Here is a 65,498-nt window from a genome sequence, read left to right on the forward strand (position 1 = left end):
AATTACTCATCCTTTACATAATTTACAAAACGTGAATAGAGTATCTCGTTTTAGGTCTTAATCTCGAAATTTTCCGCTCGCGCTTCGCGCTCGCACCAATTGTTTAATTGTATACCTATCGTGTTGAAATCACAAAAAGTGCTAAGAATTTCCATTTTTTAGAAATGTAAAAAAATAAGCTCGCGCTTCGTGCTCGCATTATTTGATTGTTAAAATATGTAACTCCTTCATGGCTTACTGCAGGCAAACCTTAATAGGTACCTTTTTGATCAGTTCAAAGCGTGTATTAACAATTTCTGCTCGCGCTTCGCATTCGTAGTTTTTATCCAGTTGCATACACATCTTTTTATGATAGCTTTGTCCAGAATGTTCAAATTTTAGGACAAAACACATAAAATAAAATAAAAATTGTTCGCGCTCGCGATTTCATTATTCAAATAAGGATTATGATATCATATATTTATGTTGATTTATAAGAATAAAGCTAAGATGTGACTATTAGGACTACCCCCTTCAAAGAAATGTTAAATAATGATAATTCCACATGTTCAGGGAGAATAAAACTTTTTTTCACAGGAAAATGAGGAGAAAATTTGAATATTGTATATTTCTTATAATAAAATACAAAAGAAATAGTGAATGAGTGATGTCATCAGTTCTCTCATTTGCATATCGACCAGGATGTGCATATAACTATTTTGTGAAATTAAGCGAAACTTAGAAATATCATAACTTTCTTATTTTACATCCGATTTTGATTAAATTTTCACTGTTACGCTTTTTTGATTTTCCTCTTTTTATTCAAATCAACTTTTCCTTGTGGTGGATATGTCCTTTAAGAGGAGAGTTTTTTAATTGAAGGGAAACAGTAATAAAAGAAAATGGAGTGAAAATGACAGGAAACACCTTTCTAACAAGATTGTAAAACTTTATTAGTTTTCAATTCCATTAGAGGAGGTAGGAAAAAGTTAGACGAATAAACAGTGAAAAATAGCATTAGAGCGAGAAGAAAGTGATAGGAGAAGATGGGAGAAGTTGTAAAAGAAATAGGTACAGAGGAATGCAGAGAGAGGAGAGAGAGACGATGGAGAAAGTGGTTTTCAAGGAAAGAAAGGGAAAAAAATAATCGAGATAAAAGCGCTGATGGGAAATTTAATTTGAGCCAAACTATTTCTTTTCTATTTGTCCCTACATGCGGAGCAACAAAACTGTCCCTACATGCGGAGCAAATATTGGCGGATCAATTGTCGCCGGAGCATGTGTCGTTCGGGTAGCATTTGTCGCCGGAGCAATTGTCGGTGGAGCAACCAGGGGCGGATCCAGGATTTTGAAATAGGGGGGGCGCCAGCGGCGAGGGAGCGAAGCGACCGAGCGGGGGGAGGGTGTGGGAGGGGGATACCCCCCGTCCCACGGCAAGGACTTTTTCAAAAAATCATGTCCAAAAGTCGTATTTTGAGAGCACCTTTAGAAGAAAAATGCACACTTAAATCACTGTAACTTCATGAATAAAAGACACATACTGACTCATTTAGGAGCTGGTTTCCAGTCACACACCGTATAAGCGGTCATTCAAAACATACATTTGGCAATTAGGCTCTTCACTCGCTTGCATCGTGTGATTGAAACGTCAAATTTAAATGATACGAAATTGAGACTTGTAATCGATAAGTTCCGAATAATCCATTCTGTTTATTGTCATTTGTGTATTTACATTGTGTGTTTCAAGCGAGAATTGTTTAGTCGTATGCATAAAATTTGGTTCTTTTTTCTCCAAAATGCACAGTAATTTGTTCCTACAGAAAAAACGACATCATCTTCTAGTAATCATCCTTTTCCAGGCGCGTACGCAGGATTTTTGAAAGGGGGGGGGGGGGTTTCGAGCTGATTTTTTTTAAATCTCCCGCCCAGTCTCTAAAAAGTGATGAGCGGGGGGGGGGAGGTGATGATTTTTTTTTTTTTTCAGCGCTGCAAATAAGACAATAACATTTAAGTGGGGATGGGGTATGTAACAGTGCGGTCATGACCCGCGAGCGAGCAGAAATGTTCTTGTTTTGGGGTTGAAAACATAACCTTTTTGTCAATAGTTTGTTGGTATCATAGTCGATGCTACATGTCCTTCGGATCGTAGCACTCATGATATGGCCTTGATCAGAACACTAGAAACTTGAGAAATGTCATGAATAATTACGAGCGAGCGGAGCGAGCGAGCCGAAATATTTGTGTTTTTCCGTCAAAACATACAATTCTTCTCAATAGCTTGTTGGTAATGATTACATATTAGTTGATGATACATGTCCTTCTGCTCGTAAGTCTCATGATATGGCCTTGATCAAGAGACTAGAAACTTAAGAAATTTCATAAATGATTACGAGCGAGCGGAGTGAGCGAGCCGAAATTTTCGCGTTTTCCCGTCAAAACATACATTTCTTGTCAATAGTTTGTTAGTAAATCAAGTATTAGTCGATGCTACATGTCCTTCTATTCGTAACACTCATAATACAGCCTTGAACAGGAGACTAGATACTTATGGAATTTCATAAATTATTACGAGCGAGCGGAGCGAGCTAACCGACATTTTAGCGTTTTCCGTCATTTTGATATTGGTAAAACATATTTTGTAAGAAAACGTATGTCTTTGTCTTGGTTCACTTGTATTCATGAGTATACATCATGATAATCATGTATGGCCTTGTTAATGGCGATACCGTGATCATGTCGGCGACATGCGGAAATAAAAGATATAATAAAATGGAGCGAGCGAAGCGAGCCGAAATTTTTTCTGTGTTTTTCGTCGGAAACATGAGATTCTGTTCATTATTGCTGTCATATACATTATTGGGTAGGGGAACTGTCCGTAACCAGACCAAAGAGTTATCAGGCGCTTGCCCGATAACTCCTTGACCAGACCGACCTCTGGGGAGACAAGCAAAAAAACAAAAAAAAGGGAAAAAAAGGAAACGAAAAGTGGGGGGGGGGGGAGTTTGAACCCCCTAACCCTTGCGTACGCGCCTGACCTTTTCCCTCGTATTATTTTCAAATCATCTTCAATAATCCAGTCATTCTGCACAACCTCAAAGTAATATAATGCTTCTTAAGGGGATTCTCATCATTTTTATTGTTTACGTTCAAAGTCTCTCATCGCGTTGCCATCTTAACTTATGACCAGCCAGGATGAAATTGTATTTATATTTATTTTAACATAAGATAATCAATTTTTACGAAGCACTTGTTAAAACTATACCACAAATAATTAAATAAGGTCAATGATAAAATGCTAGAAAATACATGTAAGGAGCTTTGATATCCAGTCCATAATTGTATAAGTTATAACTATCAGTGGTAGAAAATGTAAAATAAACCGAGGCTCGTCTTCGGTATTCAATTCAATTCAATTCAAATTTATTTTCATTCTTCAAAATGATACAAATAAGTACAAGATAGATTGATTCAATTTAAATAAACAATAGCATGAACAAATTTCAATATTGGAAGAAAAAAAATACATATTTGAAAGTAATCTAAATATAAATTAACATACATGTCAAATTAAATCAATATAATCAATATCATTAGATATAATTGAATCAATGCAATTATATATCATAAGAAGAATATAGGTATACAGAGTTCAGAAGGCATTTTGTAAGCTTTTCATTTATGAAAACAACTGTTTAGACCATGAATTCATATAGGCTTCCAATTTGATGTTTTTTCTACATGTTGAATCAATGTATACTAGCTTTCCAACCAACTTAGTCTGCACGAAAGTATTTTTATTCTCCCCCCCCCCCCCCCCCCCCCCCCCGTCACACAAAATCTTCGCTCCTTACGCTGTCATATAGCTGCCTATACACAGCAAACGCGGAGTGGGGTCGCGACAGGTGATTGAGAATATACAATTTTGCTCCTTGATAATTCGTTGGAATGATTGCTTCGGCGAAACTTAGTTGGGGCGCCCTGCCTCTGAATCTACCAGAAAGTGTAAAAGTTAGTTTACTTTAAATACAAATATGTCTGACCTATACATTTCAGTGAAAACGTACATGACCAAGGCAGAATGATAATGCTGCGCACGTGGCGCCCGATATAGGGCTTCATCTTTGAGTGAAGAATAATCTCGGGGATAGACATTATCATTCGCATCGTTGACACTTTCTCTCGCGATCTGTTACAATTTACATGTATTTGCCATAAAGACGGACAAACGCATGTTACAAAAAACACAAAATTTCGGGAAAAAATGATATCCAATCCAACATCTTCACACTGGTCACTGCACTGCAACTCCCGATTACAAGTGGTGCAACTTTCCAACCAATCGACTTGCGCGCCCTGGAATTCCGGAATTTACATATTGCAATACAGTATGACAGAGGTGCATTTGTGCGAACACAAAGGCCATTAGCGTAAGTTAAAATATAGTTTTGACTAGATCTAGCCCTTGAAATTGACTACATTGTACCAATCCAGTAAATATAACCATCAAAAAAAAAAAAAAAAAATCCGGCGAAAATAGGGGGGGCGCGCGCCCGGGGCGCCCCCCTCTGGATCCGCCACTGGCAACTGTCGGTGGAGTAACTGTCGGCGGAGATATTGTCGGCGGAGCAATTGTCGGCGGAGCAACTGTCGGCGGAGCAACAGTCGGCGGAGCAACAGTCGGCGGAGCAAATATCGGCGGAGCAAATGTCGGCGGAGCAAATGTCGAGGAGCAAATGTCGCATTTTGGGGAGCATTTGTTACCGGAGCAATCGTCGCCGGAGCATGTGTCGGGTTACCATGCAACAAAGATGTGTGATGTCACTTCTAAACAACTCTCCCCATTACTTTAGTATATATTTCATTTAAATTGCCTCTTTTTTCACATCTATCAGTAGATCATGTGTTCTTTCTGTAGGAGGGCATGTAATAGAGATTTTGTAAAGAATACATCATGGATCATGTGGATAAAGGGTTTGTATCACCATAAGAAAAAGCAAAAAGATACATTTGGGGGGTATTTTATAGTCATTCAGAGGAGAAGTTGTTCACATGTGACATCACTTCCTTGTCGTATTGCCGATGTGAGGATCTCCATAGCAATAGTGATTGCAATATTCAAATGCTCATAACTTTGTAATTTTTTGTCTAATTTTTCTCAAACTTTCATTGATCTGTTTCTTTGATTTTTCCGTTTCGACACAAGTCTATTTATTCCAAAGGTTTCATTCCTCTTTAAGCACTATCTATTTTGTTGGTTTTGACGTAGAAACGCTTGGAAGAATGCATGGGTAGACGTTTAATACTTCACAGCTATTTGCAAAAAAAAGAAAACACTGATTAAAGTGTACATATTAGTCCTGATATCGGCAAATTGGGTATCAATCATTTCTAAAAGGTTCAGAATATTTACTTGTCAGGTCGTAAAAAAAATCATTTTACGCTTCATTTCAATCGTTTGAACAGATACCTATTGTCTTCATGGTTTCAAAATTAAGTAGGCCTCCTCATAGAACGTCAACTTTTCTAGTCGGAAAATTGAGATTTTCAGCTCGTACTTCGCATTAGTTGTTTAGTTTGATACCTATTGGACTATTCTTTACATGGTTCAAAACTGCTAAAAAATTTCCAGGTGAAAAGAAAAAAAAAATCTTTCTTTTTTGGTTCCTACTTTGCGCTCGCATATTAGTGAGATACATATTCTGTTCATAGTTACAAAAACTGCTTAACATTTTGGGTTTAAAAGACAGAAAATCATAAATTTTTAGCTAGTTCTTCGCGGTCTCATCAGTTGTTTAACGAGATAAGAAATATTTCCATGGTTACAAAAAATGCTGAAAATGATTCAGTTTAAAAGTAATAAAATTAAAAAAATCAGATAATAATAATAATACTCAATATTTATAACGCGCTTTTCCCAAATGGCCCAAATCGCTCACAATTTCAATCAACGTATTTATACAAACAAAAACCAGAATGATAGATTATTATAATGAAGGCAATCGCTTGAACAAAAAGAGTTTTAAGGGACTTCTTACAGGACTTGATTGTTGGTGATTGTCTTATTGCGAGGGTGAGCTTGTTTAGTGTGGGGGGGGGGGGGGGTGAAAAGGCAATTTTAAAGTTTCCGCGCAGAGCGCGGAAGCAAAATGTTGTATGAAGGTAGAAAAGAACATCGATCTCGTTTAGGTTTTCATTCTTTTGACGAAAAAAAAAGAGAGAAAGAAAAAAAAGCTGTGCGTATCTTACTCCCTTTTCTGCCTTTTTCTTTTTTCTCCCCTCTTCCCTTCTGCTTCTACGCACGGCCTGCCTTCTGTATACAAAGGCTCATTTTACACAATGATGATGATAATCATGATTAAATTATATAATACTGATAGACCCCGGGGTCTATTCAATCATGATTATCACCATCATTGTGTAAATAAACAATAATGATAATAATTATAATGTTAATAATTGATAATAATAATAACAATAGTAATATAACATAATATCAATAAAAATGATAATAGTAATGATCAGATTTATTATGACGATATTTCCATATGAAATAGGCCTACAAACTCAAGAATATTCTAAATCTAAACCTTGAAATTTTCAGCCCGCCATATCGGAGGCCTATATTTATTCCATTTGAAAGATCTATATCCAAGGGGGAGGGGGGGGGGCAGTCAAACGGAAATTTAAATATAAGTATAATTACAGAATTACCCCGTCATAAAAGTTTCAGGGAAATGTAAATCTTTTAATGATTGTTAATGGTGGGTTTATTTACCCCCCCAAAAAAAATAATAAAAAATAAAAATATTATAATTATATAGGCCTATAGCAAAAGGGGATCTGAAAGAAGATGCAGATTCAAAGCCGGGATTCAAAGAAATAAAAACTGTATTGTTCGGAAATTCATATAGTTTCATTCATTCTTAATATAAAAAGGAGCCGTTTTTTCCTACTGAAATTAATTTTAAATCTATATATTTTTTTCATACGATCGTTTGTTATTTCTCAAAATCATTCGAAGTTTCAAGGCAAGGCTAGCTACAGAAGCAGAACACACAAACACGTGCGTGGGACTGCATGTTGACTGCTGCTGAGAGGCAAGAAGTACGAGTGATGTCTTCCCGATCAAAATCGAGAGAAAGTGTTTTAAAAGATGAAAGTAATGAAGATGACACTGAAGAAAAAATGGAGATTGACAAGGAGGAACTGTCTGCACCTATAAAAGCTGTTCAGGTTAGAAATTAGCATGTTCAATGTGACTGAGTACGGTCGTGCTAAACCCAGCCCCAGGGCCAGGGAACTCCTGCTCGCTACGCGGGGGAAGTTCCCTGGGTTAGGTCGTGCTTCATTGTCCCACGTATTTGATTTTGGGCAAGTCCAAGAAAAGGTCACCCTAGGCCTAGAAGGCAAAATTTCATCTTTAAATTAAGAAGTTATCTTTGGTTGGGTAAGAAGGCCCAAATGTTGAATTTGGCCATTCCGTGCTTTTGGGAACTGGTAGCCAAATCGAACTCGTACCTCTTTTCACCACGATATGTATGTAAAGAAACTTCGCTTCGGCGATTTTGAAAAGAATTGATGCGAGAGGCTTTGTTTACGATGCGAAGCTCCTCACACAACTGGTTACCTCTTTCCTCATGCGACGTTAAATTGTCCAAGTTTGCCATTGGTGGACAAGTTTTCAGATGACATCGACGATTCCGCGGAATTATAATTTTTGTAATTATATCCATCTACCCCGCATTTCCCTGCTCTTCAAGACCACTCTGCCACTTTCACAATGTTGACAAAAAAAATTACAAAGTCGATTCACTAAATAAATCACAAACAAGATGTATATGGGGATGAATCACTTTAATAAACTATATTATCTACTCGTGAAAATGGGAACCAGCTATGCTAGTTTACTCTACTCGCTAAAATGGGAACCAGTGTGTACAACTCTATGGGGAGTTTTCCACGCTGGTTCCCATTTTAGCGAGTAGAGAAAAGACAGCGACGAAATCAATCTTTCTGATCTAAGCTCTTTGAAGGATTAGATTTATCTAGAATCAGCGCGCCAGCTGCGGTGAAGCAGTGAGCAAGCTCGAAAAGGTAGGTAGGTCATGTCTTGTCGTGAAAAAGTGTCCTGTGGAAATTAGGAACTGGTTCCCATTTTCACGATAATGCCCTAAGTGTATTTTAAAATTTCATTAAGAAAAATGTGATAATATGCATATATGGTCATGCGTCATGAGCTCGCCCCCCAAACAGGGTGGTGCTGTTACACATTTTGGCTTCGTGCTATAGTAATTCTTAATTATTTTCAAAACCATAGAGGCTATTCCAACAAATTTAGTATCATTGTAAAGCTGAAATAATAAGGCAATAGCCTGGAAAGCTTCATTGTTGTAGACTTTATAGAACTTAAGTTATAGCTCTCAAAAGTCAGGACATCAGAGGTGATGAGGGGTGGTGCCGGAAGCGGCGCCCCCGGAAGCGGCGCCGCCTGTACAAAGTCAATGGGAAAATGCAATTTTTGGTGCAATTTTTGGGAAAACATCAATATTTTTGTCAAAACTTGGCCTAAACCTACAAACTTGGTATCAAATTAAAGCTAACATACTCTACTTTACTGTCTAATGATTGAAAAGTAGGTTTGGCCATGTCATAGACCTGTGTGATAAGGTTGAAACATAAAAATCTGATAAATTTGCAGTGTCTTAATTTTGACATTTCTTCCAGATTGACACATATTTGAATGACAGTTATTGTTAGCACTAAACTTGCATCAATTACAAAAAAAAACCACTTCCTACAATTCTGAGGGGATGAAAATACTGCTCAGTATTAAGGCAAATCATCCAAATTATTAACTGACAAAGGTCAATGACCTTCAAACATCCAGAAAATGTGTTACGAATTTTAGAAGGTTTAGCATTATTTTCTTAAAAGCACCAAGTTTGTACATCTTCACTGATGTCTTATTACACATTCATGTATACATATTTCACTAAATACACACACTGACATTAAACAATAAGTGTCTGTGTGAAATGGTCAAATGGACATAACCTACCTCAAATGCTATTATACCAAAGGACTGCATACTATATTTTGGCTTTGAACTCATCAAAACCCACCATGGCTTTAAAATATCAAACACAGACTATGTGGATAAAATGTGTGCAATTGCACTTTAGAATCTTCTTTCATGAAGCTGCAGTAGTCATATAGATTTGTGTATGTTTGTACATACAGCATCTGCAAACTTGTTTCAGTCTACTTTTGAACCTACATTGTATAGACATTGTCTCTTGCATGTCATCATCACTTGGCAGATCATTGTAATAAGAGCCTCGGTAAGCAAATTGTGTAACTCACATAAAATTGTTACTTTTCCTTTGAATTGTTTATGTACCTACATGTACCATCAATTCCTTTTAAAATGTTAATAACTTATAAATTCTGATGTACAAGGCAAAGAAAACCAAACAAATGATGGTATTGCAAGCATTATAACACCTGATATATACATGTAGTATACGATTCCTGAAACGCATGATTTTTTGGGGCTAAAGTCGGGGTCAATTTTCAGATGAACCCTACACAATTATATATGGTTAGAAAGGTCTGAATGTGTTCTGTCATAATATAGCATTATTTTTGTCATAGGGGGACTACACAAAATTTTATGACAAAAACCATGAGATTAATAAAAATATCAGAATTTCCCTATTCAAGTCCATGTAAAACTGTTGCCTTACACCTAATGCCATTTTTGAGTGCAGATTTGGATTCCTTGTGCAATTTCCTTTCAGAAAATGTATACTTTTGCTATCATAGGGTGTATACTTTGTCAGATAAATGTTTTTTAAGTTGAAAGTGCGTCGCGAAAGCAAAAATCACCATGTAACGCAAAAGGGGGCGACCTCATGACGCATGACCATTTATGCTAATTGGGCCTTGGAAGTTGGGGCACCTAATTTGCATAATTCAATTGGTAAAATGGGCGTTACGTATGGGACAATTATGAAAACTCATAGAAAATAAAAACAAAACTTGTGAGATTAAAGGTGAGGCATGGACCCCCTAACATCTTACTTTTGAGGGAAAAAAGTGGTGTTATCTAATTAATTATGCAAATTAGGTCTTGTCCAAGGATGCATGTCCCAAACGTAATTTGAGGATGTTTTTTTAAGTTATTTCTCATAATACAATACTTGTATTGTTGCATCTCTGGGAAGTTCTAATTTATGGCCAAATCGTGGTTTTGGAAACCACTCATAGATTTGTGTATGCACATTTGTGTACAAAGTGAATGGAGGTGGAAATAGGGAACCGTGCGTGCAGCTGAATAAAGCGCTGCTGTATGAAGTGAATGGTGGTTACCTATACACAACGAACAATTGTCCATAGACTGTGTACAACGGATAGATCGTCTCCGCACAGCGATTCGAAGACCGCTGATTGGTCAATCGCGCAGATCACGTCATGACCATGTGGTCCCAAAAATAATTCCTTCGGACTGCGTGCGGAAGTATCGATAGCGATAACGATATCCGGACACGTTGTGTACGCCGTAAATAGTTTTGGTTCGTGATCGGATCGCTCCGGTATCGATCGAAAATTATCGAAACTCTGCAATTTCATGCATATTCACGCGACGCTCCGAAACCCGGAAGCCAATTGACTTTGTGCACGTTGCGATAGACTCTACAAATTCCAACGAACACGATGGCATATAGACGCTAATTCGTAAGATTTTGACGGAAAAGCAAGAAGTAATCGAAATTTGCTTACCTGTGCAGTATCGGTGAGAAAATAGATCCTCCGAGAATACCTTTCATAATTCATATAAAATACGGGAAAGTGAAATTCTAGGTCGATTTTGGTACGAGGTGATAGAGAATTGCACACTTGTTTTGGTGGAATTCTGTGTGGGGAAATAAAAGGCTTGCACTGCGCATGCTTACTATATTTTCATTCATAAATTGGTTCTCGGCAGGGGCTGGATGACGTCATGTAATAAGCAAAAATGTACACGACCGCTACGTTCACGCTCCGCTATCCGTTGTACACAATTGTTCATTGTGCTATATCACGATAATGCCAATTTATTAAGTAAGAAAATGTTATACCCCAAAAAGTTTCAAAAATAGAGTTTACTTTTTAATTAAAAGTTAATTAAAAAATTGTTACGTATGGGAAAACATGTTACGTATGGGACATTTACACACAATGTCAATGGGGAGATTTGTGTACAAAGTGAATGGAGAAAAACAAATTTCAAGAGTGCTCTAAAAAGTGATTATTTACCTTTTCTTTAGTTTTTAAAGACTGATTTGTTATGAATACTGATTAATGAAAACAACTGAAGCAAAAAAATTGTGAAAATTGAAAAATATGAAAAAATAAAAAACAATAGAAATACATAAGAAATTCATGAAACCATGAAAAACAAGAAAAAAAAAGTTGAAATGGCTGATTTCCTTTTCAGTCATATCAAATATGTCTCAATAGAATATTTTAAAAGACAGAAACTCTTTCGTTATTTCCATATTTTAAATTATTTCAATTTTTTTAATTATGGGGAAAATTGTGTACATTCTCTATGGGGACAAAATGTCCCATACGTAACTGTCCCATACGTAACATGTCATTAATTTGTTTAATTAGAGTCTGTAATTAGAGGGATTTGGCTTATGACATGAAACTTGCCTTAGATATACTAGAGTAGTGTGACTTCTATCACACTAAGTTACAGGTTGTCAAATGAAATACTTTCAGAGAATTCTCAACTTGAAAAAAATGTTTTAAAAATTGTCTTTTTTCTGTGTCCCATACGTAACGGCCCATCTTTTCTCTCTAAAAGGTCAAGGTCATACATCACCATTTTTTCCATGATTTTTCTTCTCCTAGATGTCTACCATCATGAGGGTATTCAATCTAATCAAAGTCAATTAACACTATTTTTCAGGTCATTAAAGCCCCTGAAATGTCCCATACGTAACGCGTGCGAATTCTTGGACTTGCCCTTTTGTGGGTGTTTTCTATTTGTGGGTCTCACACTCTCTTCCCTCCTGCACTCATTCTATGAACATAGGCTATGATATGTGACTCGGCATACCGAAATGAGAGACAAGTCGCAAATGAAAATTCCTAGAAATTCGACAAACTAATAAAAAAGTCAAAATTTTGAAGATTTTCTTTTTTTTCATTTTTAGATTCGTCCATGTTTCATAATTACTGTGTGAAAAAAATGAGTGAATTTGATGACGGGAAAGTGATAAAAAAACAGTTTTTCTGCGAGTGTTTTTTTTCGGTCAGTTCGAAATTTTTTGATACTTGGCACGCTCGATTTCATCGAATTTCGCTTCATACTAAGCTCCGCCCCTAGCAACGTAACGCCATTGTTGATTGGCTATTCATTTAAACTCAAGTACAGCTGGCGGCGTCCGCCGACCGTCCGCTCGATCGATCGGTTCAATGAGCCTCAAAAGAAAGATCAAAAGCATCGCTTTCAATAGGTATTCTGAAATTGAAAAGGGGGCTTCTGAAAGTTAACAAACGGGATTCAACTTCTAAAGGGCTATTTTTTGTAATAATGGTAGTTGGTACTAGGCGGGGGCGTTAGCGATAGATTGATAGGCCTACCTGATTTAGAGTGTATAGCTAGCTTGTCTCGCGAAAAAGGTCATGCGTAAACGCAAAGTGTTTATATAACACGGTTTGTTGGCGAGGATTAATTTCATAAAACATAACATGGACATGTTGAAGATTCTCTTTATTATTTGCAAGTGATCGGGATGTTTCGATGAGAAAACTCTAATTTCAAAATAAAGGGTTTAAAATACATAAAAGTGTTGTATGTTCGCGAATGTGGGTTAATTGATATGCAGTATATCATTAACAAAAGAAAAAAAGTTCATCATGAAAGCTTTGTGGGCTTTATTATTTCCAACTATTTTTGCCTTCAATTTTTTTATCATGTTTGAATGAACGATAGAGAAAGAAATAAATGTCAGAACTTCGACAACTGAGGCACGGATCCAGGGGATGGCACGTCCCCCCCCCCCCCCCGAGAAGAAAAAAAAACAAAATTTGTAATGTAAAAATGCCATTGAAGCCGAGATGTACCCCGGGATGTACCCCTTTTTGAAATCGAAGACTTCTATTCTTTTTTTTTTTGCTTGTCAGTTTTTTGGCGGGTACGAAGTATCTAAAAAAATCCTTTTTTGGTAAATCCTGGATCCGCCCCTGACTTTGACAAATGAAATGTGGGACCATGCAGTAGGCCTGCATTTTTAATTTTTGGATAATGGTATACGGGTCTTACGATATTGATTGAAAATATTAGTCATTTAAAATACACCTATTGAAATTATCATTTCCTAAAAGTCATTGTCACGTTGTCCCATTCGACTTTGCCCAGATCTATTCTCTCTTTCCCTCTCTGTTATTCTCTTACCTTCTTCTTTCGTCTTTCTTGTGTTTTATTTTTTCCTTTCTACTGCTCCCCCTTTTCGTTCGCAATTTTCTTTCAGATCAGTCGGTCTCTTCTTTCTAAATCTCCCCCCCCCCCTTATTCTTCCTCAACCCCTTTCTCTAAGCAAAAACGGCAGAAAGAGAGAGGGATGATAGGAATTAGCGAAAACAGGGGAGGAAGAGAGGGATGGGAAGGAATAAGCGAAAACGGGGGGGGGGGGGGAAGGAATAAGCAAAAACGGCAGAAAGAGAGAGGGATGATAGGAATTAGCGAAAACAGGGGAGGAAGAGAGGGATGGGAAGGAATAAGCGAAAACGGGGGGGTATCGTACTTAGAGGGGTGGGGGGGGGTGGGAAGGAATAAGCAAAAACGGCAGAAAGAGAGAGGGATGATAGGAATTAGCGAAAACAGGGGAGGAAGAGAGGGATGGGAAGGAATAAGCGAAAACGGAGGGGGGGGGGTGGGAAGGAATAAGCAAAAACGGCAGAAAGAGAGAGGGATGATAGGAATTAGCAAAAACAGGGGAGGAAGAGAGGGATGGAAAGGAATAAGCGAAAACAGGGGGGATGGGAAGGAATAGGCAAAAACAGGGCAGAAAGAGAGAGGTATGGGAAGGAATTAGCGAAAACAGGGGGGTGGGAAGGAATTAACGTAAACAAGGGAGAGAGGGATAGGAAGGAATTAGCGAAAACAAAGACAAGAGCAAGGGGATCGGTATTATACAGTGATAACATGAGAAAAAAAATATGACACAGCTTTTATTGATTCTGTTGTCCTTTCTCTAAAATTTCAATTTTCTTCTTGTAAAATAATATCAGTGGTGTAACAGGCAGGGGGGGCAGGCTGCCCTTGCTAATTTCATCGCCATAATATAATTAAAAACGGTGGGGGCGGAATTAAGAAAGGGAACAAAAAGAGGAAAGGGAAAGAAAGCGAGGATAGGGGGGAGAAATGGAAAAGGAAAAGTGAAAGTGAAAAAAAAAACAATGGAGGATCCAGGGAGGGGGGGGGGCCTAATATTTGAAAAAATAAAAGAACGAAAAGGCGCCGCTTAAAAAATGAAGGAAAGAAAAGAACATTTTGACAGGGTCAGACTTTACCCCTTTTTCAATTTGTACTTTTATGGCGCCGGTGAAATACAAAAATATGTATGCCGCTCGGCATTACGCCCCCCCCCCCCGCCACTTCGCCAAAAGCTGGATCCGCCTATGAAAAAGTAAGAAAAACATACAAAGCGGGAAAGGAAGGAAAGAACATGTGAGAAAGAACAAATCATTCCATTATGCTAGAGTGATTAGTCAGAAAGGGAAATAAATGACAAAGATGCACAAAATAGCAAACAATTAACGGCGGGAAATCAAGCTGAGGTAGAATGGAATGAGTCAAAAGTTCGATTGGAAAATTAACAAAACGGACAAAGAAAACAGAGAACTATAAACACAACCGGGTTGTCTTGTTTTAATGTTTGAATCATACTTGCAATTAGATTTAAAATGGCGGCTAGTTTTAAGGTTTAAAATGAGACTTGGTGATTTTATTATTTATTTTAAATCTATTTATTATCATTATTACGTTTTTCTCTCTCTCTTTTACTGGATCTCTCTCCTCCAAAATAAATAATTCAATCTTACAAAGGCTTTTGCATGGTCTCATTCTTTATCTGTTACTGTGTTAGAATAAAATATTGGTTGTGCTTGATTTGATCCGAATCAGCATTCATGTTGGAGGTGCCATGGCCGAGCTGTGTCTGGCTATACATGGAGAGCGCGGTCAGGCGCCGATCCCCGCGGCTACGACATTTTTGCTCTTATATCCTGCATTCAGATACATGGGAATCCTTTACGCATTATTTGTAACTTGGTGTGCACTTGTTTGTTTAAAAAGTGAAAGCGTATCTTCCCTAATCCATCCTCTGTTGGAAATTATGATGGGACTTAATTACTCATGGTACCTCCTGGCTCTTTTTGTTGTAGAATTAAGACGTTTATGTCAAGGTTTTTTTTTCTCTGCATCACTTTTAGAATCACTTTAACCTTTTTTTCATTATACCTTTCTGTATTTTGTTCTAATTTTGAATCATTTCAATGCTGTATACCCCCCATCATGGGTACGATATTGAACCCATTTATTGAACAAATTATTCGCGTTTTTACTCACACTGTCTCAATCTAACTTAAATATTAATAAAACATGAGCACATAAGTAAAGGTGAGGTACGAATTATTTTGAAGGCCCATCTTACCATTTTACAAGGGATATTTTTTTTAGAACACGCGGTTAAAGTTCAGGTCATAATGACACGCTTGATAGACTACATGTCACGAGTCCGGGTAAGAGTAAACGCCATCGACATTCAAACAAGCCGATGGCACAATCCCTCCTCCATGGTTTTAGGTCCAACTTTTTAACCACGCCTTTTATTTCATTAATAAGGGAGATCATGGCATTCTTTTTTCTTTCACGAAGATTATTATAAAACCCCGGTTTAACCAATGATGTGTACGTAGACGATAATTGATTGACGTGGAACGTTGTTTCGTCTTGCAGTCGTGCGTGACTAACAAGTTGACTATTGTTCTCAATGCAGCCTCCTCATTGGTTAATCGTTTCGCCTTTTTTGGCACGCGGTTACTAGGGCCTTTCGGTTAGCTCGGCGGTGGCAAAATATATTTTTTTCATGGAGCAGGGTCAAAGCGGAAGTCAAACTTCGAAGGCGTTTTTCTCTTGATTTTTATTTTCAAGAGCCCAATTCTTCCTCCATTCTAAAGCTAATATCTCCACTAATATTTACTCCTAAGGGTAGAGTGATATATCAAATTAAAGGTAAAGAAACGGGGAATAATAATCACTAAAAAGTTGGATTTGAAAAATTCCGACTTGTCTCTCATTTCGGTATGCCGAGTCACATATAACCTTGTTCTCTGTTATTACTCCCTGTGTGGAGAAAAAATGTTGGCAATTTTGGGCTTATTTTCTCTTTTTCTTTGGGACAAATGCTTGATTCTTTGTCTATTGTCTTAGCTATTCAAATCAACTTCGGAAATCTTCATCTAGGGCCTAGATCTATAAGCCTTATCCCATCTCGACCAACAAAAACTGTTACAAGTATTCGTTCATTCCAAGAACCATCCAAGACTGGAACTCCCTCACACCCCCAACAGTAGAGGTGCATGACCAATATTGGAGACTGTATCCAATGTGGGAAATTATCTCCTATATCAGAGACTTTTGTGAAGAATTTGGGTATCCAATTTCAGAGACAGTCTCCAGTTTTGGAGACCCATTTCCTTTGTTTACATTTGCAGCAAAATGATTACCTTGGCGGCAAATAAAAATGTGATAAGCAGATTCCTCATGAAAAATTACCCTTTTTCACCGTCTACTTTAAAAATTCACCATCTACTTTTGTTTTGATAAGGATTTTTGTTGTCAATCACACACAGAACAAATGGGCTTCTGACCTCAGTGAGACAAAATTTTGGATGGAAAAAATCATGCTTCTGTTGGTGTTATTTCTTTTGTCCTTTTGCAAAGCAAGTCTCCAATGTGGGAGATTGTCTCCCCTATTGGAGAGAGTCTCCCATATTGGCCATGCACCTCTATTGCCCAAGCATCGAAAGCAAGAACATAGAAACCTTCAAGCGAAACATAGGCCCTACTTCAAATCTATGCAAAGACTAAAAAAGCATCTGCTCTCTCGCGCAAGGCTCAACATTAGCAGTGGCCCAGGGCCACCAGAAATTCACCTCGGGCAACCATTATTAAAAAAATGTTCAGTTTTGGTGGCCCGAATCGGGCAACCAATAATGTTCAAAGTAGCGCAATTTTTCTCCCGATTTTGCATGCATTTATCAACTTTCTACAGTTCAAATTGCAGGCGAATTCGTCATGCTCCCTTTTTGTTAATCTACACACAAATAATACACACACACAAAGATTGCATAGTCATGACAGTATGTAGGCCTACCGATATACAGTGCGTATCAAAAAAAAAGTTTACACTTTAAAAAAATCCTGTAAAATTATACATTTGTAATATCCTGAAGATTGTTAAACATTTTAACATTGGTACAGGTCCATTAAAGCAAATGACGATATAACTGTCGAAAAATATTTCCGCTTGAGTGAGCACCACTTATTTTTGAAAAGTTAGTGAAAAATGATTTGCGCAGAAATTTGAAATAGTTATGCGAATAAAAGTAGACCTTAATCATGAAGAACACATGGAATTTAGCTAGTAAAATTGATTTGCAGATATCTTCTACATTGTTTGACTTGTTTCCATGCCCAAAACACTTCGAAGAGTGCATTTCGCCCCACCCCACTCCCCCACACACCGAGGCCATCGTGACGATATTTGCTTTACATTGAGCTGTGATTTGCATGGAGTGGCTTAAGCTTGATTTTCATTTTGTTAATCATTGCTAAGCTTGGGAAAAGTGTGGAGAAACAAGTATTAAATGAAGAATGAAATGTAAACCAACTTTCAATGATAAAAACTGAGTAAAGAAATGCTGGAGATGTCTGATATAAACTTTTGTTCAGATTCAGTTATGTCCTCAGATCCAGCTGGCACAAATAGGGAAAAGGTTGTGCTAATTAAGTGTTGAAATTTCAATTTGGGTGGCAAAATTGTCACAAAATGCTTGAATTTATCCTTTATATTCCAATTGACTAAAAGTTTCAAGGAAAATGTATGATAAATCTTTCGTAGCGTAAGTTTGATTTCGTCCTTTCCCTTGACACAGCATGAAAACGAGCATTTCTGCGCAAACAGATTTCTGCGAGCTTTACAGAAATGGACAGTGCTCACTCAAGTGTAACATTCTGACAAAACTTTTACTTTCATTGGATAGATGAGACCCAAACCCAAGATTATATATGAAAAAATTACCCGCATGTTGTATATTTTTTAATTCCCAGGGCTTTTTCAAAGTGTAAACTTTTTTTTGATACGCACTGTAGTATCCTGTAACTATTATTCAGCCGGCTGTGCCGGCGCGGCGGTCCGGTGTGACCTGCATGCATGAAATCACTGCAGCTTGCTGTGCGCTAGCAGACTATTCAGACTTCGGGAGCTGCGATACAAAATGTTACTGCTAAGAAATCTTCTTCAGAACTTTGAAAATCTACGTCTAAGCCACATTTTACACCAATGAAATGCCCTTCTACAGTCCATATTACTAAAACCTGATTATTTGCAAGCATCAAAAAGAGGAATTATGACCTCTATTTTGACTCAAAAAGACCGATTTCCAAATGCATTAATACACATAAAACACATAGGTGAGTACATCACAGTCCCACGTGTGTGTATGTATGTTGATATTTGGTTTCTTTCGAAGCTGTGTCTTTTCTAGCCAAAAATCAACAGACAGCTTCTTTCTTTCTCGTTTATAAATGACTTCTTAAACCACTCTTAAGGAATTAAATACTTTGGGAAGGCATTTCTGTGATATGAAATGAGAATTTTTCCATCATTTCGTCAAATATAGGGAAGGACTTTTCTCACTGTTTTTTCCAGATATAACTTTTGCCATTTTTTTTCTTTCATTTTTTTCTAGTGATTAAACCATTTATACCCCCATCCCTTTGACGAATATGTTTCTACTGAATGATAGTAATGATAATAATTTTCCCCATTTTTTATATTAATTTTGTCCTATTCATTTTCTATCAATTCCTTTTGTTTTTTTCTCTAATTTGTTTTACTGTTCTTTGTTTTTTCTTTCTTCATTTTCTTTCTTTTGTTTTATTTCACTTATTCATTTTATAATTTTTGTTGTCATTTTTCAATATTCCAATATAATTTTTTCCCCCTTTTATGCATTGTTCTAATTTTGCAGCATATTTTTCTGTGATTTTCTCGTGCTATAATATGCTGGAAAGGAGAAAATAAACTGGACTTGGGGCCTGCATAAACTAGGTTTTAGGATAAAAAAGGAAGAAAGGAAAAATCATTGTTTTTTTTACATGTATCTGAGTTTGCTATGCACTATTTATTTACTTTACCATTATGAGTGTGTGTCTATACAGAGATTAAAAAAAAAGTCCACACAACCCTGGAACAATACAATTCTTTTGTTTCAATCATTTCATATTTACAATGGTAGGACAATTATCATATTACCACAAATCAATAAGCAAAGTAAAATAACAGCAAGCACAATTTACATACAAGATGTACAAAGTGAAAGTAACTTACTGGTAGTGGCTGCAGAAATAATATTTCAGAAGTTTGTTTTATTCATTTTTAATTAATGTTTTTCTTTATATTTTTCGGGCCACCAAACTTTACTAACGGGCCACAAAAAAAAATTATTTGAAGGTTTTGGTGACCCGAACGTGCCACCACCAAAAAAAGTTAATGTGGAGCCTTGCTCCGCGCCATTAACATCTGCGCACTTTCTGCCCGGTTGGCTCCCACTGCGGGGCGTTGGGCAGTATACCTAAAGAAGAATTTAAATTTGGCTTGGCTAATAATACACAACATACAAGGTTAGTAATAACCTCGCACAACGCATGTGATTTCATAGTGGACTTTGACGTTTTCATTCATCACACGAATGTGAGGGAATACACGCCAAACCTTTCAATATTTCTTTACTATATATGTTAATCTAGAACTTATGATTTAATTTCATTATAAATTGGAATTGGAAATTATTTATAAAAGTGTTTTTATCGCTTACCTCCAAATCTTAAGGATACTCTGTTCAATCCATCCTTAGTTATCCTTAAAGGGGAAGTTCACCCTGACAAAAAGTTTATTGTAAAAATAGCAGAAAAAATAATTACAAATTTTGCCAAGGGTTTGAGAAAAATTCATCAAATGATTAAAAAGTTATTAGAATTTCAATTATTTGATTTGTGACGTCATATGCGAGCAGCATTTATACATAGCGAATGGTAAAAAATCAATGAAATGTCATTTTCTCAGAAAATTGAAAATGGTTTTCACTGTAACTTTTGTATATCAATAGACAAATCATTTCACACCCGATCATGAAAAGAAAACAAAATTAAGTCATCAGGAACCATACAAAATTTGAAATTCATACATTTTATATTACATAACACATGGGGCAGCTGCTCGTTTATGACGTCACAAATCCCAAATCTTGAACTCTAATAACTTTCTTACTCTTTAACAGATTTTCCTCAAACCTTCACCAATATTTTTTGCTATTTTTTCTGCTATTTTTACAACAAAGTTTTCTTCAGGGTGAACTTCCCCTTTAAATGCCAGTTTTGGTAACGATATCAAAATGAGTTCGTACAGAATCCAATGAAATACCCACCAAAGTGTCTGTTAGTATCAATAAAGAATATGTGCCAAAGGATTTTGGAAGAAATTGTGTAGTTGCTGAGAAATTAGCACAAAAGCACAGGATTCGGGTCAAGCGTCGGGCACGACATTCAAAGCAATAATAATACACTGTCCCACGTGTGCTTATCTGTGTTGGTGATCTTCAGTCTGAATATTTTTCAGCGTAGATTTCAAGATTTCACAAAGTTGAGATTATGTGACTGTACCAGATCTAGATCCTCATAGACCTCGATGATATACTGACAATTAAGTCTGGTTTTACAGACTTTCTCATGAAATCAGTGTTTACTGCAATGACCGGCATTTCTCTTTAATACTGCAGTGGATAACGCAAACAACAATCGAAATGCAATTTTTCCTATCGAACATTCTAGATTCAAGTCGTCGGCGCATAATAGGAGATTATACCAAAAATCAAGAGGTTGCATCTCTTGTATATACTTAGGTAAAGTACGTCATTTTTGACAAGATGATGATGAAAGTGGATTGAACGAGCAAGAAAATAATGCTGATCGCCTAGAATGTAGCTAGCAGTACAAGCTGCAGAACTCTACGTAAACAAACCGGCTTGTAAATAACATCGCACGCCCTCTTTAGGCCAAAATTGATATCCACGCTGACCTAGAAGCATGTACATGAAGACAAAAAAAAACACTTTTTTATTAAAAAAAAACAGCAAAGAGAAGTCAACAAACGATCCATATGGTTCGGTATAAAGTGTCATAGCACAATTTGAAATCTTAGGTATTAGGTAATGGTACATTATTTTGAAAAAAAATGGTATGAAAAATTTGCGTGTACCAGCTGCATATGAATCCTTCGCACGCGAGATTAATTGAGTCCATGGGTGGGCTCATACTATACTCCTCTCTGCTGAATACATCTAACGTTACTTTCTCTGACTGACCTCTCTTACAATACATACTAAGTTACATGTACTATTTGTGCAGGATCTCTCTGCTGATCTCCGAAGCTAACGGAGGAAGAAGCAGAAGAAGAATAATTTTGCTCTTAAGTAACTTTGATTCTTTAAAGGGGAAGTTCACCCTGTAGAAAAGTTTGTTGTAAAAATAGCAGAAAATATAATAAAAAATATTGCCAAAGGTTTAATGAAAATCCATTAAAGATTAAGAAAGTTATTAGAGATCAAAGTTTTGGATTTGTGAAGCATAAACGAGCAGCTGCCCCATATGTTATGTAATATAAAATGCATGAATTTCAAATTTTGTATGGTTCCTGATGACTTAATTTTGTATTTATTCATGATCGAGTGTGAAATTATTTGTGTATTTATATACGAAAATTTACAGTAAAAACCATTTTCAATTTTCTGAGAAAATGAGATTTCATTAATTTTTTACCATTTGCTATGTAGGAATGCTGCTCGCATATGACCTCACAAATCAAATTAAGATTCTAATAACTTTTTGATTCTTTGATGAACTTTTCTCAATCCTTTGGCAATATTTTTAATAATTTTTTTTCTGCTATTTTAACAACAAACTTTTTGTCAGGGTGAACTTCCCCTTTAAATTATTACTTTTTCCCTCCTTCCCCCCCCCCACTTAAAAAAAAACTGTAAAAAAGCGTAATAACTGTTCCGCTGCCCCTTCTTGGGATATATCAGCTAGTACAAGGGCCACAAGTCATGCGTAAAGTCATTCACAACTTTGTATGAAAACCCACCAGGGGAGCGTTTCATCAATATTTTCATCCGACAAGTCAGATCTGACATCTTTCCATGATTTTGATTGACTGAGAGGCACTGTTCCTATGGTAACTGTCGGATAAAATGGGACTTGGAGGATAAAACGTCTGACAAGTCTTTTCATGAAACACCCCCCAGGTGAGCATTTTATGAAAGGCCATGTCGGTCATTTTATCCCACAGTTATCACAGTGACAGTGCTTCTCAGCCAATCAAAATCAAGAAAAGCATGAAAATATTTATGAAATGCTCCCCTTACCTCTGTAGCATTTGAGCATGAAAAGTTAGTGACCATCATCAGACGCTGTAATGATGTTTCTGTAATTTTTTTTTCTTCAAAGGATAAATGGAAGCTTCTTCCGGCCTTCCTGAAGGTGAGGGGTTTGGTCCGCCAGCACATAGACTCATTCAACTACTTCATTAATGTGGAGGTAAGTATTTGATTACCTGGGGCCAGTTGAAAAAGAAGTTAAAGTTAAAATATGCTAGTCGTGGCAACGATCGCAAAATGAGTTCGAACAGAATCCAATGAAATTACCACCAAAGTGTTACGTTTAAATAAAAATATGTGCCAAAAATCTTGGGGAGTTGATACTTAATTGCCGAGAAATGAGCAAAGTAAGGGCTACTCTAGACTGAATAAAATAAATGATTTCAACAGACAAGGTGAAATCAGGTATATAATGCCATCCAGTTTGGACAAGGATTAAGAAGTTAATGAAACTTTAAAGAGAAATGCCAGTAGTTGCAGTAAACACTGATTTCATGAGAAAGTCTGTAAAACCAGGCTTGATTGTCAGATCTGGTACAGTTACATAAACTGAACTTTGTGAAATCTTTAAATCTACGCTGAAAAACGTTCATACTGAGATCACCAACACAGATAGGCACACGTGGGACAGTGTAGTATTATTGCTGGAATAAAGACCCGACAGAAGTGACCGAATCCACGCTTATTTTGCTTATTTCTCAGCAATTACACAATTTCTCCCAGAATCCTTTTGCACATATTTTTTATTCATACAAACAGACACTTGGGTGGTCATTATATTAGATTCTGTAAAAAGTGATTTTGAGATCATTACCAAAACTGGAATTTATCTTTAAAGTTTGCATTTGTTTATGAGCAAGCTGAGAATGTCATATCCCCACTTCGGCCTCTATTCTTGTGTTTTGTCCAGATTACATCCCCTGTGAATGAAATTTCATTCTCATTCCAATATTATTTTATTTATTTATTCCTTTATTCATTTGTTTGTTTATTTATTTTCATTCATATATGATTTATTTATGTATTTGTTTATCTATTTATCTATTTATTTATGTATTTACTAATTTATTTGTTTAATTATTTATTCCTTCATTCATATTCATTATTTATTTAGTAATGTATTTATCTATTTATTTATTGCATTTACAGATCAAGAAGATAATGAAAGCAAATGAGAAGATTACCAGTGACGCTGACCAAACTTTCTACATGAAGTGAGTACTTTGTCATAAAGACTTGCAATTATCATAGTCATTATCATCACAACCATGATCATCATTTTATGGCCATCATCATTAGATGATCATCAGTATATTATCATCATTATTATGGTCATCATCATCCTCATCACCATCATAATTATCATCGTCATCAACATCATCATCAGCATTTTCATCATCTTTGCCATTATCATCATCGCAATTATCACCATTTTCATCACCATCATCATCACCACCGCCATCATCATCACAAGTTCACAACCACCATCATCATCATCAGAATCTGAGAACGAAAAGAGCATGAATCAGTGTTTTGAATTGCAATTTTAGTATGTTTTGACAATATGGCTACAGACAGGAGAAAAATAATACAAAAGTACCGGTATATTATATTTTCCATTGCTAGTTTGTTTAATTTATGTTTAGTATACCAGTAAAATTTTGCTACATGTTATTACAGCTTACATTGGTTTCCGAATCCTGATGGATATTTCAGGGGCTCTTTTTATATTTTTCCAGGGGTATTTCGGGGGCGAATTCACGTACGCTTCCATGTATTCCCCCCCCCCCCCCCGACTTCTACAATGGTGAGATGGCTCAGTTGGTATACTGGTAATAATAACGAGTTCTACTGAGATTGAGATGATTTTCCATGTAAAAATGTACATCACTGTCTCGTCAAAACATGCAAAGCACGATATTTTGCTCATGCATTGGCATATTTACACAGACCTGTTAGCAACAGTCCAAACGCTAGAACTGTTATGGATACTTTATTATAATATAACAGTACCCAAAGGTACCGTGTGTGTATAATTCTGACCATTAGCCCTCTGTAACATTCATTATTTTTATATGATTCTCTGGGATCTATTCTCTTTACTTCATTTTCTATCATCCATCCGGAAAGTGACCAATTTATCATATGATTGACTTTTGATTAATCAGCTAGCAATATTCTTAGTACGTAGAATATATACTTGATTGTTTGCTTTCATTATGTGGTCTTTCAGTAGCCCTCATGCCCGTCTTACAAAGAGTTGCTATTGATCTGATCAATTTAAGTGTGGAAAGCCAGTTAAGTCAATATGTAAAATGCTTGTTCAAAAAATTTTGATGATGTATATTCATATATATTCATTGACTTCTTGACAATATGGTGTCTTCTCCTTTGTTTACAACTTTTGTAAATTTTCTGTTGAAAAAATTATGACACTGATGGATTTCCATAGAGTTAGATTGATTGGATCAATCGTAGCTCTTTGTAAGACGGGGCCCAGATCTCATGCATATAATTCTTATGTCCATTATCCCACACCAATCTCCAAGGTCTTTATTTTCTTTCATCCGCAGGTACTTAAACATTTACGTTGGTAGCCCCGACGTCGAAGAGAGTTTCAACATCACCAAGCCAACCTCTCCGCACGAGTGTCGTCTACGTGACATGACTTACTCTGCCCCCATCACTGTCGACATAGAGTACACACGAGGGCAGCAGAGGGTTATCAGAAATAACCTGCCAATCGGAAGGTATCGTTATTCAGTTAACCCTATCTAGGCAGGGGTATTTTGGGAGTTCCTATGGCCGGGGGGGGCCTCCCAGGCCCCCCCTAAGATCTCGGCCGTCGAGCGCGCGATCGCGCCGAAAATTGGCACGCGGGTTGCCTGGGGCATAATCTACAAGATTGTATAGAAATTTATTTCATGCAAATCGCTATTAAGTGATTATGCTAATTTTTGCGTAATTAGTATGCGAAATCATACTTTTTCCTCTAACTCCCTAAAACTAAGTTTTGGTATAGAAACTCTTTGTGGTGTCCTTAGCAAGTGTACATGAAAAAAATTGTGATATCAAATCATTTTCTTATGTATTATATTGTTTTTTGCAATTTCTTATGTATTTCTTTGTTTTTTGGACCTTTTGTTTTTCATTGTTTTTTCAATGAAATTTGTTGGGGACTCTTCTGTGATCATAAAAAGCATAAAATTAATACATATAGACTAGCAAAACTAAAAATAATCATACATTTATGAATTTTGGTTGGAAACACAATTTGCATTGACTTTGTACACGAAATCACATTTTTGAGCAATTTTCGGTCTGACATGCACTTACATAATGTTGCATAATTTCGGAACCACGTACCCGGGTGACGCAAAATTGGTCTCAAAAGTTGCGCAAGACTTGAAAGTAAAAAGTCAGCGAGCGGCGCGGTCAAAAAATTTCGCACGGCGAAAATATCGCGCGATTCGTTGAGGGGGGGCCTCCGAGGCCCCCCCCCCCGGCCTAGATAGGGTTAAATATAGAATTCTGTAATTCCCATCTAGGTATTTTCCAGGGGCTATTTCACCACTGTTGTAGCTCTGACTTTATTGTTAATTACCGTGGTAACAGGGATCAACCCCCAATCAAAATCAAGGTTGCCATAATTGTAACTCTTATTACTGATCATGCTGCAGAGGCCTAATTGGGTATTAACCTCAGGCAAAGTTGTCCAAACTCAACAAATATCTTCTTGACATCAGGGATTACTTCCACTTCCAAACACATTTCAATCTGTCTTGAAAATCAATTTTAATTGTTAATCCTGCAGGATGCCGATCATGCTGCGGAGCTCCAATTGCGTGCTGACCGGCAAGTCTCAGGCCGAGCTGGCCAAACTGAACGAGTGTCCTCTTGACCCCGGGGGCTACTTCATCGTCCGAGGGACAGAAAAGGTCATCCTGATACAAGAACAGCTCTCAAAGAATAGGATGATAGTGGAAGTGGATCGAAAAGGCATTGTTTCCTGCAATGTAACCAGGTAGGCTTGTGTGTGTGTGTTGGACATTGTGCTCAATGGCCCTGGTTTCACGAGAGATAATACAATTGAAATAAGGTGAAAATGATTGCATTTCAGTTTGAGCTGCTTTAAAACATTCTGGCAATCATCAAAATGATGGGCATTGGTATTTAGCCAATTAACAACACTGTAGCAAAATATTTTCACGCTATATTTCAATAAGCCAAGTCACTTTTCCAATTTATTACAACAGAATACGGATATGTATACCCTGAGACAGATGTGTTCTTTATACATTTGTTTTATTGGATAAACTATGCAATTTTGCATCAACATTAAAAAATCAGCATATTTCTGTTTGCAACTTCTCAGTTGTGGAATGTGCTGGAAATTTTATGATACAGTCTTTAGCCCGTATTCTGAAGTCAGGTTTAATTCAAACTCTGGTTTAAAGTTGTGGTTTAACTATGGTTAGCCAGTTGTGGCATAACTCTGTAACAGTAAAGGTTGAATGTATCGGCTCATTTTAGTCTAAAATAATTTGTAAGGATGAATAAACTGTATAAGGTAAGTGCTGAATGGGACATTTTAAAGATTATGATAACATTAAATTTAGATAGCTTTTGTTAAATTATAATGGTAAAAAAGGAAAATCAGTGGCCACTAAACTGTGGATGATTGGAATGTTTAAGTGACTCACGTGAATGACCCTTTACCATATAGCTGTAGATTGGCTTTAACAAGCTCAGATTATCAATAAACAAATTAACAAGGAATTTTTGAAATGTCAACTCAGATTAGTCACACGTTTTCAAGGTGACAATCATTGTTATTTTTAGACTGCAACCCATATACTATTCAGAGTTAAAAGCATGTATTTTTTTATTTGTATTAAATTAACAAGAAATATAGCATTGAAGACTGGATTGTTGTATGTTTGAGGTTGAAACCCCTCAATTATGGAATGATTCAGTGCTAAAATAGATTAACTTAAACATAAATTCCAGTTTTGGTAACGACCTCAAAATGACTTTTTACAGAATCTAATACAATGACCGATGAAGTGTCTGTTTGTATGAATGAAAAATATGTACCAAAGGATTCTGGAAGAAATTGTGTAATTGCTGAGAAATAAGCAAAATAAGCCCGGATTCGGTCACTTCCGTTGGGTCTTTATTCCAGCAATATTAATACACTGCCCCACGTGTGCCTATCTGTATTGGTGATCTTCAGTGTGAACATTTTTCAGCGTAGATTTCAAGATTTCACAAAGTTCAGTTTATGTAACTGTACCAGATCTAGATCCTCGATGATATACTGACAATTAAGCCTTGTTTTACAGACTTTCTCATGAAATCAGTGTTCACTGCAACTACTGGAATTTCTCTTTAATCATTTCCTTCTGCTTGTTTCTTTTTTTTTAGTTCTACACACGAGAGGAAAAGTCGAACTGTGGTTATCGTGAAGAAAGGCAGGCATTACCTGAAACACAATACTTTCACAGAGGTAGGAGTTCAGATACTTGAAAGTAATTACTATGTGTATTTTTGTTGTAATATAAATGCCAATCATTGTAACAATCTTGAAATAAGTTCAAACAAAATCCAATAAAATGACCATCCAAGTGTGAGGATGTACATGTATGGATAATGATATGTGCCAAATATTTTGAGTAGAAAATGTTTAATTTTAGAGAAAAAGACAAATTCTGGATGGCATTTCTTGCATGTGTGAGGTCTATTTAAGCAATGATCAAAGTGCATATTTTGCACTGTGTATTGCATTATATGGGTGCTTCATTGTCTAGTGGTTGAGACTCTTGTCTTTCAATCTGAGGGATATGGGTTTGTTTTACTTTTAAAGGGCAAGTCCACTTCAGAAAAATGTTGATTTGAATCAATAGATATTGATTTGAATCAATAGAGAAAAATCAGACAAGCACAATGCTGAAAATTTCATCAAAATCGGATGTAAAATAAGAAAGTTATGACATTTCAAAGTTTCGCTTATTTTCAACAAAATAGTTATATGAACGAGCCAGTTACATCCAAATGAGAGAGCCGATGATGTCACTCACTATTTCTTTTGTTTTTTATTGTTTGAATTATACAATATTTCAATTTTTACGAATTTGACGATTAGGACCTCCTTGCCTGAAGCACAAAATGTTAAAATAATGGAATTCCATGTGTTCAGTGAGGAATGAAACTTCATTTCACATGACAATGACGAGAAAATGAAACTATTTTATATTTCATATAATAAATTACAAAAGAAATAGTGAGTGAGTGATGTCCTCAACTCTCTCATTTGGATGTAACTGGCTCGTTCATATAACTATTTTGTTGAAAATAAGCGAAACTTTAAAATGCCATAACTTTCTTATTTTACATCCGATTTTGATGAAATTTTCAGTGTTATGCTTGTTGAATTTTTCTCTTTTTATTCAAATCGAGTTTTTGTTGGGGTAGACTTGTCCTTTAAATAGCAAGAATTTTACCCACTCGACACAGGTGAGGTCAATGGGTACCAGTAGGAAGTAATGATTAAAAAATATACACAAATATTTAAGTATTTCTGTGTGTATGTATATTTCTTGCAGGTCAGTTGTCTTTATGAATATTTTTTTCTTTGTTAATTTGTTCATTGTTTATTATTCTTGTATGTATGTTAATTTTTGGTTTGCAGGGCCCTGACGGGGCTACCCTGGGTAACTAAAACCAAATATATAAATAAACATTTGTTTATCATCTCATCTCACATTTAGGACATTCCTATTGTAGTGGTCTTCAAAGCATTGGGGATGGAAAGTGACCAAGAGATCGTCCAGACCATCGGGACGGAAGAATCTACGATGGTCAGTTTTGCCGCTAACCTGGAAGAATGCCATAGGTTACAAGTCTACACACAACTACAGGTTTGTAGAGAGTAAGAGAGAGAGATGGATGAAAAGATAGTATGAGAACGATATAGAACAGAGGAAAAGAGAGTGACGGAGAGTGACCTAGAGATTGTCCCGACTATCGGGACAGAAGAATCCACAAAGAAATTTTCCCTTTCAAGTTTCTTAAGTACATGGCGGAGGGGGTTTAGTGCAATGTTAGCCAACTATTATGAAAAAAAAACAGGAAGTGGAGATGGTTGTCTTTGTGTGTTGAACAGTGATGGATCCAATGACTGGGGTAATAAAAATTACATGTAAACCAGCAAAGGGCTAAGGATCGCAAAGTATGAAGCACTATATAATGAAAATCCATATTTTATTGTGTGAACTAGATATGAAATTAAATACTCCGAAAATTTGCTCTGCCCAATTGATCGTGGGCCTAGCAGCCGCTGTGCAGCGCCAGATCAATGAGGCCCTATCCCTTTATTAGTTGAACTCAAAATAAGGTAGCAGCAACTCCCATTTTTTAACATCATTCGGTCTGACAAGGCTGGGGTTTGAACCCCTGACCTGGCTGTGAGACGAACACTCTACCAACTGAGCCAACACACCAGCTTGTAAATATAACATTTGTTACATTGGCATTTTTATTCAGGGGTGTGAGAAATTTGATTTTTATCTGATTTCATACTTTTTTGTTTTGATTTTCAGCTTAATTTCAGCTTATTTTGGCTTTCCACTGTGCAGAAGTATGGGAGCTCTTTCTATTTCAGACTTTTTTAACACTCTTCAGCTTTTTTTTCGGATATTTTTATTTGTGACCACTCACACCCCTGATTATTAATGATTTCAAATAATAAGGGATATAAGTAAAGGGTTTGATTTTTCATTTGTTCTGTTTTTTTTTGTTTTTTTCTAGGCTCTGAAGTATATGGGAAGTAAGGTTCGTCAGAGGAGGATGTGGGGAGGAGGATCAAAGAAGACCAAAGTAGACGAAGCAAGAGAGTTATTAGCTACTACAATCCTTTCACATATACCTGTGAGTAACTCCTAGACTAAGGTATCTTGTCAGAAGTCTGATTGTGCAGGAATCGCTACAGTGTAAACCCACTTTATGTCTTTTGATAGTGGCTTTCATGCTTTCCTCCATGTTTTATGTTAAAGTGTGAGAATTGGTATTGAAATTCTGTTTGCGGGATTCCCACATGGAAGACAAGGCTCTTGACTTTTGACAATTTATCTAAAGGGGGCGATTCTATTAACATATATATGTCCGACCTCCTGTATGTGGGACCTTCATGAAATTTTTGTCTGTGATTTCTCGTTCTTTTGAGAGTCTGTAAAGTTATCAAAGGACCATGACTTGGGGGTCGGACATACAAAAACGTTGATCATTTTCTGGAACTGTCCAAAGCGCAGCGCACACTATGAGATGCGATTGCACTACAGTCCGATTGCATCTAAATCGCAGAGTGTGCGCCAACATGCTGCACGGGAGATACGATCTGTTGCAGATGAAGCAATGACCAAATATCAAGCAGTTGACATATAACATAGTATCTTCATGCAATTCTCCTGTGATTTGATCATTTCAGCCGTTCATATTTGATTGAGAAAATGGTGTCTAGACCAATAGGCCGGGTGTATAACATGGGTGTATAAGAGGAAGATCCAGCGAGTTGCAGAGCTGTTGCGATGTGTGCGCTGGCCTGCTATGTTAGTAGTAGTAGTAGTAGTAGTAGTAATAGAAGTAGAAGTAGTTGTATAAGCAGTAGTAGTAATAGTAGTAGTAGTAGTAGTAGTAGTAGTAGTAGTAGAAGTAGTAGTAGTAGTAGTAGTAGTAGTAGTAGTAGTAGTAATAGTTGTAGTAGTAGTAGTAGCAGTAGTAGTAGTAGTAGTAGTAGTAGTAGTAGTAGTAGTAGTAGTAGTAGTAGTAGTAGTAGTAGTAGTAGTAGTAGTAGTAATAGTAGTGGTATTGTTAATAGTTTAATTTTTATTATCGTTGTTTACTAAATTATAATTATTATTCCAACTGCTCAAATGTGTTTGATTCCCAGGTTGTCCAATTCAATTTCCGAGCAAAGAGCATATATCTTGCTTTGATGGTGAGGAGAGTGATAGAAGCACAGGGTGATGCCGTCAAGGTTGATGACAGAGATTACTATGGCAACAAGAGGTTAGAGTTGGCTGGTCAGGTAAGAGCAAACACCTTTCTTTTCTTATTAACTCATTGAGTGCTTCGTGCACGCTACGTATCCTACTATAACATGCCACACTCGTGCTCGCACGCCTACTATTGATTGCTTTGTGCTTGTATTGTTTCCTACCCTCGCCTGCTTCATGCATGACTGCGCACATTCGGAATTACAATCATTGTTACGCCGTTTTGCATTGTATTGCGCATCGCATGCACATCGTAACTAGCAATATTGTGTGCAGTGCGAACTCTGCTTTCTGACAGATCAACTTACTCCCGTGGTTTACATCAGACTTTTTCGAGTTTTCTACATTTTTTACAAGAGGGAAGAGACCTAGGTTTTTTGATCCATACAAAACACTCCACAAAATGGAACTACTTGATACAACTCATATTTTAGCGGTAAAGATAATAACCAATCCATATAATGAGGACACCATTATAAGGGGTATGAAATTTCCTAAAACTTTAATACACAATATTTTGTGGATAAACTAATTATTAGAGAGTTACAAGCAATTGTAATTATGACTATTGAAGGAGCGAATAGGACTTGTGATCCCAAAATCAATGTGGCACAGGGGATTAGCATCGGATTAGCACTGTGGCGTTGGGTTAGTAGTGTGCGTGGCATGTTAAGAGTTAAGGGATCATTAGTGTAAGAGTTGATGCTTTGGATATCCGATTAGATTTGCGAAAACTGAATTGCTATTTGATGTATAAACTTCAAACTTGGACGAAGGCTGCATGAAGGAATGACAGTGCTCTGATGAGATTTAAGCTCACAGAGGTAATTATATATCTTAAAATGTCATGTTTTCGCCATAAATGAGGAGCTATTTGTGGATTCAACTCCGAACATGGCCTTTGTATATTAGAATGATCTTGTCCTAGGCCCCATAACAGAAATATAGCAATTAATCGCTAAATAAAATGACCTATTTAGACAATTGTTACAGACTCATTTTGCTCTGTAGACAGACTAGGAACCAATCAGAATTGTTCTTTCATATAAACCATAGGTTAGCTAAGCATCTTGTTATTGGGCCCTGATTAGAATTTGGGGTCATAATGTCAAAGGTGAAGGGTGGGATATGTCATTTTAATACAGACATTTAGATGTATCGTTAGTGAGATAATAATCATTTTGGGGTTAAGTTCAAACTAGACTCATGAATTAACGTTTTAATGATCTGTGTAGCTTTTGGGGTCACAGGATTTAAGTTCAAAGGTATTACACCTTTTGAAATCTGTTTCATGTAGTAGTTTCATGAAAGTTTTTTTATAATCTTTGTTTTTCGTTTATCAGCTTATAGCACTTCTCTTTGAGGATCTCTTCAAGAAGTTCAACTCAGAACTCAAGAAGTACGCCGATCAGAACATTCCGCGTCCCCGGGCGGCTCAGTTTGATATCGTCAAGTACATGAGACAGGACCAGATAACCAATGGACTTGTCACAGCTATATCCACTGTGAGTTGCCAGGCACAAGAGATAGTGCAGAGTTCAATGCACTTTCTCTGTAGACTGTACCTAGTTTGTTGTACCATCCTATGTATCCCATAATATCGAAGAGTGCAATGCACTTTTACCGTAGATAGTACATAGTTTGCTGTAGGGTCCTTCCCCATGATAGTTAACCTATTGACTATTGAATTTTGTGATTTGCATAGGCTTCGTACAAGGATCATCAGGTTCCAATGGGTTTAGAGTTCAATGCACTTTCACCGTAGACAGTACGTAATTTGTTGATTGGTCCTTTCCAATGATAGTGAAAAGGTCAATGCACTCTCAACGTAGACAGTACATAGTCTGCTGGACTATCTTATAAAATTATACCTTGATAGTGCAGAGTTCGATGCACCTTCACCATGAACAATACATAGTTTGATGTATAATAAAATTCATGAAGGAAGAAAAGAATACATGTATGTTTTTTTCATTGTTTTATTTTGATATTCACTGATGTCTTGGAGCACATTACTTGTTAGAGTATACATGTATAATTGTTTTGTGTTATTGAGTGTCATGTATTCTTATTGTCATTTTCTTAATCATTCTTAATTGTTTAGTTATGGCTTATATTATTTTGACTTTAGTTGGCTAGTAATGGTCTTTTCTTTCTGTTTCGTCTTTTTGTCATAGAGTTGGTAGTTCAAATCCTAGCCATTTCATAATTTCCTTCTGTATGAAATTTATCTTATTGTGCTGCACTTGACCCAGGTGAGGTGAATGGGTACCTAGAGGATTAATTCCTTGAATGCACCGAGTCCTGGAAAGCAGCTCGAACTAAATTTGAATTATGATAATTGGGCATCTCTGGGTGGATTAAATCTTGATAAATAATGCAATACATATTTCTTTCATTATTATTATTATTGTTTTATTTTCATATAGGGTAATTGGTCAGTGAAGCGTTTTAAGATGGAGAGGGCTGGAGTGACGCAGGTTTTATCAAGACTCTCATACATCTCTTGCCTTGGTATGATGACCAGAATATCCAGTCAGGTGAGATAGATTACATTGATACTCTCAAGCACAGTGATAGCCAGCCCAGCCATCACCAATGTCATTATCATCACCATCATCATCATCATCATCACTATCATTGTCATCACCATCATCAGTTTCATCCTCAATATCATCATCATCATCATCAATTTCATCATCAATATCATCATCATTATCATCAACATCACCATCATCATTATCTTCATCGTCGTCAATTTCATTGTCATCGTCATCTATCTGGATACTATAGAACCAAATAACTGCATTATCACAATTTCCCGATAGTCCCTTTTTATTGATATTGCAAGACAGAGGAAATTCATGATGTTAATAATGATGGTGGTGATGATGATGATGATTAAAATTGGTACTGTTGGTGATTTGAATTTTATCATACAGAGTCTATAGAAGATGTTTTGTTATACTGTTATCAAATCTTGTGCAACAGGTCAAGCTGGATTTATGAAAACAACTCTTTATTTTGTTTTCTACAGTTTGAGAAGACCAGAAAAGTGAGTGGTCCCCGCTCCCTTCAACCGTCCCAGTGGGGTATGCTTTGCCCATCTGATACCCCTGAAGGAGAGGTAAGAGAAATGATCACCAGTTTCATATAATCATGAGAACATTTCATACCAGTCTTGATTATTACAGAGATGGCAACCAGAACGATTTTATCGTATTTAGTACGATAAAACAAGTAAAATACGACAGTACGATTTTGGCCATCAAAAATACGATTTCCCGACTTTCTGTCATAGTCCTGTTTTTGCCCCATGTATGTATGCGCCCGCCGGTGAGTGAGCAGTGAAGCCATATCATACATGTAATTTAAATATCTGAAAAGCCAAAATCAAGTAACTTTCAATTTACGATAAGCACAGTTTCAAATTGCCAAGTGCGTGTTTTTTTAGTACCATAAAAAGTGAGCTACGTCCGTCTTTTTTTTCCTGTAATACATGTACACGCGTGCTTCCAATAGCGGTAACAGTTTTTCCCTACTTCACCATGTGCAATTTCTAATGCACACATTTCCAGTCAGGATATCACAATTCTGTGATATAGTAATTTGAATTGCACAGGAGATGAATCCCTGTTCACAACACAGGATATGCGAGTCTTGTATCCTCACAGTTTGCTTGTCAAAACGGAGCCTTATTAATCCAAAGTCAATAGTTGTGAATTATAGCTTTTTAATTTCTTTCTTGATGAGGGGTAAATATCAGACAATAAATCATCAAACAAGGCTTCATCTGGAAAAAAAAATAGGTGGACGCCGTGCACGTGAGTGTGGTACTTGGATGCTGTTAGCTCGCCAGTTTGAGCTCATATTCTCTGCCAGAGCTCTGGGTGAGAATTCTATCAGTAATGGCCTAAGTGATGGTGATTTTCTCTTTCAGATAGAGTTTAGATTTCATGTTAATTTTTGAAAACTGTAAAAAAAAACTTCATGATTTCTTCATTGTGATGAATATTTAAGTTATTAATGAATACATTTTTACAGAATTTAGACTCTCCCAGAATGAAAGGCATTTTCTGTGAAGATCTGCATTTTCAAATAACTTGTGAAAAACTTAAGGTATGATGGTGGGCCCCAAGTCTGCGCACCTATTTCACAACATATTTTGGTTAATAGTGTTCCTTACATTATTAAGAGTAAGTGCACCAAATTTCTCATTAAAAAATGAAAGAAAATATAAGATTTTCTTGAAAAAAACCTCGGGCAGTCATTTTCAGATTGAAAAAAAATGGTACCCCATGTCTGCGCACTCATTCACTTTGATTCGGGGATTTTGACGACAAAGGGTGCATTTTGAGGCCGTCACATGAAATGCCCTGAATTCATTATTTTTCCACCATTTTGAGTCGGATTTTTTAATGAATACCTGCCTATGTATTGCATGTGTAAAGTTCGTGCCCGTTGCGTATCTTCTTTTTACTAGAATAGCGCAGATACGTGGGTGCGCAGACTTGGGAGACCTCGCAGACATGGGGGAACTGACCATACATGAACCAACAATACATGTACATTTAAAAATTTACATGTAGCCTGTGGCTATGTGCTGGAATTTGAATAGACTGAGTTAGATATTGATTTAATTTCTTCATTTCTTTAACATAATTTATATGCAATCCAAGTGCACCTCACAGTCACAATCATACACAAACACCCACACCCGTGATTCTAACCATGAAAAAAAAACCTTAAATTTTTTTTTTGTAAATTTATTATTTGATCTGAATTCTCTCTTTTTTATATGTTTATTTTATTCATTTATTTAGATTTTTTTTGGGGGGTTCATTGTTTGTGGTTCATTAAAGATGAAAAGTAAATAAGCCCATGTAAAGGGGATGTGGAGTGAGGGTGTCAAAACACACTTAAACATTTAAATCTGATTTCTTAGTTGTTTGAATAAGCCTATTACTTAGCATGCTATTTCTGTACTAATTGAAAATTGCAGGAGCTGCGCTTACTATAAACAAATTTGGAGTGTGGTTCACAGTTATATTCTTTTTTTTTAATTGCCCCTTGTTCCAGAAAATTGCCCCCCGGTTCCTGTAAAAAGCTCGCGAGCCGGGGGCAATTTAAAAAAAAAAATTGCCCCCGGCCTGCAGCTGCTTAATTTAAGGCTTGCACTGGTCATATTGAGTTTTGTGAAAATCTGATTTTTCACTAAAAAATATGATTTTTGAGGATATTCAGTCTGATTTTTTGTGTCAAGAGGTTGGCATCTCTGTTATTAGTGTTAAGAAAAACAAAAAATAATTTATGATTGTCCAAGATTCTGAAACTCCTTGAGTAACGAGCTCATCAATAGGCCATCTCTCAGTTCTGAAAAAAAATTGTTCTCATATCATATACGTCTTCATCTCGTCAAATTGAGATTATATTGGATCTCATTTATCATTACATGCTTATTTAACTTACTTTTTCTCAGCATTGTTTTCTTGCTCATATCTGATTTTTCAATGTTTTCCTCTCTCCCTTTTTATTTCATATCCTTCTCATTGAATTATTGTACTTTTCCTTTTGTATTCTTAGCCATCCCCCTCAAAATTTGTTCGCAATAAATCTGGAATGCAAAAAGATTGCCACGCAACTTTTGATTTCCTTTTCTGTTCAAGTCTCGCACAACTTTTTAAGACCAAATTTGTGACATGGGGGTACGCTGTTCCTATAAAGTTGTGCAACATTTCATAAGTGCTTGTCAGACCGCAAATTTCTCTAATACATGATTTCATGAAGAAATCCAATGCAAATTAATTATTTTTACTTATACTGATATTTTTTCTTTTCTTGTAAGGGATGTGGATTGATCAAGAACCTCGCTCTTATGACTCACATCACTACGGACATGGAGGAGGCCCCCATTGTCAGACTAGCGTTCAACTTAGGGGTGGAGCCTGTCCAGCTGATGTCAGGAGAGGAACTTAGCATGAAAGATGTCTATGTTGTATTTCTCAATGGTAAGCTAGGATTCCAGGACCCGGTCGTACAGAACGTTGTGATTAATTCAGTTGAACTTGAGATTAATCTGAAATTTCTAGAGTTGTGATAGTTTCAAAGCAATTCAAATTGAAATTGACATTTTGAAGTTTTGCTCGATTTCACTAATAATTATCTGCCTATCCTGGTTGGTATGCAAATGAGGAGACTGATGATGTTACCGACTCAGTCACCCACTCACTATTTCTGTTGTATTTATATGAAAAATTTTGAATTTTCGCCTCGGTATCATGTGACACAAAATTTTATTCCTCCCTGAACATTTGGAATTACCATTATTTTAACAGTTTGTGGTTAAGTCAAGTTCGTCCTTATTGTCAGATCTGTAAAAACTGAAATATTTTATAGTTCAAACAGTAAAAAACTAAAGAAATGGTGAGTGAGGGACATCATTGGATCTCATTTGTATATTACTGAGTTGTGTATAGGACTGTTTTAAGAAAAATAAGCAAAACTTATGTGTCATAACTTTTGTTTTTTAAGCCAGGTTTACACCAAATCCAAATTCTCCCAAATAAATTTGGACCAATTTTAGCCTTATTCGGATGGTTTCAGTGGATTTGAATGTTCCTGAATCCTTCCTGATTTTTCTCGCATTCTTGGAGGGAGAACAGAATACTCGCGAAGCCACCTCGCGAATATGTATATTCGGATGGATTCGCAGCTGATTCGGTTCCAGTGTAATCCTAGCTTTACATCTGATTTTGATGAAATTTTCAGCGTTATGGTTTGAGTTTTCTCTGTCGATTCGAATCAACAATTTTCTAGGGTGGACTTGACCTTAGCAGACAGCTTTTATTACTGAACCGCACCCTTTATCACAGCTGATAAAATTCTGATTGGTTTGATCTAAACAGGTAATATCCTGGGTGTGATCCGGGAGCATGAGCGGTTGATGCGGACGTTCCGTCTTGTGAGGAGGGCTGGGTACATCAGTGAGTTTGTTTCCATCTGTCCAAACCACGCCCAGAGGTGTGTCTATATAGCATCGGATGGAGGCAGGGTGTGCAGGTAAGATGATGATGATGATGAGGATGTCGACGATTGCGATGATGGCGATGGTGGTGATGAAGAAGATGAGGGTGATGATGAGGATGGTGATGATGATGATGGTGGTGATGATGATGATGATGGTGATGATGATGGTGGTGATGATGATGATGATGGTGATGATGATGATGATGATGATTAGGCCCGTTTCAGGTACACGTGTACACGCACGGTCAAGTCAGTGCACGTGTACTAAATTCCATCACCGTGTACACGGTAGCATCTGCATAAAGCTTGCGTGGGACTGTAAAGTCAGTGAACAAGCTCACAGCCTCACATTAATTCTTAGTTCTGAGACACTGCACATGTTTTAATCACTAATATGTCAATATATTTCAATTAACCTAGAGTGAGTTTACTTCCAAAATCGCCGATTTAATCCACATTTATTCTGGAGACTCAAGTTTTTGTACCACACGAAATGGGTATGCTCCGGTCAGTGCAGGGCCCTAGTTAGCGCCGACGTTCGTTGGATGCGCAATTTGCATACTGTACCGTACATACATGCACAGATCGCTGCAGAATTGAGTGTAACTGAAGTTATCGATTGATTTTCATTATTTTATTGCCAATTTGAGGAGCGTATGTTTGTAGGCTTGTAGCACATGTGTATGAGCGTATAACACGTAACGATACTCTCTAAAGCGTTATTCAATCACTTTTTGAGCCAATTTGAGAATCACCAATTGCGACAGCGATCATTGCTCCAGCTACATGTATGTGTTATACGCTCATAAACATATGCTACAAGCCTACAAACACACGCTCCTCAAATTGGCAATAAAATAATGAAAATCAATCGATAACTTCAGTTACACTTAATTCTGCAGCGATCTGTGCATGCATGTACGGTACAGTATGCAAAATGCACATCCAACGAACGTCGGCGCTAACTAGGGCCCTGCACTGATTTACTTTTGTATTCTTTATTAATTTAATGCGCTGCTAAGCTGAGTAAACTTTTTAATTGCACCAATTTTTGTGGATTGATACTTCTAACTTCTCAGGTAAGTTTTAAAACCGTGACTTAGGCAACATGTAGGAAACACTGAAAACATACTCTAACTCACTCTCACTCAGTGTTTACAACGTGTATACGACCGAAAAGCACGCCGTGTACACGTACATCAAAAATGGACTTTCAAACCGGGCCTAATGATGATGATTGTGGTGGTGATGATGATGATGATGGTGATGATGGTGGTGATGATGATGGTGATGATGGTGATGATGGTGGTGATGATGATGGTGATGATGATGATGATGATGGTGATGATGATGATGATGATGGTGATGATGATGATGATGATGATGATGATGGTGATGATGATGATGGTGGTGGTGGTGATGATGATGATGGTGATGATGGTGGTGATGATGATGGTGATGATGGTGATGATGGTGGTGATGATGATGGTGATGATGGTGATGATGATGATGGTGATGATGATGATTGTGGTGGTGATGATGATGATGGTGATGATGGTGGTGATGATGATGGTGATGATGGTGATGATGATGATGGTGATGATGATGATGGTGGTGGTGGTGATGATGATGATGATGGTGATGATGGTGGTGATGATGATGATGGTGATGATGATGATGGTGGTGGTGGTGATGATGATGATGATGGTGATGATGGTGATGATGGTGGTGATGATGATGGTGATGATGGTGATGATGGTGGTGATGATGATGGTGATGATGGTGATGATGGTGATGATGATGATGGTGGTGATGATGATTGTGGTGGTGATGATGATGATGATGGTGATGATGGTGATGATGATGGTGATGATGATGGTGGTGATGATGTTGATGATGATGATGGTGATGATGGTGGTGATGATGATGATGGTGGTGATGATGGTGATGATGGTGATGATGGTGATGATGGTGATGGTGATGATGTTAATGATGGAGATGATGATAATGATAGTGTTGATGATGATGATAACGATGATGTTGATGGAGATGATGATTGTGACGATGATGGTAATGGAGATGGTGGTGATGATAATGAATTTGTTTATATTGTCATATTGAGGATTATGATGATGATGATGGTTATGGGGATGATGGTGATGCTGCTGCTGATGATGATGATGGTGATGGTGATTGTGGTGATGGTGATGATGATGGTACTGATTTTCTTGATGTAATGAGGATGATGATTGTGGTGGTGATGGTGATGATAATGACGATGATGATGGTTATGATGATTATGATGGTGGTGATTGGTGGATGATGATGACGATGATGTTGATGGAGACGATGATACAGATGGTGATGATATTGTCCTGACATATTCTTGAATGCTTTAGCGCCTTTATGACCGCTCAGCTACAATATACCAAGTATATTTCAGTGCCTTGAGCACATAATCAATGTGGATTTGGCGCTTTAGAAATACTTAATATTATTATTATTATTATGAGAATGTTGATGGAGACGATGATACCGATGGTGATGATATTGTCCTGACATATTCTCCTTTCTTTGCTTAATTACATGTACCTTCTCGATTTCTAGGCCTTACATTATTGTTGAGAAGTGCATCCCGAGGGTGACGGACAAGCACATGGTAGAGCTCTCGCAAGGCTTCCGAAGCTTTGAAGATTTCCTACGAGAGGGGCTCGTAGAGTATCTTGACGTTAACGAGGAAAACGATAGTCTGGTGGCGCTCTACGAGTCACACATAACAGAGTAAGTAGTATTAATAATGATGATAATGATAATATAGATGATAATAAAGCTAGTAATAATGATAATGATGATAAAGTATGATAAGAAATATTAAAAGATAATGATAATGACACTAATAATAATGAGAAAAAGAAGAGAGATAACCGACTTTGGTGTAAACCAGTCTACTCTCAAATAATCATTCACCAGTGTTAAGTAGCTCAATCTATCAAAACTGGTGACCATAATCTTCTTTTCGTCTCTACAGAGTCATAGCCATTCACAACAATCCAATAATGTGAATATTCACCAGTCTTTCTCCTTATTCCATGTATACTGGTACCATATCTTACTTGTTTTTCACCCCTACAGAGAGAAAATTGATCTTGAGATTGTATTATTTACCAGTCTGCTATCAAATAATGTGATTACTCACCAGTATTTTACCTCAGTCCATCTTGACTGGTGGCCATATCTTCCGTCTTTCTTCTCCTTGGAGTGACAACTTACCATTCACCACAGATTACTTGATTATTCGCCAGTCTTTTACCTCAATCCATTTGGACTGGTGACCATATCTGTCATGTTTTTCACCCCTACCGAGAGACAATTCATCTTTAGATTGAACTGTTTACCAGTATAATCTCAAATGAAGTAAATATTTACCAGTCTTTTGCCGTAGTCCTTCTCTTAGGATGACCATATTCTTTCATCTCTACATAACTCACCATTAACCACAGTCTGATAATGTGATTATTTACCAGTCTTTTTCCTCAGTCCATCTAGACTGGTGACCAAATTCACTCTTACAGAGACACAACCCATCCTGAAATTCGCTCTATTCTGTTCTGCGATCAAATAATGTGATTATTCACCAGTATTTTACCTCAGTCCATCTTGACTGATGACCATATCTTCTGTCTTTCTTCTCCTTGGAGTGACAACTTACCATTCATCACAGATTAATAATACGATTATTTGTTAGTCTTTCTCCTCATTCCATGCATACTGGTACCATATTATTGTTCATGTTGTTCACCTCTACAGAGAGACAATTCTTAAGATTTAACTATTTACCAGTCTACTATTAAATAGTGTGATTATTCGCAAGTATTTTACCTCAGTCAATTTTGACTGGTGGCCATATCTTCTGTCTCTCTTTTCCTTGGAGTGACAACTTACCGTTTACCACAGATTAATTGATTATTCGCCAGTATTTTCCCTCAGTCCATCTTGACTGGTGGCCATATCTTCTGTCTTTCTTCTCCTTGGAGTGACAACTTACCATTTACCACAGATTAATTGATTATTCGCCAGTATTTTCCCTCAGTCCATCTTGACTGGTGACCATATCTTACATGTCTTTCACCCCCTACAGAGAGACGACTCACCTTGAGATAGAACCATTCACCATTCTTGGTGTGTGCGCTGGACTGATCCCCTATCCCCATCACAACCAGTCCCCCAGGAACACCTACCAATGTGCAATGGGCAAGCAAGCTATGGGTATGATCAAAATTTGAGAATCGATCAAGAAAATGTTCGGGAGGGCGGGGGGATAATTTTCTTTGATCCAATGCCAGTTAGTCCAATTATCATGTCGTCTACTGTCATTTGGTCTACCTCAGCTCATCTACTGTCCAGGTCTAATTGCAGTTGTGTCCACTCACCGTTTCGTCTGATAACCAGTTGGTCCAATAGGCATTTAGTCGTATGTACCCTTTGCTCTAATTAGATTCGGTGTTAATTGAGCGAAATCAACAGGGAAAATGGGGATTAGACCAACTGGTTATGAGACAAATGGGTGATTACATAAAGTGATTTTTGGACCAAATGGTTGTTTGAGGTCAAGTCCACCTCAAAAAATTTTGATTTGATTCAATAGAGAAAAATCAGACAAGCACAATGCTGAAAATTTCATCAAAATCGGATGTAAAATAAGAAAGTTATGACATTTCAACGTTTCGCTTATTTTTAACAAAATAGTTATATGAACAAGCCAGTTACTTCCAAATGAGAGAGTCGATGATGTCACGCACTCACTATTTCTTTTGTTTTTTATTGTTTGAATTATACAATATTTCAATTTTTATGAATTTGACGATTAGGACCTCCTTGCCTGAAGCACAAAATGTTAAAATAATGGAATTCCACATGTTCAGGGAGGAATGAATCTTCATTTCACATGACAATGAAGAGCAAATAAAAATATTTCATATTTCATATTATAAAAAACAAAAGAAATAGTGAGTGAGTGATGTCAACATTTCCTCATTTGCATTACGACCGCGATGTGCATATAACTGTTTTGTGAAATGAAGTGAAATTTTAAAATGCCCTAACTTTCTTACTTTACATCCGATTTTTGATGAAATTTTCAGTGTTATGCTTGTTGAATTTTTCTCTTTTTATTCAAATTAAGTTTCTGTTGGGGTGAACTTGTCCCTTAACAAAACGTTGATGGACTGAATGGCATTAGATTGAAAGAAGGTGGACCACATAATGAGTGGACGAGTTGGCAATAGACAAATTGGCAAATTACTGGGTCGTTTTACCCCTCTCCACATGATAGGTTTATACTCTGGATAAAATCAGTAACCATGAGATAATTGTTAGAAAGGGCCTTGATTATTAAAAAAACGTAAAGCAAGCCATGGGTGTGATCAAACTTTGATAATCCATGAAGAAAATGTTGGGGGAGGGTGAGGGTTGAACCCCCCCCCCCCTGCGGTTTTAGGGTTAAATGCGGGATCCTGTTTTCATTGGTGCAATATACAATCACAAAATTTGTAAGGTTATTGTTTTACAGGGCCTACATTGATTTGATAGGTGTGATTAAAATTTTAGAATCTAGCAAGAAATTGTTGAGGGGTGGGGTTGAATCACCCCCCCCCCCAATTTTAAGGTTTTACTCTGGATATAATCAAAGTCCATTATTGTTTGAAAGGGTCTACATTGTAAAGAATGTAAAGCAAGCTATGGGTATTGAGAATGACGCAAGAAAATATGAGGGCATGGGGGTTGATTTGCCTCCCTCCCCCAAATCTGTTTTAGGGTTAAACTCAGGATACCGTCTTCATTGTGTGAGTTGTACAAAATCCATGAAATACTTGTGTGCAAGAACTTGCATTGACAAGAATGTAGAATGACTCTGAGTGGTCTACATGTAATTCAAGTGCCAAATTCATATTTTTACAAAAAAGGAAATTACAAAACAAGCGCTGCAGTTTCGAAATATTTGAGTATTGGAATTATAATCTAATGGTATTCCTTGTAATGATACTTCTGACAGGCTTTGTAATTATATGGTCCGTATTGAGGTTTCAGTTGTACCATGGCACAAAACCATGGTTTATGCAGATTTCAGGTATTAACATGCTTCCGTCAGGTGCCTTTTGCTGAAAAGGTGCATTTATAATTTGAATTCTCTTATTGTATGTGATTATATGAGCATATAAATAACAAACATGAAGGAGACAAATATGCATGAACCATTGTTTTACACCATGGTACAGTCGAAACCTCTTGAGAATACAGGCCAATATGTCTTAATATTTCAATTGTAGGCATTGGATTGTTTCATTTACATTTTGCTATTTGCAGGTACCATAGCTTACAACCAGCGGAATCGCATTGACACTCTGATGTACCTCCTTGCCTATCCAATGGCTCCTCTCGTCAAATCTAAGGTACAGTAAGTGAATCTAAGTAGGAGTGGGCTATAAATGGGTGATTTTTGTTTTACTGTGGCAACAGTTTTTTTGTGTTCCTTTTACCTCATTTCAACATGAAAATGAGATGGGAGGAAACTGACTTGCCAGTTTACAGTAGGACCATCGGTATGTTTTATTGACTGCCTCAATAACTAAGAAGTTACAAAAAGTTCAAACACACCTATTGATGTCAAAGAAGCATAATACATGAATGGACTCAATAGCAGAGATGCCAACCCTCCCGATTTCATCGGGAGGCTCCCGAAAATTCATCCCAACTCCCGCCCTTACGATTACCATCCTTATCCTCCCGAAATTATGATTTTTTTGCATTGATCAAATTGGATTGGAAGGACATGTATCGTCTGCTAACTTTAGCATGTAGTAACTCCATTACGTTCGCTGCTACTAAATTCTGTGTGAAAAGTAGACAAATAAGGAGCAGCGAAAAGCTGGTGCATGTGATATGCCCGACGGGAATCTACTGTGCACCAGGCCAGTAGGCCCGGCTAGCTTTGCGAGGCGTGTGCGCTCGCGGCCACTGGATTTGTCGAGTCGTGCGGTGGAATATCGGTGTGTGATTTCGGCGTATTGATGGGTTGATATTGACACGAAATGGCGGAAAATCAACAAAAGAAGACCAAGAAATGGTCTCAGAAGTATAAGACTGAATACAGTCTCCAGTACATGTGTGTTCGGAAGTCGGAAAGAGGAATTTACCATGCATTTTGCGCAATTTGCAGCGTGGACATTTCAGTTTAGCAGGGAGGTCGTGATGATAATTCAGAAGCACTTTCGTTCGGGAGCAAACGGCATAGGCCTACGGACATTGCGATGACAAGATCTTCGAGCTCCACTAGTACCCTGTTGTCTTTATTTCACCAAGCAAGGGACCAGCGCTGAGCTTTTCTTTACTGGATTTATAGTGGAACATAACCTGCCTATAGCCGATAGTGATAATTCATCCTTATTATTGTTGTTGAACAGGTACTTCTTTTGTCCCCTCATTTTTTATTTACATGTGAAAATGCATATTTGATATTTTTAATGTTAAAAAAGTGGGATTAATGTTTATTTCAAAACATGTGAAATGCCCCAAAATAAGGGTCAGATTGCACCAGAGAGCATCTAGAAACCCAGAGCTGGACCCCGGCCGCAAGGGTCGAGCGCTCCGCGCTCGAGATGTGCGCTACGCGCACATAATTTGGTGGCGGTTGCAAATCCTCCCTAATTCTGATTTCCAAAAGTTGGCATCTCTGCTATAGCAATCAAGAAAAGAATGATCATTTGGTTTAATCCAATCACATTTTCATTGGTCTTTCTTTTGCCATGATGTGACTTTGGATTCCGGAACTTATCGATTTGAGGGACTACGTCCTCTTTGTGATTTAACCAATCTCTCAATTATTGACATGTGCTTATTTTGTTCATTTTGACTGAGTGGAGTCTGTGTTGTGCACTTGTAAAATTTGATGAGTTTCTTTTGGAACCCAGTGTATTTGCAATTAATTGCAAATTTCATCACAAGGATAGTGTTTCACAGCTGAGATCTTATGGAGAGCCGCAATCCCCCCCCCCCCCCCCCCGCATTGAAAAAATACAAAAGTATCCGGGACATAATAGAGTCAAGGTCTTGGACATTTTTGAGACCATATCGATTTTATTTCATGCTATTATACTGGAATCGGAGAAGAGAGAAAAGGGTTGTTGAGAAATATCCCGAAGTTCAAGTTCAATGCATGTATTTTTAATTTCAAGTCCAGTTCAAGTCCAAATTTTGCTTTGTGTGTCATCGTCCCTCTCTCCTCTACATGCTCTTAACCTTTTTCCACTTTCACTCCTTTTAATTCCCCCCTTTTCCTTTGTTCTCTTGCGTTCGCCCTCCCCATTCCTCCCATCCTTTCACCATTCTTTGTCATGCAGACGATAGATTTGATAGGGTTTGACAAGATTCCTGCGGGTCAGAATGCCGTGGTGGCCGTCATGAGTTACAGCGGGTACGACATCGAGGACGCCCTCATCCTCAACAAGGCTTCGGTTGACAGAGGTATGACCTATTCCACAGGGTGACGTTGAAGAGGAGGTTGATGATGATGATGCTTGTGGTGGCGATATTGATGCTGGTGTTGGTGATGATTATGATGATGATGTTGATGATAGTGATGATGGTAATGATGATGGTAATGATGATGGTGATTATATAAAATCAAGGTTAAATGCTGACATATAATGATAGCTCTAGATCTGGTACCTTGAAATAATTTTGTCTTTGTGAAACCATGAAATCTAAGCTGATAGCCGATGATTCTGATGATCACTAACACAAAAAGGCATATGTGGGACAGGGTATTAATATTGTTTGGAAAAATACCCAACGTTTTATGAAATCCTGTCCTTGATTTGCTCATTTTTCAGCAATTACACATTCTTTTTCCAGAGCCAATTTGCACATATTTTTTATTGATAGATACAAATAATTGTGTGGTCATTTTAGTGGATTCTGCTCAAACTCATTTTGAGATCGTTACCACAACTGGTTATTTATCTTTAAGTTTGTGTTTTTCTTCAAACAAATTTTCTTGTGGCAGGTTTTGGTAGGTGTTTGGTGTACCGCAATACTAAGTGTACATTGAAACGTTACGCTAACCAATCCTTTGATCGCTTGATGGGACCGAAGCTCGATCCGTTGTCACGGCAACCCATCTGGAGGCACCGCATCCTGGATGCAGATGGAGTATGTGCTCCTGGTATGTTTGTTTTATTCTCTGTTCCATAAAGTCCCACCCCCTTTCTCTCCCCACCGCTCTTTTTCTCTCTCTCACTCTCCTTTTCCTCCCTCTGTCTTCTTCCTCTCCATCTTTATTTATTTCTCTCTCTTTCTTTTTTTGGGGGGGTGTTCATACAGATATGTTATAATCTCATAGCGCCCTCCCTCAGAGGATGTAGGAACACACATAATGGAAGTTGTCAGAGATGTGCCACTTGCATATCACCAATGCATGCATGCAAGTCAGTGGCTTCAGCCTCTAAGATGGCGTGGTGATGACCAAAATGCATAAGGTCTATTGTGAATAAAAATGAATGAAAGTAAAGGATTTTAACTGATTTGGCCTTCATCTCCTTATGCAGCAGTATATTTGGAGATACCGTTTATCATCTTTCTTCTATTTTATCCATCTTATTCTTGTCCTCATTCGCTTAATCCGTCCTCACTATTTCTTGATGACCCTATCCTGTTTTATAGCCAATTGAGATATGAAAAATCATATCTCAAGAATTATTGCACTGTTTATTGCTCTTGGCTCTTCAAAAATGAGTACTATGTACAAGTTATGCACATTTCATCTGACTAGTGGATTTGATCACATTTAGAGCCATCAAACATGGCTTCAACAGTAATCGATTTTCTTCTGTTCCATTTATCTTAAGCTCCTATGATCTAAATTTACTGTTTGAACTTGTTATTTTGCCAAATGTAGGAGAGAGGGTCACAAACAAACAGGTGTTGCTGAATAAGTCTATGCCAGTAGTCAACATGAATCCTCTGCAAGCAAGCCCAACCAACCAACCCCAGCAGCACGACTACAGAGAAGTCCCAATAACGTAAGTCATGTCACTTAAAAAAATAAAAAAATGAATGGCAAGCCCAACCAACCAACTAACCCAAACAGTATCACTACAGAGAAGTCCCAATAACATAAATCATGTCACTTAAACAAAAATGATGCATGCACGTGAGTTCATTAGGTGATCTATCCTCACGCGAGTTGAGGCTTTGTTCAATCCATTGCATGAAGCCGTTAGGCTGTGACGCACTTTGATTCATGAATCTCAGTGCGCACAGCAAGCCTTGTTGATGCGCTTACTTCGATGCGCGCAAACACACACTTACAAAATGTACGCATATACACATGCTTAGTGGTACACACTGAAGGAGAAAGCTCAACCGTGCAATGGAAAAATAAAAAATGCATGGTCGCCATGCAATGGAAATAAAATTTGCATGCAGCACAAAATGGGTCAAATATTGAATGGCTTTCAACCAATCAAATTACAAGAAACTTTGCATGAGTTGTATAATAATGAAATAATGTATAGCAAGTCCAACCAACCTCAGCAGCACAACTTTAAAAAATAAAATCCCATGGGTGTTATCCCTTGAATAATATTGACTATTTATAGCAAGCCCAACCAAAAATCCCCAGGAAAGTGACAGCAGAGATCTCCCAATATAATGGGTTGTATCTCTTAAATACTATTGATAATGTATCAAGTACCAAAACTATGACATTACCAAAACTTATTTTACATTTCAGCATTATTTGCTTTTAATGAAACACAGAATGTAATGATAAACATTACTTCTTAAAAGCAAGGTTGCTGATCACCATAACATGTTAAATCTAAATCTGTTTTTTTCCAAAAGAACGACACAATACGAAATTGAAGACGAAATATAAAGAATAGAACATAACACTTCAATAAACGAAACATGTTTCGAGGTGTCGCACCTCATCCTCAGCCTGAAAATTATAAACAGAGTCATTGGTATTTATACAGTTAGGATGTCAAGTAAAAAAGGTGTGAATTCAATGTTAAATGGAATGAAGTAAAAAAAAATACAAGTCTATGGAGTCATCAGATAGGGGTGGGTTAAATTAAATGGATAACATTATTTGGTAATTGTACACCTGTTGGTTTAGTTGAGGTTGTTTCCATTTGATGAAAAGCCCTTCTTTTATTTTTAGTTGAAAATCTGTTTGAGCAGTATCGAGAATTTTGAAACAGTGGGTATTGCATTCTAACAAGCATTGGGGTGACGATTGCAAGTGTCTCCAGAAATGGGAGTTCTTGTCCTTCCCCAGGTGTTCCTGTACTCGTGTCTTATAATGACGCTTGGTTTGACCAATATAGCGAGCTTTACATCTCGCACATGTAAATTGATATATGACACGAGCACGAAGCTCCTGGGGAATGGAGTCTTTCACAGAAAGTAAAGAACTGAGCTTGAAAGATGAGAAAGAAAGAGTAATATGAAGATCTTGGCAATATTGTTAACCATAATGTTGATTCTCATTTCAAGCTCCTTTGATGCTTTACCAATATATGGTAACTTGAAAAATCTTGTAGTCTTTTTCTCCTGATCATTGTTTGGGTTTTGGATGTTTTGAAAGTATTGGTTTAATGACCTTTCGATCAACCAAGCTGGGTACATGTTTCTGTTCAACACCTTCAAATTCTTGATACAAGTATCAAAGAGATGAGAGTGACTGCAAATTTTGTAAGCCCTATCTATCAGTGTTCTAATCAATCCGGTTTTGTATTTGTAACAAGTAAAGCTGAGAAAATTTGTATACAACCCAGTGTAATTCTTCTTATGAAAGACTGAAGTAGTATAAACATCTGTGCTATTGTTGATTAAAATATCTAAAAAGGGCAAATGTCTATGTTCTTCCTTTTCAACAGTGAAATTTATATTGGGATGCCTGGAGTTCAAATAGTCATGAAAGGTTTGAACCTCATCTTCATTGTTAAAAATACAAAACACATCGTCTACATATCTGCGATAGAATGGAACATTGGGTCCTTCAAACTCTTCCAACCATTTCTTTTCATGATGACCCATAAATAGGTTTGCCAGTGTAGGGGCAAGAGGAGAGCCCATAGCAACTCCATCAACCTGGTCATACATTTCACCATTGAATAGGAAATGGGTCTGTTTGGTAGCATATTTGAACAATTCAATCAGTTCATCTTTACTAAAACATACATCATTGTTATACTTCAGAATAGTATCAGCAGCAAGTTCAATAGTCTCATCTAAAGGAATATTTGTGAATAAACTAGTGACATCAAATGACACTAAAAACTTTCCTTGTAGGTTCTTAGTTTTAAGCTCCTCTATAAAAGAAAATGAATCTTGCGTACAGAATTCATCAGGTATATGTGGTGTGATGAGTGATCCCAAATACTTAGCCAAATTATAATTGTACATCCCAATAGATGATACTATAGGCTGAAAAGGTGGTACATCAATGTTATTGTTGATTTTATGTGTTTTCGGTAGCCCGTATATATTTTTGCTGGTTTTGAACCTCCTGGGTATATATTATTGAAGTGGAACCATCAAATGCCCCCTTTTTCTTAAGTTTGCATAGGAATTGTTGAAGAGAACGTTCCTTTGTCAAGGTGGGATCTTTATTAAGTTTGTTAAATTTACTTTTGTCACCAAGTAACAAAGATATAGCATTATTATATACACTCCTATCTAAGATAACAACACCGTTACCTTTGTCAGGTTTGAGAATAACAATCTGTTTATTGCTCCTTAGTTTCTTAAGTATCCTGAAGTTATGTAAATCACTGTGTGAAGGTTGATAGCTGCTTACATATTCATTAGCTAGATATAATTCTGCTTTCACTCTGGGGTCATCTTTGCGGTCAATCAACTTGTCATGAAAAGCTCATTGAATTAGCTCAAAAGTTGTGAAGACATCTGCTTTGTTGATCCAAGACTTAGGGGGTTTGATTGAAAAGAACAATCCATGTTTCAGTAGATTAAGTTCTTCATCCCGTAGATTGGTACTGGATAGATTCAAAACTGTGTCGTTGGCTGTGAATGGATGTATTGTGTTTCTAGTTAAATCTGGTTTGCTTACAATTAACCCGGCACTGTCAAATCATGAAATCCAAGCTGAATAATAACCATACTTAACATCACCAACACAGCTCGGCACATGTGGGAGAGTGTGGTCATTATTTCTTGGAAAAAGACCAGACATCTGGAAGGCCATGCATGTTTATGGAGCGTTGTGGCCCAGTGGATTAGTCTCGGGACTTTCAAATAAAGGGTCATGGGTTCGAATACCAGCCATGGCATAATTTCCTTGGGCAAGAAATTTATCCACATTGTGCTGCACTCAACCCAGGTGGGGTGAATGGGTACCCGGTACGATTTATTCCTTGAACGCTTTGGCGCCTATTGATATGGCGGCTAAGCTACAGCCGGGGTAATAATGTGATACCAAGTATCAAAGTGTAGTTGAGTATATGCACATAGTAACTGCGCTATATAAATGGACATATTATTATGTTTTGTCAATTTTTCAGCAATGACACATTTTCTACGAGAATGATTGTTTGGCACATTTTTTAATTCATACATATTATGACCTCTTTGATGTTCACTTGATTGGTTTCTGGAAAAATCCATTTGAAATTGTAAACCACACTTGGCATTTATCTTCAATCTGCAATATCTGCAGGTACAAAGGCGCTGCTGATTCCTACATTGAAAAGGTCTTGGTGACCTCAAACCCGGAAGAAGCATTCCTTTTCAAGGTTCTCCTGAGACAGACGAGGAGACCGGAGATTGGAGATAAATTCAGCAGTAGACATGGACAGAAGGGGTGAGATTAGTAGTTGTGGTGATCATGGTGGCAATGATGATGATGATGATGGTGATGATGATGATGAGGTGGTGGTGGTGATGGTGGTGATGATGATGTTGATGATGCTGATGATGATGATGGTGGTGGTGATGATGATGATGATTAATGATTTGTGATGATGATGATGATGCTGGTGATGATGATGTTAGTGCTTCCAGAAATACACGTCTGCCAATTTGAGGATCCCCATAGAAAGTACAACAGGACTTTTTAAACGTCCATAACTTGCTTATTTCATGACAGATTTTGATGAAACTTGTTTTAAATTGTTCCTCGTATTTTACTCTTTCCAATAATATGCTCCTCTTGGGTTTTGGTTTCCTATAAAGATATCCATGCTCTATGTATTGTCTAATGCTGGTTAGCCAGAGTGGCATGATTGTTACCTTTTCTCTTCTCTTAGAGTGTGTGGGCTTATTGTTCAGCAGGAAGACATGCCGTTTGATGAGAGAGGGATCTGTCCGGATATTGTAAGTAGCATTGTTCATTGACCTTGTTGATCTTTGACCTTCATCGCCATGTGACCTGATAAATATGCCACCAAACCAGAAATGCCTCCTGTGTTTTCTAATTTGTATTTAATGTTTGCATTATTTACTCTTTTTTTGGCTGTACTTTTTCCATATATCTTGTACTCAATGCAAATCAGTTCAGTTCATTTAGGAGAGCTTTTTTAATTAAGAGAATAGGATTAAACTGGTAATTCCCTCTTTACCCCTCCCCTAATAATTATTTTGCCATAGAATATCAGATATTGAAGAGTAAAAATTTGCCTTGACCAAAACACGTGCCATATTCCCTTCATAATTTAATTCTGAATTGTGCAAAATATATGATGCTCATTTCTTTTACATGTACATCCATTCCCCCAACATGATGAATTTCAGGAAGGTTGAAAAGTAAAGACGATTTATCTCTCTCAGAATCATTACATGTTTTTGACAAACCTGTCAAGCTCAAATTCATCCTTGTCTGCATCTAAATTATTGTATGAATATTGTTGCTGTGAAGAAAGTATAAGAAATACAAAATATTTTTGTTCCTTCTCTGTCCCTCAGATCATGAACCCCCATGGCTTCCCCTCCCGTATGACAGTGGGCAAGCTCATCGAGTTCCTTGCAGGCAAGGCTGGTGTACTAGAAGGAAAGTTCCATTATGGTACAGGTGAGCGAACTATTTACTTATAAGGAAAATTCAAAATTTGAAGGAAATTCCATTTCACAGGTTGGGTAATTGCTTAATTGTTAATTGAAATGTGTAAGAAACCTCCTTTAAGTCAAACAGATGTCTGTGTCACAGAAGATTACACTCAGGCATGATTTTTTTTTTCTTTTATGGAAGGGAGGGTGGGGGATGTCACTCAAGCATGAGTGCAATCTCAGTTTCTTTTTTTTATATCATTGATTTTATTACTGATAATATGATGAACATAACAACAAACAAGAGAACAGTCCCTAAAACTAATTATAATTGAAATAATGCAGAACAATAGATATCAGTGACATAATAATTGTAGCAATGATAGTAATTATACCAATTCAAGGCAGTGGTAGAGAGTCTTAACCCTAAATAGACTGGGCTATTTCATCGCCTATAAAGACAGGGGGGGCTGATTCAGCCCCCCCCCCCCTTATGATCTCGCCTGTTGATCGCGCGATCGCGGCGAAAATTGGCACACGCGTTACCCATGGCATTATCTACAAAACTATAACATCAAATTCGGCAAAAAATCTCATGTCTCATTAATTATGCTAATTTATGCATAAAATCATAAGTTTGCTCTAATTAATAAAATAATGCCCCTGAAATGCTAATTTTTGTTTCACATACTCTAGATAGGCATCTGATCAAATTGATTTTAAAAAAATTTCAAAATCAAATTTATTTTCTTATGTATTCTATTGTTTTCTAAATTTCTTATGTATTTCTTTGTTTTTCGACTTTTTGTTTTTTACTGTTTTTTCAATGGAAATTGTCGGGGACTTTATTTTGACCATAAACAAGATAAAATTAATTGATTTTGAGCAGTAAAAGGAAAAATAATGATACATTTATGAATTTTGGCTAAGAACACTATTTGCATTGGATTTGTACACAAATTCACGTTTTTGAGTAATTTTGGGTCTGCATGCACTTACGAAATGTTGCGTAATTTTGGAACTGCGTACCCGGGGGTCACAATTTTGGTCTCAAAAGTTGCGCAAAACTTGAAAGTAAAAAAGTCAGCGAGCGACGCGGTCAAAAAATTTTGCTTAGCGATTTATCGCGAAAAATGTCGAGGGTTAAAGATTAACTGTCATTTACTTACAATTTATTTTAGAAAATTTACATAATAATAATAATATAGGATATTTATATTGCGCACATATCCACCTTGTTAGGTGCTCAAGGCGCTCCTATATTACCCGGCTAAGCTAGGCGTTCATAGTGCACACAGCTTCTTAAGGAATTACTTCCTAGCGGTACCCATTTACCTCACCTGGGTTGAGTGCAGCACATTGTGGATCAGTTTCTTGCTGAAGGAAATTACGCCATGGCTGGGATTCGAACCCACGACCCTGTTTCGAAGTCCGAAGACTAATCCACTGGGCCACAACGCTCCACATGTTGTTTCAAAAGACTGTTGAAAGAGTTAAGTATTGCTATGAATTGACTTTGTGTATTAATAGGCCCACTGTCAGTATAGTGCTTGTTTTTCTTCTCTAATTTAGCATTCGGAGGAGACAAAGTTGTAGATATTTGTGAAGACCTTAGGAAACATGGTTTCAACTACCTTGGAAAGGATTTCCTTACATCCGGTATTACAGGGTGAGTAGTGTAGAAAGGCAAATAGAGGATGCGAGTTATCTCTGTCAGTGAAGCCTCTGCCTGTTGAGTCAAAGGTCGTCGATTTGAGTCCACCCCGGGCTGATGAGTGAAGCCTATTTTGGGTGAACACCTCTCTCCCCTGTATCATGCAGGCTTTGTTACAGAGGACAATGCTCCATCCCTTTGATAGGATGTTAAATAGAGGCCCTGTGTACATTGAGAACTCACTGCACTGCACCCCCCCCCCCCCCCCCTCCAATCAAGTTATATCAGGAGGAGAAACTTGCGGGTCATGGTGATTTAGTTCGCTTTTATCCTCCCAGAGACGGGTGATACCAAAGAAAATTCCTCAGTAATTGCTGATTGGTCTATGACCACTCTGGCTATGACTGTTTGGTCTTATCGAAGATGATATAAAGATGAATGCCAGTTAAACAATTTCAAATGATTTCATTCAAATTTATTGAAATGACCAACCAAATGCCTGTTTGTGTGAATAAAACACATTTACCAAAGGATTCTTTAAGAAATTGTCAAAAATTATCAAACTAGCCTTTGCATTTTGAATGTCAAAATTGGTTCCCTTTTTATCTGGGTTAATTGCCCTTCACCCCCTCCACCTGGAAGAAATGGTGTGATATTAGCTAAGTTTTGGATTTTGAGTACAAATATACCTTTTTAGCTAGGTTGCATTGCCCTCCCTGACCAACATCTTGTCTGCTGGACTAGAATTCAGCACTAGAAAGCATAGCTAGTTATCACTTTATTATCTTAACATGTATCAATATAGGGAGCCCCTGACAGCTTACATCTACTTCGGCCCTGTCTACTATCAGAAGCTGAAGCATATGGTCCTGGACAAGATGCATGCCAGGGCTAAAGGACCAAGGGCCGTCTTGACGAGGCAGCCTACTGAAGGAAGAGCGAGGTAAGATTGAATAAATCCCTCTTATAAAGTGGAACCTTTTCTATAATGGCCACCCAAAGTAAACACAAAATGTGGTCTTTATAGACAGGTGGCTGCTATGGACAAGTTCTTGCGCACTCAAAATGCCTCGTTGGGAGTCGGTTTTAGAGGTCACTATAGACAGGTGGCTGCTATAGACAGGTTCTATTACACACAAACTGCCTCCTTGGGAATCGGGTTTAGGCGTCACTATAGACAGGTTCTTATGCACACAAAATGCAAGACAAGTTCATATACATGTACACACAATCTGTCTCCTTGGGAATTGGTTTAATGGTCACAATAGGCAGGTGGCCACTAACACAGGTTTGATTGTACTTTTATTTTTTTTTTACTCAAGAAGAAAGGGGTGGGGTAGGGGGTTTGTATCAACCCCCCACAACATGTTACCCGACCATTTTATCACATGGAATTGTTTACGTCCCTACTTATCAATTTCCTTTTCAAAAGTCCCACGCATCTTTTGAGACCAAATTCACAAATCCGAGGGCCTGTATCATAAGGAGTTACTAATATGACTTTGCCATGTTAACCCTTGATTGTGATTGGCTGCTAGGCCCACTGACCATAGTATTCGCCACAGTGGCAAAGTTACAATAGTTGTAACTCTTTATGAATCTGGCTCCAGTTAGCAGTTTTGAAATTTTGTAACATTTTTTTCAAGTGCTTGTCAGATTCACAGCTGCTGAAAACATTGATTTTGTGGAACAGGTGCCTGTTGCAGAAAGAGTTGCATTTAAATGCAAGTCAAAAGATCAAGCGCAAGTATCGAATACGGGTGCTTCATTGGCTGAAAGTCAAGTTGCGCAAGATTTTTTTGTTGCGTTTGATCGCAACTCTTTCTGTAGTAGGTCAATGTACGATAAATTATTTTTTCCTCCCAGGTGTGGATCTAGTCGGATTAGGTACAATACCATTTCAAGGGCCATATTGTTTGTGGAATATATTCGGCCTCTCCAAACTAATGGTGTCAGGCTAGATCCCCGCCTGCTCGTTAACATATTATTTTCGTCTTTGTTCGCTGAAAGTATCTGTCATCTTTGTGCATGTATTCATTGTGTCACATGACAGAGATGGAGGCTTGCGATTGGGCGAGATGGAGCGTGACTGTTTGATTGGTTACGGGGCGAGTATGCTGCTTCTTGAGCGTCTGATGATTTCAAGTGACCAGTTCCAAGTGGACGTCTGTGGGGAATGTGGTCTGATAGGTCATTCTGGATGGTGAGTAGATAAACAAAGATGATGATGGTGATGATGATGATGATGACGATAATGATGATGACGGTGATGATGGTGATGACGACGATGGGGATCATGATGATGATGATGATGATGATGATGATGATGATGGTGATGATGATGATGATGATGGTGATGATGATGGTGATGATGATGATGGTGATCATGATGATGGTGATGATGATGGTGATGATGATGATGATGATGATGGTGATGATGGTGATGATGATGATGATGATGATGGTGATGATGATGATGATGATGATGATGATGATGATGATGATGATGATGATGATGATGATGATGGTGATGATGATGATGATGGTGATGATGGTGATGATGATGATGGTGATCATGATGGTGATGATGATGATGATGATGGTGATCATGCTGATGCTGATGATGATGGTGATGATAATGATGGTGGTGGTGGTGATGATGATGATGATGATGGTGATTTTTTTTTTCATGATGATAATGATGAAAATTCTGTTTGGAATGCTAATGATGATCATGATGATGTTGATTATCATTATGAAATTAATGTTTTATTTTTTAATTCTCCATTATCTTCCAGGTGTCCATACTGCCGTTGCTCCCAGAACATATCATCTTTGAGGATACCCTACGCATGCAAGCTCCTCTTCCAGGAACTCCAATCAATGAACATTGTTCCAAGGTTAAAGCTCAAGAAATACGCAGAATGATAGTGATTCTGAGATTTAGTGTGTCCATTGACAGAGAATCAGTCAGCCTAGAAGATCAAATAAAAGAGAAGATGCAGTTAGATGCTTGAGCTTCGCTTGCGGAGCTCCATCAGTGCCTTGCCCAAGGTCATAGTTCACCAAATGAGAGGAAACATGTGCATACCTGGGCCCCGTCTTACAAAGAGTTACGATTGATCTAATCAATCGTAACTCTATGGAAATCCATCCATACCATAATTGTTTTTGTACATGAAATCAGCTCAATCTCCTTAGTAAACAAAGAGAATCACACTGAATCTTCAAGAGAACAATTAATCTATGAATATACATCATATTTGACAAATATTTCGAACAAGCAATGTATTATATGTTGACGTTGCTGGCCTGTCATCTATACGCGTAGTCGTGGTTGATCGGATCAATCGCAACTCTTTGTGGCTTGATATTTTCGATGGGTACCAAGCAAATTCTGGATCTGTACAAGAAGATCCAGGAACACATGAATGGGAATAAAAGGCTCGAATGGTTCTTGCAGAATTCCATCATTTTTTTCCAAGGTTGAGAAATGCACTGAATGTTTTCCAGTGGCTGTATACCTACCTGTGTGGAGCGTTGTCGTCCAGTGGATAAGTCTTCTGACTTTGAAACAGAAGGTCGTGGGTTCGAATCCCAGCCATGGCGTAATTTCCTGCAGCAAGAAATGTATCCACATTGTGCTGCACTCGACCCAGGTGAGGTAATGGGTACCTGGCAGGATTACTATCTTGAATGCATGCGCGCTGAGAGGCAGCTCGAGCTAAAGCGAGGGTAATAATAACAACGCGCCTCGGAATAGAATATTTCTAGATAGATGGCGCTATATAAATGCCTATTATTATTATTACCTCTGACATAGCCAAAAAGAGGAAATGCACCGAGTGATATCGAAAGAGATATGCAGAAGAGTTGCCTTTCACACTGAAGAATTTCAGTAGCTTTTAACTGTTATTGCAAATTTATTTTATTCTATTGAGTTTTATGAAACAGGGCCTAGTGTCCCATTTCACAAAGACTTGTTATAAGAAAGGCACAAACAAGTCTTCTATGAACCAATCAGTGTGAAGGATTTTAGTAGCTCTAAACTTTAATTACAATATTTTAATTGTAACACATTTTATGAAACTGGCCCCCTACTCCTAGGTCTTGTTTCATTAAAAACTTTTATCATGCACAATTTCCAATAAGCTTCACAAATTTCATCTCAGCCAAACAGATTAAGGGATTTCAGTACCTTTTATTTATTATTAAAATTTGTTATTACAACGAGGTTTATGAAATGTGTCCCAGTTCTAGATGCAATGTAAGCGAACTTTCCTATTCTTAGAATTGGGGGCACATTTCACAAACCTTAAATAGATAAAAGCTACTGAAATCCCTCAATCTGAATGGCTGAGATGAAATTTGTTAGGCTTATCGGAAATCATGCTTTTCTTTGAAATGTGAAATTTTAGAACGATTGTTTATCGTTTGAAGTGTTGGAAGCTCCTTGCTTTTATATGCACTGGCAAGGCAGGACGCTTTTAAAGGAAGATACCAAATCTCGTGCATTGTTTGTGTTAAGACTTGTCAAGATTAAAGACAATGATATTTTGATTTACAATAAAACATATTTATATGAAACTTACTTTGAATTTTCTTTTTTGTACAAGGCTCCTTGAATATAAGAATAAAGTATGCAACTCATCTGTCCAATGCTTATCTATGATTCACTTCATCAACTGCTTAAAGGGGAATCGAGCCTTGGTCATAAAATGTAGTGTTGGAAAGGAGAAAAATAGATAAAACAGAATGGTGAAAGTTTGAAAGAAATCGGACCAGCAATAAGAAAGTTAAGGCTGCTTTAAAATTGAAATCCCTATGATTATGTAGATTTCAAATTGGCTACTGGGTAAGTAAATTATGACAAGAGGCAAGGACAACTTTCCCATAGGCCATGTACTTAATTATCAGGGATTTGTGGTTTTCTTCTAACTGCCCATTCCCCTGGGGCAGTAATCTAAATATAACCCTGGTAGTATATTGTTTTATGTCCTCATGAAAGTAAAATAAAATTTGAAGTAAAACATTTGAAAAAATGACATATTAGCCATTTTATGTATTGGAGTACATGGAAGAGTAGTCCTTGCCTTACATCACTGTGACATCACATATGTGGCCAATTTGCAGTCTCCATGGATCTAGGGATTACCAATATTCACAACTTAAAAAAAAATCATTTCTTATTATTTGTCAGAGAGTGTTCAAACTTTCACCTATCAACTTGTCTGATTTTTCTTATTCCCCTAAGAACAAGTTTTTATTTGGGTTGGATTCCCCTTTAAGTCTTTGTTTGAAGGAAGGACCCATGTCTGTTTCTAAATTTTTTAGTTGAGATTCAACAATTTTTTTTTAGTTAAATATAAAATTTTCAGTATTTGAGGTCTGAGGCATCATATGCAAGCAGCTGCCCCATATGTTATGTAATATAAAATGCATGTCTTGAAACGTAAAAGCCAAGTCCACCCCAGAAAAATGTTGATTTGAATCAATAAGAGAAAGATCAGACAAGCATAACGCTGAAAATTCCATTGAAATCAGATATGAAATAAGAAAGTTACATTTTAATTTTTCGCTTATTTTTCACGAAAGTCATATGCACAATTTAGCCACATACAACTTTTATGTTTGAATTTAACAACATATCAATTTTTACAGTTGACTGAACTATTGAATGTTTAATTATTCAACATGTTCAGGGAGAAGTAAAACTTAGTTTTACAGGACAATGAGGAGAAAATTAGAATATTTCATATAATAAAATACAAAAGAAATAGTGAGTGATGTCATCAGTTCCCTCATTTGCATACCGACTGGATGAGTATGTAACTATTATGTGAAATTACGCAAAAATTTAAAATGTCATAACTTTCTTATTTTACTTCCAATTTTGATGAAATTTTCAGTGTTGTGCTTGTATTTTTTCTTTTAATTCAAAACAACTTTATGTGGGATGGACTCTGCTGATATACTTTAAGTTCAATAAAAACCACTTTGAATTTCTTGAGACATGATAGGGATGCGACATCACAAATCCAAATCTCTCTTGCTACACTGCTTCCATCCAGCTTCACTTAACGTACATCCCATTCCAAACTCTCATTTTCTCACTCTTCTTTCACCCTCTATATTTTTCTACCCCTATGTCTTTGTCCCCACCCCTCTCTGTCTCTATTCTCCATCTTTCTGTTCCTAACCCATGTCTTATATTTCTCTATTATACATATATACTCTGTACATACACACCCCTCTCTTTTCACCCCCCCCCCCTTTCTTTTTCTGTCCCCCCCCCCGGGCCCTTATCCCTCTCTTCCTTTCGTTCCCCTGTTCTATCTTCTCTCCCTCTCTCTCCATACCTTCCTTGCCTCTCTCTCCACTCTTATTATATCTTCTCTCCCCCTCTCTCCGTATCTTCCTTGCCCCTCTCTTTTTTTCCACTCTTTTATTCTATCTTCTCTCGCTCTCTCTCCATACCTTCCTTGCCCCTCTTTCCACTCTTATTCTATCTTCTCTCCCTCTCTTCATACCTTCCTTGCCCCTCTTTCTTTCCACTCTCTTATTATATCTTCTCTCCCTCTCTCTCCATACCTTCCTTGCCCATCTTTTTCCACTCTCTTAGTCTATCTTCTCTCCCTCTCTCTTCATACCTTCCTTGCCCCTCTCTTTCCACTCTCTTATTCTATCTTCTCTCCCTCTCTCTCCATACCTTCCTTGTCCCTCTCTTTCTTTCCACTCCCTTATTCTATCTTCTCTCCCCCTCTCTTCATACCTTCCTTGCCCCTCGCTTTCTTTCCACTCTCTTATTCTATCTTCTCTCCCTCTCTCTCCATACCTTCCTTGTCCCTCTCTTTCCACTCCCTTATTCTATCTTCTCTCCCCCTCTCTCCATACCTTCCTTGCCCCTCTCTTTTCACTCCCTTAATCTATCTTCTCTTCCTCTCTCTCCATACCTTCCTTGCCCCTCTATTTCTTTCCACTCTCTTCTCTCTTACTCTTTCTATTAATCCCCTTCTCTTCTCCCTCTAACCCCCCCCCCTTTCCCTTTTTGTTCCCTCCCTCCTTCCGTAGTTTGACCATCTCTCATCACTACACTACATGACACACACTCTCAACATCAATTTTTGAAAAAGCAATATAACACTAATTGCAAGATTTCTATTTTTCAGTTTGTATGTGTACTTTCAAAGATCTTGACAAATTACATTTACATTATTTACAATATTCATAAATATATTCAGGGCTCCGTAACACAAAGGTTTGCAAATATGAAAGAACCGCACTGATTGGTTCCTGGTCAGTATTTTAAACCAAATGCGCGTGTAACGTTGATAATGATTGGTCAGTTCATTTAGCGATTGATCGCTAATCTTTGTGTTACGGAGCCCAGATGGGGCAAAATAAATGTAGATCATATACATCTCAGAAAAGGCTTTGTTGGGCTTGCAGATCTAGCAGATGGACGAATACCAACCCGGGGTTGGTATTACAGGGATGCCACAAAGGATCATCTACCACACCAATCGCCCACCAGTTCAAGTTCACATGGTAATCTAACACTTTGGCATCTGTGTATCCAAACTACTGCACTTCACAGTCCACCATATTAACAGCAGCCCTAAGTCTGGATACAAAGTCCCTCATTCAGTTCAATATCAGTTCTAGTGTACACGGTAATCTAACACACAGACATCTGTGCATCCAAACTGTTTCAGAGTCCACCATATTAACAGCAGCCCTGGGTATAGATACAATGTCCCTCATTCAGTTCAATCTCAGTTAATGTTCACACGGTAATCTAACACTTGGGCAACTGTGCATCAAAACTGTTTCACAGTCCACCATATTAACAGCAGCCCTGGGTATAGAGACACTGTCCCTCATTCAGTTCAATCTCGGTTCATGTGCACACGGTATGTCTGGGGTATTATCCTTGCTCCACAGCTGCCTGCATGGAGATAAATCAAATTTGGAAAGAGAGGGGGAGTATTAATTTCAATCATAAGCAGGGGTGGATCAAGGATTTTCCAAATCGGGGGGCACATTTTTCTGAGATTTTTGACAAGCAAAATAAGTCTTCACTTGAAAAAAGGGGGGGGGGCACATTTTGGTTTTAACAGCATTTTTACATTACAAATTTTAATTTTGCTTCAAAAAAGGGGGGGGGGGCATGGGCCAGCTGTTATGTTATAAGGATAATAGTTCAGATAGCAATAATATGTATTTTTTCTTTCGCCATACCCCACAGATTTGGAAAAGTACAACTCTGCTACCCTTTGGGGATACCAGGCTGCTATTTGTGACCTAACACCTCAAAGTCAACAATATATCGCCAAAAATGAATTTTTAGATTTTTATTGAGCTTAAAAAAGCATAAATTCTATTACATGTAGCTAAAAATATAGAATTTTTCCAAATTGATCAGCGATAACCCACAAATATACTTCATAGAATGCAAAAGAAATTCAGTGAGAGGGGAATTTCAGTGAATCTTTCAAGCATTCCGTAAAAAAATTGTTCATAAGGTTCAGTCCTGGACACAGGATCTTTTATTCCTCAATGTCCAGCTCTTGTCTTGTTTTTATTTAATGTACATGTACTTTACAACTTCAAATATTAACAGAACTTATGAAGAATAAGAATCACTCTCGCAGTAAGCTTACTTTGAAAATTCTATTTTCGAAGACCAAATTACTATTTTGGCTGATGTAGAATAATTTCATCCACATTCAGTTGCACCCAACCTCGGTGAGGTGAATGGGTACCTGGCAGGAATTTATTCCATGAAATGCGTGTGTGCTGTGATCTAAGTAATTACGGATGCCAAGTTACAGCCGTGGTAATAATATCCAAGTCCTTCGGAAGCGTGTAGAGACATTATTCATAATTTTGATATGCGCTATACAAGAGCTGTACATTATCAAATCTTCCCGGTAACCTGATGTTGGGTTAGGGGTTGGCTGGTCACATGACCAAGACCGTTTATGTACCTTATACGCTGTCATCTCTCTTCGTAGTTCCTTGATAACAGATGCAAGGGCCTCGGGGTTGACTCCCTGCTCACAGAGATGAACACAGATTGACAAGGTCTCAGGGTCAAGCCCCGTCTCCAATAGTTCCGATATCTGACTTATAGCTGATAGAAATTCAAAAGAGAAAGTGAAAGTTATCATTCATTTCTTCATACTAAATGTAATGTGTAAATACACATTACCAATTAAAAAGGGCAAGAAAGTATACTTCCCTACAAAGTTTAAATTTATTTGAGCTAAAAAGAGATGCAGATTTGGCATGCCCTTCTTTTTTAATTCATTATTTATCATTTTTAATCTTCGCCTGTCTTCAGTTCAATTTTAATGTATGCCTATTAAACGACGTTACTTTTTGGAAACCATGGCCATGCCACGGCTAGCCAGGACAAAGGCAGGCTTCTGGAGAGTAAAAATCATTTACTAACGTAAGGTTACTCTCATACGAAGCCAGGTCTTCCTTTCTATACATTTGTGTGTAGATCTACCACCCAAAAATCTGAAACTCTTGCCCCCAAGATTTCTACTTTTTTTCTAAAAGATCTAGCCCTAAATCATGTACATGGGATACAACTTCATTTCCGACATTTCTTCGCTATGGATTTTATTTTTAGACAAAATTTCATCAAAAAATTAGAAAAATATCATGAATAGAGAGAAGACTTGCCCGATGTTTACCCTGCCATCTTGTTTTCTATTGAATTGTTCTTCACCCACGATACGGACGCTTGCGTCGCGGGGCAAAACTAACAGTTTCAGGTTTTTTGGTGGTACATACAAATGTATAGAAAGGGAGACCTGGCTTCGTATGAGAGTAATCTTACGTTAGTAAATGATTTTTACTCTCTAGAACTAGAAGCCTGATCCTGGCTAGCCACGGCCCCGCCCTACGATGAGCTGAATGTATGATGGTGTGTC

General features: G+C 37.4%; 1 protein-coding gene across 1 annotated transcript; it reads left to right on the forward strand.

The window, feature by feature from the left end:
• Positions 1-7,037: 7,037 nt before the first annotated feature.
• On the forward strand, positions 7,038-58,713 carry LOC121417403 (DNA-directed RNA polymerase III subunit RPC2-like). Its single transcript, XM_041611095.1, has 27 exons — positions 7,038-7,212; positions 22,826-22,915; positions 23,905-23,969; positions 25,329-25,505; positions 26,570-26,779; positions 28,183-28,264; positions 29,526-29,675; positions 30,565-30,684; positions 31,703-31,840; positions 33,152-33,313; positions 34,238-34,348; positions 34,846-34,935; positions 37,654-37,816; positions 38,714-38,867; positions 41,442-41,615; positions 42,973-43,100; positions 45,198-45,283; positions 47,231-47,354; positions 47,896-48,054; positions 48,787-48,910; positions 52,573-52,716; positions 53,162-53,228; positions 53,817-53,922; positions 55,470-55,566; positions 56,357-56,494; positions 57,605-57,754; positions 58,350-58,713. Exons 1-27 carry the CDS (start codon positions 7,057-7,059, stop codon positions 58,477-58,479), a joined length of 3,495 nt encoding a protein of 1,164 aa, XP_041467029.1. The 5' UTR covers positions 7,038-7,056; the 3' UTR covers positions 58,480-58,713.
• Positions 58,714-65,498: the final 6,785 nt, after the last annotated feature.

Source organism: Lytechinus variegatus, chromosome 6, assembly GCF_018143015.1.
Source record: "Lytechinus variegatus isolate NC3 chromosome 6, Lvar_3.0, whole genome shotgun sequence".
Classification (NCBI taxonomy): Eukaryota; Metazoa; Echinodermata; class Echinoidea; order Temnopleuroida; family Toxopneustidae; genus Lytechinus; species Lytechinus variegatus.

Excerpts from the sequence above, each read along its gene's own strand:
- LOC121417403 (XM_041611095.1), top strand. The coding sequence starts at position 7,057 with ATGTTGACTGCTGCTGAGAGGCAAGAAGTACGAGTGATGTCTTCCCGA. Across the intron at positions 29,676-30,564 it reads AAGTCTACACACAACTACAG|GCTCTGAAGTATATGGGAAG; the intron begins GTTTGTAGAGAG and ends GTTTTTTTCTAG. Across the intron at positions 53,923-55,469 it reads AAAGTTCCATTATGGTACAG|CATTCGGAGGAGACAAAGTT; the intron begins GTGAGCGAACTA and ends TCTCTAATTTAG.